Below are 72,089 nucleotides of genomic sequence, written 5' to 3' on the forward strand. Positions count from 1 at the left end.
ATACCACATGACAATAAAAAGAGAGGTAAAACTAAAATACACATTAGATATCCTAAAAAGTAACATTAATAAGATAATATATGATCATAATGTCTTCAGTCTTCTAGTCTCATTCCTCTGCCATCATCACCAAGGATCCAATGAACGGTTATTAATGTTATCTTTTCTAGGGATTCTGTGATGGTTAATTTTAGTTGTCAACTTTACCCAGACATTTGATTAAACATTACACTGAATATGTCTCTGAGGGTGTTTTCTGGATGAGATTAGCATTTGATTTAGTACACTGAGTGAAGAAGATTGCTCTCCCCAGCACAAGAGGGTCTCATTGAATTGACTGAGGGTCTGAATAGAGCAAAATGTGTCATAGAAGACAATTTGCTCTCTTAACTGAATGTTTTTAGCCTGGGACATTGGTCTTTTCCTGCCCTTGAGCTAGAACTTACATTATGGTTTCTTCAGATTCTCAAGTCTTGGAACTTGAGCTGGAACTACACAACAGACTCTCCTGGGTCTGCAGTTTATAGACTGCAGACAGTGGGACTTCTCAGTCCCCATAATCACTTAAACCGAGTCCTTATAATCTCATTCTCTCTCCTCTTTGTCTCTTTCTATGGGTTGGTGTAAGTGTTTAGATCTCTTATTGGTTCTGTTTCTCTGGAGAATGCTGATTAAAACTTTTATATGGCAAGATTTATAACTGTATCAGTGCACTTTTCATTGTTCTTTAAAAAACTAGGTAACTGAAGTTCATATTTTAAAAATAGTCTCAGGAGATGAAGGAAATCACACTTTACTAAAGGAAAAGTTGGAGCCAAAATATTTACAAATAAAGGTTATTATGCAATTATATGGCCATTCAAGCCGGAGATTTCAAGAGTTTTGAAAGAGAGTCAGAGAGGATAATACTTAAAAAGTTTTCTGTGTGCTTGACTTCTTTATTCCTTCTTGTAAACTATTATTTTTATTTTAATGCAACTTATATTCTGAGAAAGATTGTAAAGCATTTCTTTATAACTGTGGGAAAACTGTAAATTCCAGTTTAGTTATAAAATTCTGATTAGCAATACAGAATTTTTGAAAATGTGTATTCAATTTGAAAAATTGAAATATAACACAGCATAACAAACTGAATAGTTTTATTCTTTAATGGTGAGAATAGACTCATGAAGAGTGTGACCTGACATCAGTGTAATGGTAGAAGTTTTAGCTATTGGGAAAATATACGTATATCTAGCAGTGAAAGATTTAGCAACAAAATGCATGAGATTAAAGAATAGAGAAGGGTCTATTTATTTTTCTATATAATACTTTTATCTTTAATAAAAATTTGGTATGTCAGATTATGAGGTTACATAAAAGATATATGAAAATTCAATGTGAATTCAGAACAATTAATATTTGATTTTTAATAATACAATAAGAGACCTAAGCAGATCTTATACAGGATCTGGAGAAAGCTTACTCTTACAGGAAATATAAAAGGCTCAGTTAGAATGTCAGCTAGATAATAGAGTGCAAAGAGTTACTGTACATCAGGGATGCATATCTTTTGTGTTAGACATTGCTTAGAATGCCTCAATATTTTCAAAGGCAATGTGGGAAAATGATTTTAAGAATGACACTTACAGAAATGCACTGAAAAAAAAGCACTAAAATAATAACTACAGTACAAAGAAGTAAAATTAAAACTGCCGAAATTCAGTACATTTCACAGTTGAAAAAGTACTCCTTTAAAAGCTTATTGCTTAATTTCAAAGCAATTGGGATTCCTTATGGAAGTTACATAAACATCAATGTTATGGCTATTCTTTTATATATTCTGAATGGCATGTCAATCATTTCTCATAGAGTTGTTCATCATAAAATAGATCATATAGACTCACAGATTTGGTAACTTAAATCCTGTTGTAACAATACTGACCAGTCCAGGAGAAAAGAATGGCCCACCTTGATTTGTTGAGGAATATGACTCTAGGTTGTAAAACTTTACCATATTGCTAATATTTTCTACAAATCATTAATGGTCTATTTATTTTTTCTTTCTCCTCTTATGCTTCATTTTGGAATTCCATTACTGTGTATTCAAGTTCAGTGGCCTTTACTTCTGCAATGAATTTCCTGCAATTCATTCCCTACGGTGTCTTTTTAATTATAGATAATGTATCTTTCATTGCTGGAAGTTTTATTTGAGTTTCTTTTTCATCTTTCATTTCTCTCTTCATATTTATATCTTTCATTTTGAACATGTGTCTCTTTCCTAGTTATGTGTCATTTTTTTATGTATCCACATGCTAGTATTTTTATTGGATGCAAACTATTATGAATTTTACAATTTTTTATGAGTTTTTAAAAAGTGTTTTACCTTTATTTTGGGACATATTTTATATTCTAAGAATTAGTTTGTTCCTTTAGGGCTTACTTTCAAGTTTTTTTCAATGGTCCTAGTAATATGTCTAGTAATCTCACTTCTAAACTAATTCCTTCCTGAAAGTTCTAAGCAATCTCCTATGTATCAGAAGGTCTTTCTATTGTAGTGGTAGGAGCATGATTTTTTGTTTTTGTTTTTTTATTTTCTTTTGTCTTTAAAATGCTGGAACGAATGCTCCTTCTTCTCCTTTCTGATTGTTCTTTATCTGGCTACAGGTATTTTCCACACAGAGACTGATAAATTCTAAGCAAAACACTTAAAGGAAGCTTTCTGCATATCTCCAGGGCTCTCTACTTATGAAGCTTCTTTGTTTGTTGCACTAAAGTCTAACAATTGTCCTATAAGAACAAGGCATTGTAGCTTCGCTGTCTCCTCACTGCAGCAGGACTGCTGACTTCTATTTGAGTTTCTCTTCTCCCTATTGTATCTTGAAAATTATTGCCACGTGCTAAGAAGGACAATCATCCACCTCATCTGCTTTTCTTCTTTTAGGTGTCATTGTTCTGAAATGCCTCTTTTTCCGTGTCTGAAAACTGTCTTGTATATTTTGTCTGATTTTATGTTCATTTAATATGGCTGGGTAAATTCTGTTCCTGTCATTTCATTGTGGCCACAAAGGGAAGTTCTTTACCCTCAGAAGATAATAAGCAAGTGAAGGAATATAGTAGCTTTTAGTCTAGGCTTGGGACTATCACCAGTCTAAAACAGGTAGAAATAGCTGACACAAGAATAGAAAATGAAACACTGCATGTTCTTACTCATAGGCAGGTTTTTGAACAATTAGAACACGTGGACACAAGGAGGGGAGTGTCACACACTGCAGTCAGTTGGAGGGCTAGGGGATGGACAGCGGGAGGCTGGGGAGTGTGGCGAGGGATAACATGGGGAGAAATACCAGATACAGGTGATGGGGGCATGAAAGCAGCAAACCAGCTTGTCATGTATGTAACTACGCAACAATCCTGCTTGATCTGCACATGTACCCCAGAAGCTAAAGTACAATTAAAAAAAACAAAGAAGTAAGAGTTGAATTTCTATGTCAAAACATGGGCTGGTTAGGTGAGATGGGTGGCAAGCCTGTGGGTATCAGATAAAAACTATCGTTAAAGGATAAGTAAAGACAAACATTATTGTATGAAACCCAGAGAATCACATCTATTACTTGAGGACATTGATATGTAGAGTTTAATTTGGTCCATTATTGACTCTGGGTCTAAGAGGTCTAATTGAATTTTTTAGATAAATATTACATCTACATAGCTCCACCTCAAATTAACTTTGAGTGTTTATCTTCTACTCTTATGAAATGATAAGATTTCAAATGTGCATTTTGTTCTTTCCTACAGACACCAACTGCTCAAACTAAGCATATGATAATATAATTTATTTAAGAAAATTAATAACAATTGAGAAAGAAAATGATGTAAGCAACATTTCTCTTTGGGTCCAAAATTGTTCCTGTACATTATATAAATAATATTTACATTGACTTTGTATAACAGGCAATCTCTTTATGTATATTTACAAGAATTCATTCAACACAGACTTATTCAGTGCCTGTGTGCCAGATAAGTGGTAGAAATACAGTGATGAGAAAAGAAGACGAAAATCTCTGCTCTATTGAATTTTAGGAAAATCAGATTATAATAAACAAATGAAATATGGTATGGCAGAGACTTCTATTTATATTGATAATGAAGTAACTGGAAATTGATTTATCCTTTTCATATACATAGTTTTAAGAAAAATTAGAAACCAAGAAAGATATGACTGTGATTATTGAGAGAAAAAAATAAATAAATGAAAAATAAATAAATAAATAAATAAAGACACTGACTTTCTACCTGGAGATATTTTACAAAATCTCAGTGCAGGTTAGGTTTCCACACAGAGCTTGTTGGCCTGGCTAAGGTGACAAGACAGAGCTCTAAGTTGAGGGAAATGGAGATGGTTTCACTTCGTAAGACAGACTACCTAGAAGAATGCAGTGATACGGAGGAAAACCTGCAAATTCTGCATAGGGGCAGAATCTGTCTGTTACTGAATTCTAGGCAATACATATATAGGTAGAAACATCATAAGGACAGGGAGAAAATAATGGGATATGTGAGATTAAAGTTCACAGAGAAAACACAGGAATGAAAGACATTTGAGTTTCAACCATTAAGAGTGGGGAACTCTTCCAAAGATAAGATATATTTTTAAAAACTCAAGTGATACTTCTAAAAGTACAATATGTAAAAACAATTCACTTGGGTGGCCTGATAACGAATTAAAAATATTGCTGAATACGAGGATCATAATAGCTAAAGTCAAAGCTATAAGAACTATCCACACTGAAAAAGAGATTGAGAAAACACATGCACACACACAAACTCCCAGAACTTTAGTGAAAATATGGGCAATATTGTTTCATGATAACTATTTTTTTAAAAAAAAAATTTGTTGTAAACTATAAATTCCCAGATTTAAACAGTTTGGCAAACCTCTAAAAGCAAAAAGAAAAGCAATTAGTCCTAGGCAGATTATAATCAATTGTTGAAAACAAAGTAAAACAGAAAAAATTTAACAGCAAGACAAATAAAGGTTATTTTATGTGCAAAAAAATCAAATAACTGTCACAGTTACCATGGTATACTACGAAAAGAGAAAATGAGGTATCTTTAAAATTAAAAACAGAAAAAAATTGTCAGTGTACAATTTTACAACTAGAAAAGATGGTGTTCAGACATTAATGTAAAATAAAGACCTTTTCAGGAAAAAAAAATTGAAGAGAAAACCATTATCAGTAACTTATGAGAAAAGTTAAAGCATATTCTTTAATCAGGACACCAGGTGAAAATCTGAATTTAGACAAATGGAAAAGGACCTCCAAAAGAAAGTAAATATATGAATATAGAGAAAATATGTTTTCTATTTGAAAAAAACAATTATTTGTCTAAATGAAAACTAGTAACAAGTTTATTATAAAACCGTTTCAGTGCCAGGTACTACTCTTAATTTTCCAAGATAGTCTTAGTCTATTTATGCTGCTATAACAGAGTACCATAGACTGGGTGGATTACAAACAACAAAAATTTATTTCTCACAGTTCTGAAGGCTGGGAATTTCAAAATCAAGACACCAACAGATTTCGGTGTCGGCATGGGGCCTGCTTTTTGGATCAGAAATGACTGTATTTTTTCTGTGCACTCACATGAGAGAAGGGGAACTCTCATAAAGGTACTAATCCCATTTGTGAAGGTTCCCCTTTCAGTCCCAAATTACCTTCCAGAGGCCCCACCTCCTAATTCCATCACCTTAGATGTTAGGGTTTCAGCTTATACATATTAGGGAAATACAAGCAATCAGAACATAACATTCCACCCCTGACCTTCAAAATTCATGTCCAAGATCAAGGCTCTGGCAAATTTAGGTTCTGGTGAGGGCCTGTTTTCTAGTTCATAAAAGGTGGATTCTCATTGCATCCCATAGAGGGAGGGGTCAATAATCCCTCTTGGGCCTATTTTATATGTGCACTAATCCCATTCATGAGAGTCCTATCTTTCTCACATATGTCTCACAACATAAATTTATTTCTCACTGTACTGAACATTTGTACATCCAGGATCAAGGTGCTGGCAGATTGGTGTCCAATGAGAGCCTTCTTCCTGGTTCATAAACAACTCTCTTTTCACTGTGTCCTCACATAGAAGAAGGGTTGAGGGAATTCCCTCAGTCTCACATCCCAAATGCATTGATTTCACACTGTATTAGTCCATTTTCACACTGCTGATAAAGACATACCTGAGACTGAATAATTTATAAAGAAAAAAGAGATTTAATAGACTCATAGTTCCATGTGGCTGAGGAGGCCTCACAATCATAGCAAAAGGCAAAAGACAAATCACACATAGCAGCAGGCAAGAGATAAACCCCAAGCACAAGGGGTTTTCCCTTATAAAACCATCAGATCTCAGGATAGTTACTACTACGAGGACCGTATGGGAGAAACTACCGCCATGTTTCAATTATCTCCCACGGGATGCCTCCTACAACATGTGGGAATTATGAGAGCTACAATTCAAGATGAGATTTCATTGGGGATACAGCCAAATCATACCACACACCAACAGCTCCAAAAGTCCTAACATAAGGATATGTTAAGATCTCTGCTGCACCTCCTCATATTACCCTTTTGCTGTACCTGTCAGCTATCTCAGATATGGCTCCCACAGGCCCAGATGCTGTGAAGGCATGGCTGCCTTCTCCTATATTTCAAATGATGCCCCGGCTAGGCATGGGGCCCTAACACAGAACCCCCACGGCCACAGTGCCCAACAGAGTCATGGGGCAGTGTTACCACTGAGAACCTGGACTGGTAGAGCGGCGTGTATGCGATTCCAGCCAGGAAGAGCAGTAGGCACATATCCAACCTGTGTGAGCTAGAATGTGAGTGGAGGGCCACCTGGAGCCTCGTGGCCCAATCCATGTAGGAAAGTCTGTAGGAATGGAACCTACATCTTAGTGATCCTGGAAGGCGGGACAGCATTTCCAATAGTCCTAGAACATAGAGCATTGAGCCTAAGAAGACTGGTTTAGACTTGCTCAGAAGTTGTTACTGCTTTCTTCTTTCTTTTTTCCTATTTATCTCTTTGGAGAGCTTGTTTGGAGGTTCTAGCAGGGGTGCGCAGTTACTCATATGGTCTTGACTGAAGAACAGTCTATTGGGGCAGCCATTCTCATCAACTGAGCATGTGGAGCAATGAGGGAGAAAGGGGAAACATGCCCAACTACCCAGATTACACTCACATCCCTGTTTTTCTGTTTGAGAATGGCAATGTCTATCATGAGCCTGTCCCACCATTAAATTTTGGAAGCGTATAAAGTTTAATTTTACAGATTCACAGCTGGAGAGCAATTTGCTTTAGGATAAATTACACCTTGATTCTCACTCATATCTGAATTAGATTATATTTAAAAAAGACGGGACTTTAGACATTTAAGTTGATGTTGGAATTGGTTTAAACCTTTAGGGCTATTGGGATGAAATGAATGTATTTTGCACGTGAGGAAGAACTCTCATGAATGGGATTAATGCACATATAAAATAGGTCCAAGGGAGATTATTGACCCCTCCTTCTATGGGATGTAATGAGAATCCACCATTTATGAACTAGAAAATAAGCCCTCACCAGAACCTAAACTTGCCAGTGCCTTGATCTTGGACTTTCTTCTTTCAGAACTGTGAGAAATGAATTTCTGTTGCTCACAGGCTACTCTGTTTATGGTGCTTTGCTAAGTCAGGCTACCAGACCATGTCAGTGTTCCTTATTTCCATATGAGACTTCATTGGTTTATCATGATTTAAGTATTGTTTAAGAAGATGCTTTGTGTCCACACTTGCTCTTTTCTTTTCTTTCTGAACTCTTATCAGAATCACCTTTAAAAGTCTCTTCAAAGCAAAATAGGCTTTGTCTAACATGTACTTCAAAACTCAGCCTCTACCCATTATACAGTTCTAACTGTGCTTTCAAATCTTTAGGTATTTGTAATGATAATACCTCATTTCTTGGTACCATTTTTTGTCTTAATCAGTTCAGGCTACTATAAGAAGGATACCATATACTGGGTGACTTATAAACAACATAAATTTATTTCTTACTGTACTGAACATCTGTAAATCCAGGAACAAGGTGCTGGCAGATTGGTGTCCAATGAGAGCCTTCTTCCTGGTTCATAAACAACTCTCTTTTCACTGTGTCCTCACAAGGAAGAAGGGTTGAGGGAATTCCCTCAGTCTCTTTTATAAATACTCTAATCCACTTATTAGGGCTCCATCTCCAGGACTTAATATTTACCAAAGGCCCTACCTTCTAATCCCATTACCTTAGTAGTTAGGATTTCAACAAATAAATTTTGGGAGAGACACCAAGTGGTTAGGATTTCAACATGTGCATTTTAGAGACATAAACATTTTGTCTATACCAAACATATATGTAAACTTGTCTAAACTGTGAAAGGTTAAAGATGCATATTTAAAATAAGATAAATATTCGGTAGCTTCTGAATAATAAGATAAATATTTTGTAGAGAAAATAAGACACTTCAATTTTTGTTGAAATTATGTACTTAAAAAACAAGATTTTGTATTCAGAAAATTGTAACAGAAATAAATTTAGTGATACAACAGCATACAAGGTCAGTAAAAAAAATCTATTGTATTTTTATAAATGAGCAATGATTAATGGAAACATAAAATTTAGATTTGTCATTTAAAATAGCATCAAAACAGGTAAAGATTTATCTAAATATCTGATACAGATGTGTGCAAAACCTATATTCTGAAAAGTATAAAATATGGCTTTGAGAAATTAAAGAAATTCCAAATAAATGGGAAACTCTACCATGTTACTGGATTGGACAACTAAATATTTTAGTGTAACAATATTCCCATATTGACAGAAAGATAAAGACCAATCCTTTTAATAAAATAAGTTTTATTGAAGAATTTGTTAACTTGTTTCTAAAGCTTACATGTTACATTAGTCATTTATTGCTGTATAAAAATTACCACAAACTTAACTAGCTTAAAACATTGATTGCATTTATTTTCTCATAAATTATGTGTCAGGAATAAAGGTTACAGCTCAGCTTTTCCTCTGACTCAGCATCTTTCTGGCTTCAATCAATGTGCCAGACAGGGCTGGCATCTTATCTGAATACTCACCAAGGAAAAGATATATTTTTAGTATTACTTACGAGGTTGTTGGTAGAATTCATTTCCTTTGTGGGCTATTGAACCGAGGTCCTCAATTCTTAGCTGGTTGTTGGCTAAAGGCCAAACTCAATTCCCTGCCATAGAGCTTCCCTCACAGGACAACTTTTTTCCTAAAAATGTGCAATAAAAATGAAGTTGCTAGCAAGACTATTCATTCTTCTGTAATTATTATGACAGCTTCATTTAAATTAGAGTGTTTATTTTTAGAAGGGCTATGAATACCAGGAGGTGAGGATCACAGCAGAGCATCTTAATACCTACCTATCACAAATGGAAATGCAAAGGACCAGGAATCACCAACATTAGTGTGTGAAAAAGATAAATGACTGGGCATCATAGCTCAGGCCTGTAATCTCAGCACTTTGGGAGCCCAAGGCAGACAGATCATCTGAGGTCAGGAGTTAGAGACTGGCCTGGCCAACATGGTGAAACCCCATCTCTATTGAAATACAAAATTAGCTGGATGTGGTAGTGCACACCTGTAATCTCAGTTACTCAGAAAGTTGAGGTAGGAGAATCTCTTGAACCTGAAATTTTGTATCCCTGATAATAAAACCTTGAATCATCTGTAGTTTTATTTACTTCAGTAATCAATGTTTTTATTCTTTCTTTATTCATCCAACATGCTTGGAGTCATCTAAAATTTCTTAATTTCTCTCAAATCCTACATCCAGTCTGTCAGAAAATCCTGTTGAAAATATAAAGGTTATGTACATATTTTTAAAATCTTGGTATAGTATCTTGAATTGTCTGCTTGCATATTTCTTTTCCTTTCCTCACATTAATATTCCATACAACTGCCAGAGTTATCTATTTAAAGTGTGTCAGATAATGTTATCATTTAAACAAAAATGTTTTTTTTTTAAATACACAAAATATTAATCAGACATTATTAATACCCATTTTTAGAATGAAGCAATATTCCTGTTCTCTCTCCCTCTTTTTCTTCCTCTTTCTTCCTGTCCTTCTCTCCTTTTTTTACTTTTCAACATCCTAGTTCCTCACCTCTACTCAATACATTCCTCTGAACACCTGATTCCTTGTGATTCTCCCGTCCCACTGAAACCTCCAATCCAAAAAAAAAAGAAGATATATTAGATTTTATCAAAAGCAAAAAAAGAAAAAAAAAAAAAAACCAAAGTATCAGCTGAATTGGCTTCTTCCAGAGCCCTTTCCTTTGTTCATAGATGATTTCTTCTCCCTATGTCTTCATAAGATTTTCCTTCTGTATCCACCTGTGTCCTAAACTTTTCTTCTTATAAGGATATACGTCATATTGGATTACAGTCCAAAAGAAAAAAAAAAGAAAATGGATGAGCTCCCAGGCAGGCCCCATTTTGCCCTTTTCCCTTCCCAGTCCTCCTGTCTGGAATCCTGATGAGATGCCTGCAGCTGATGCCCTGTGAGTAGGAAGGAAGTAGCCACAACAGGGATGGTGGAGCAGTTGGGGAGTAGGCCCTGGGGACCCTGTGCAGGATGAGAAGTTTCTATTCTAGTCAAAAGGTACTTAAAAAAAAAAAAAAAAAAAAAAGGCCAGGCACAGTGGCTCAAGCCTGTAATCCAAGCACTTTGGGAGGCCGAGGTGGGTGGATCACAAGGTCAAGAGATCGAGATCATCCTGGTCAACATGGTGAAACCCCGTCTCTACTAATAATGCAAAAAATTAGCTGGGCGTGGTGGCGCGTGCTTGTAATCCCAGCTATTCGGGAGGCTGAGGCAGGAGAATTGCCTGAACCCAGGAGGCGGAGGTTGCGGTGAGCTGAGATCGGGCCATTGCACTCCAGCCTGGGTAACAAGAGTGAAACTCCATCTCAAAAAAAAAAAAAAAAAAAAGTATTCAAGAAAAAGCAGAAAAGAAGGAAGGATCTTACAATTAATGACACAGAAATATGAAGGATTATAATAAACTACAACAAACAATTATATGCCAACAAATTGAATAGCCTAGAAGAAATGGATAAATTCCAAGAAACATACAGCTTACCAAGACTGAGTCATGAAGAAACAGAAGTCTGAACAGAAATATAATTTGTAGAAATATTGAGTCAGTAATTAAAACCCTCCCAATAAGGAAAAGCCCAGGTCTATGTAGATTTACTGAAAAATTCTACCAAACATTTAAAGAATTTACATCAATTTTCATCAACTTGTTCCAAAAAATTGAAAAGGAGGAAACACTTGCAAACTCATTTTATGATGCCAGCATCATATGATGTTAAAGCCAGGCAAAGACACTATACTACAAGAAAACTACAAGACAATATATTAATAAATATAAATGCAAAAATTCTCAAAACTTCTTAGCAAACTGAATTCAATGGTGTATTAAAAGCATTATACATCCTGACCAAGATTGATTTTCCCTTGGGATACAAGGAGGGTTCATCACATGAAAATAATTCATGTGATATATCACAATGACAGAATGAAAGATACAAACCACAGGATTATCCCAACAAATGCAGACAAAATGGTAGAAAACTTTTAGTTCTAATTTTTTTTAATAGAAGCACTTGACAAACTGGGAATTCCCTCAACATAATAAAACCCATATATTACTAGACATAGCTACTATCATACTCAATGGTGACAACTGAAAGCTTTTCTTGGAATACTGGAAATAGGGTAAGGATGCCCACTCTTGCCAATTCTATTCAAGATAGCACTAGAAGTACCAGCTAAAGCAATTAGGCAAGAAAAAAAACCAAAATAGGAAGAAAAAGAAGTAAAAATATCGCTGTTCACAGATAGTAAGATTTTATATGTAGAAAATCCTAAAATTTCCAAGAGAAATTAGTATGTTAGATATAAGAAAATTCAGCAAAGTTGCAGGATACAAAATTAAGATATAACAAAAAAAATTAACTTAACCATGGACGTAAGAGACCTAGATACCAAAATCTGCAAAATAATTGATGAAAGAATACAAAAATACAGATAAATGCAAAGATATCGTGTGTTCATGAATTGGAAAACTTAGTATTAATTAAATGTTCATACTACCAAAAGTGATCCACAGATTCATTGCAATCTCTATCAAAATCACAAAGGCATTTTTTTAGATAAATAGAAAAAGCAATCCCAAAATTTATATAAAAGCATAAAAAAACCCAAGTAGCCAAAATAACACTGAGAAAGAATAAAGTTGGAAGTTCATGCTACGGTAATTAAAATATTGTGTACTAGCAGGAAGACACACATATAGACTAATGGAACAGAATACAGAATCATATATACTCATATATTTATATATAAAATAGTCAATGGACAATTAACCATTTTAATTTTTAAATACAATTATATATATATATATGATATAAAAATCCTCAAAAAAATTAGCAAACTGAATTCAACAGCACATTAGGAGGATTATACACCATGACCAAGACTGAGTTTTCAATCTTCTAATCTAATTTTTTAATCTTCTAATGTGCTATTGAATTCAATAAATATAATATATGTATTTAATTTAAATAAATAAATATATATATCATTAATTTTAGAAACAGGATTTCACTCTTTCACTTAGTCTGGAGTGCAGGGCACGTTCATAGCTCATTGTAATCTCAAACTCCTAGGCTCAAGCAATCCTCCTGCCTCAGCCTCCCAAGTACCTAGGACTATATAGGTGCACACCACCATGCCCAGCTATTTTTTTTTTTTTTTTAATTTGTAGAGATGAGCTCTTGCTATGTTGCTTGGACTGGTCTTGAATTTCTGCCTTGAATTATCCTCCTGTCTCAGCCTCCCCAAATGCTTGAGTTACCTGTATGACCTACCGTACCTGTCTTCAAATAATTTTTGACAAGGCTGCTGTGACTACACAATGGGGAAAGGATAGTCTATTCAACAAATGGTATTGGGAAAACTGGGTATTTATATGCAAAATAGTGAAATTAGACTCTTTTCTTATACCTTACACAAAAATAAATACAACATTGGTTAAAGACTTAAATGTAAAACCTTTCAACTGTGAAAATCCTAGAATTGAAAAAAAAGAAGAAAGCTTGAAAACACGGTCTCGGTAACAATTTGTTAGATTTAATTTAATTAAGAATCTCAGGCAACAAAAGCTATAATAGACAAGTGTGATTACATCAAAGAAAACAATCAGCGAAGTAAAAGGCAATTTACCAAATAGGAGGAAATATTTACAAAACATATAGCTGATAAAGAATTAATATCCAAAACATGTAAAGAAATTCTGTTACTCATTAACAAAAACAAATAACCCAATATAAAAATGGACAAATATCTTAAGTGGATATTTCTCCAAAGGAGACATATGTATATCCAACACACATATGAAAAGATGCCAGCCATCACTCATCATTAGGGAAATGCAAATTACACCCACAATAAGGTACCACCTCACACTTGTTAATTATCCAAAAAATAGAAAACAACAAATGCTGGTGAGGATGTGAAGAAATTGTAACCTTTGTGTGCTATTGGTATGGATTTAAATGACTCAGTCATTATGAAAAACACTATCTAGTTTCCTCAGAAAATTAAAAATAATACTGAATTATATGATTCAGGAATTCTTCTTCCAGGTATTTATGCAAAAGTATTGAACACAGAATGCCAGAGGTATTTGCAATCCTGTGTTTACTGGAGGATTATAAACAATAGACAAGAAGTGGAAATAACCTAAATATCCATAATTGACACATGAATTGGTTAAAAAAAAACTGTGGTACATACATACAATGAAATATTTTTCAGCCTTATTAAAGGAGGAAATCCTGCCATATGTCCGACATAGGTGAATCTTGAGGACATTATGTTAAGTGAGATATGCAAGTCACAGCAGGACAAATACTGCATAGTTTCTCTTTTATAAGGTACCTGAAGCCATCAAACTAACAGAAGCATTAAGTGAAACAGTGGTCGTCAGGGGCAGGAGGGAGAAGGAAATGGAGAGCTGCTGTTCAATGGGCATAGAGTTTGAGTCATACAAGATGAAAACCTTTTAGATATCTTCTGTACAAAACTGTACATATAATTAACATACTGTTATACATTTATAAGTTTATCAAGAGGGCAATTTTCATGTTTGACATTTTTACCACCGTAATAAAAATGCCAGTAAAATGAGAATAAAACAACAAAGGAGAATAAGTAGTCAGTAGAGTATGGAAGAAAAAAAGTGTGTGATATTCATGAAAAAAATGAAATATATATTAATAGCAAATATTCATCTATTTACTTAGAGAAAAATTCATTAGGTTTAGCAACACGTACATCTTTGGCAAATTTCAAAAGAACATTTATATAGAGTGTGAAGACAAATCCAATATGAAGATTATGCAAAAAGAAGAGGAAACTGTGGCAAAAATGTAAAAATATGTTACCATTAGAGTGAAAATAGCAATTAGGATAGAAATAAGAGTTTGTCATTGAAGGAGTATTATGAAAGGTTTCCGGAAGTCAGGGAAGGTGCTATTTCCTGACTTGGGCAATATCTATCAGCTGGTTTGTGCTAAAATTATTTAAGATACAGAATTGTTTTAAAATTTTCTGCTAAATTCAAAACTTTACAAAAGAGTGATAGAAAGAGTCAGGACATCAAATTTTTCTGTATATGCACACTGAGAAATAGGGTAGTAAGTAAGAGAACATTACAGAACCAAGAACATTTTATATTTTTTAATGGGGAATACAGAATATGCTTATATTTAATGAAAATGATCCAACTCGGGGTGAAGATTGGTGATTCAAATTAAGTGGAAAAATTGCCGACGAAATATTCTTTAAAAATACATTAGAAGATAGGATCTAGTACACATGTGCTTTAGTTAACATCAAGGGCAGTTTATCTATAATAAGGGTATCATATAAGAGTGACCATAGATTTAAGTAGATGAACAAATGAGAATCTAAGCTTAGAAAAGATCTTTTTAAATGTACACTTCAAGCTTCCAAAGACACTAGGTCATCAAAGAAGTTTGAGGTTTGAGAAGGAGGAACTGCAGATTTAATATGACTAAAGAACTCATAAAATTGAAATTTAAGAGAGTGGAAGTGGGACTGAAATAGGCAAATGAAGTAAGATTATTGGCATTAGGACTTTCTCCAAGATGGCCAACTAGATGCAGCTGGGAACCTCTTTCTCGAGAAAGACCACAATGGCAACTACACCAACAAAATTTGAACAGATTTTCAGAGAGAACACGCAAAACATGGATAGAGAAAAGATGCAGTTGCTAAGGCCAAAAAGGGAGGAAGCTGAGGACCTTGCATGGGGTGACTGGATGGTGCTTGGGGAAGTGGTGGGTCAAATGACTGGGGGACTGCACAGTCTCACCAGGAACCTCTGGGATCCTAGCTGCTGGAGACCCCACATCCCCATAGACATGTGAGCTGGCAAGGGGATATCTGTGGCTATTAGTTGAAGATGGAAGTGAAGTAGGCACAGAGCTGAGAACCTTTGCACATAAGTCAGTTCTGGAGGAGCCTGGCCATGAGTGCCCACCCAGGAGGGCACTCATGCCTCCCTCCCTCTGAGAGCTCCTGGCCCCCAGCTAACCACCAGGGAGAAAGCAAGACTAGCTTCCTTACAGGACTAAGGAATATCTGCAGACCTGTCTGTTTTCCAGCCCCTCCCATGGTCCTTGCTGGCCACTCCATAAGAATCTGTACCCAGTGCAGCCTCTGCTACCCAGCCTTAGCAGTTTGTTTCACCTGAGTGCATCCTGGAAGCCTGGGAATACTTCATATCCTACACTGCATTTGGAATCCAACCCCAAGCATCCAGAAGAAGAAGCAGCCAGTATGTCCTAGCACCACAGGATTGTGGCCTGCAGCTCAGGAGTGCCAAACTGGGAACTATGCTTGGCACTTAAAAGTGGGAGGAGCCCACACTCTCAGAAAACTGAGAGGGCTGAATTGTACAGGTTCAGAAGCTGGTGTGGGCTGTAGCCATACTTGCTCCAGGGTTAGTCCAGTAAAGATGTAGCTTATTTCCTTTCATACTTTCCTGTTAAACCTCTTCCCAAAGGAGCCCAGTGGCCCAAAAGATCTGACAACAACAAATCTCAGACACAGCATCAGGGACTAGAGGTAGTCTCTCAAAGCCCAGGAGCAAACTTGGTGATGGAGGTCACCTCTTTCCCCTCTGCACTGCAAAACACAGCTGCAAACATGAAGATACACAAAGAAACCACATGACTGAATAAGAACCTATCTACTGACCACTGCTCTCAAGCACCATCTCCTGGGGCATAGCCCAACTACACCACAAGGAATCACTTTACTAATTCTTCTCTGCAAAACCAAGAGCAAGAGTTTTACAACAAAAACCCTTTATAGAGCTTAAGTCATCTGAAAACTTCCAGAAATGAGTTAAATAGACTATAGTTGATTTATTCCACAATAAAAGGAATGTCAGCCCTAAAGAATCAGCACAAGAACTGCTGCAATTCAAAAAGTTAGAGTGCCCCCATGCCTCTCAACAAGCCCACTAACTCCCCACAATGGTTCTTAACACGTATAAATTATCTGAAATGACAGACATGGAATTCAGAATCTGGATGACAAGGAACCTCATCACGATCTAAAGAAAGTTGAAATTCAATCCAAGGAACTAAGAAATTCAGTAAAGTGATTCAAGAGCTGAAAGACAAAACTCCCATTTTAAGACTCAAACTCAGCCTTTTGAACTGAAAAATTCACTAGAAGAATTTCATAATATAATTGGAAGTATTAACAACAGAATGGACTAAGCTTAGGAAAGAATGTCAGAGCTGAAAGACTGGTTCCTTGAATCAGCTCAGTCAGAAAAAAGTAAGGAAAAAGAATTTAGGAAAATGAACAAAACCTCCCAGAAATATGGAATTATGTAAAGAGACAAAATCTACAACTCATCAGCATTCCTGAGAGAGCAGTAGACGAAATAAACAACTTAGAAAATATATTTGAGAGTATTATCCATGAAAATTTCTCTAATCTCACTGAAGAGAATGACATGCTAATCTGAGAAAAACAGAGAAACCTACGAGGTACTATACAGGATGACCATCCACAAGACCAATAGTCATCAGATTAACCAACGTCTATGCAAAAGAAAAAAAAATTAAGACAGCTAAAGAGAAGAGGCTGTTAAGCTACACAGGGAACCCTATCACTCTACCAGCAGACCTCCTAGCAGAAAACTTACAAACCAGAAGAGATTGGGGGACTATTTCCTATGTCCATAAAGAAAAGAAATTTGAACCAAGAAATTCATATCCTGCCACACTAAGTTTCATAAGTGAAAGAGAAACAAAATCATTCTCTGACAACTCATTTCAACTAGACCTGCTTTCCACGTGGTTCATAAGGGAGTGCTAAGCACGAATTCAAATGAATAACACATACTAACACAAAAGCACACACCTAATTACACAGTCTACAGGCGTTATAAAGCAACTATGCAATCGAGTCTACATAACAATCAGCTAATAATAAAATGGAAGGATCAAAATCACAAATATCAATACTAACCTTTAATGTAAATGGACTAAATGCCCCACTTAAAAGACAAAGAGTGACTTTGAGAGATAAAAACAACAACAACAACAACAAATAAAAATAAAAAAACAAGATCTAAACATCTCTCTTCAAGAGACCCATCTCAAATGTAATGACACCCACGGGATCAAAGTGAAAGAGTGGAGTAAGATATACCTTGAAAACAGAAAACAAAAAGAGTAGGCATCTCTATTCTTATATCAGATAAAATAGACTTTAAAACAATAAAAATGAAGGATAATGAAAGGAATTATGTAATGATAAAAGATACAATCTAACAAGAAGCCTCAACACTGGAGCACCAATATTGATAAAACAACTTCTTCTTGGCCTATAAAAACACCTGACAACCATACAATAATAGTGGAAGACTCCAGTACCCAAGTGATGGTGTTAGACAGCTCACCAAGGCAAACAGCTAAGAAAGAAACTCTAAACTTAAACTCAACCCTTTACCAGATGGACATAATAGACATCTACAGAACACTCCATCTGAAAACCACAAAATATACATTCTTCTCATGTGCACAGGAAACATATTCTAAGATTGACCACATATTTGGTCATAAAGCAATCCTCAATAAATTTAAGAAAATCATATAAAGCACACTCTTGGACCACAGTGCAATCAAAATTAAGTTAGAAGTAAAAATAATTCTTGGATGTCAATGAAAACTGAAACACAACTTACCAAAATCTCTGAAAAGCAGTCAAAGTAATGTTAAAAGGAGATTGCATAGCCCTAAATGCCTTTATCAAGAAGTTAGAAGGTTTCAAATGAACAATCTAGCATTACACTTAAAGGAAGAACAAACCAACCTCAAAACTAGCAGAAGAAAATAAATAATTAAAACTTAATGAAAATGAGATGCAAAGAATGAATACAAAATGAATCCAGCTGTTTTATTTTGAAAAATAAAATCAATATATCTCTAGCTAGGTTAACAAAGAAAAATAAAGAAAAAATACAAATAAGCACAATTAGAAATGACAATATGATGTTTAACTGATCCTACAGAAATACTCCTCAGAGACTATCATGAATGACTCTATGCATACAAAAGTTAGAAATTCTAGAAATAATGTATAATTTCCTGGAACAACACACTCTCCCAAGATTCAATAAGGAGAAAATTAAAACAAGAATAGACCAATATCAACTTCTGAAATAGAATCTGTAATGAAGAACCTACCAGCCAGACAATGACCAGGACTGGATAGATTTGCCACCAAATTCTACAAGATATATAAAGAACTGATGTCACTCTTACTGAAACTTTTCCAAAAAATGGTAGGAGGAGGGGCTGCTCCCTACCTTGTTCTAAATAGCTAGCTAGCATCAGCCTGATAACAAATCCTGGCAGAGACACAGCAAAATAATGAAAACCAATATGCTTATAACATAGGTGCAAAAATTATCAACAAAATAGTAGCACATCAAATCTAGTACACATCAAAAAGTTAATACACCACAGAACAGTAGGTTTTATTCCTGGGATGCAAGACTGGCGAAACAAGCAAATCAATACATTTAATTTACAATATAAACAGAATCAAACCCAAAAACCATATGATCATCTCAATAAACACATAAAAGCTTTTGATAAAATTCAACATTCTTTCATGATAAAAATCCTCAACAGACTATACAATGAAGGAAAGTCAAAATAATAAGAGCCGGGTGGGGTGCTGTGGCTCACGCCTGTAATACCAACCGTTTGGGAGTCTGAGTCAGGCGGATCACAAAGTTAAGAGCCTGAGACAGTCTTGCCAACAGAGTGAAGCCCTGTCTCTACTAAAAATACAAAAAAATAAGCCCGATGTGGTGGTGTGCACCTGTAATATCAGCTATTTAGGAGGTTGAGGCAGGAGAATTGCATGAATCCAAGGGGCAGAGATTGCAGTGAACCAAGATTGCACAATTACACTCCAGCCCGGGTGACAGTATGAGACTCCATCTCAAAAAATAAAAAAGAATGAAAGAAAAGAAAATAATAAATAAGAACCATCTATGGCAAACCCCACAGCCAACATCATATTGAATGGGCAAAATCTTGAATCACTTGTTTTGAGAACTGGAGTAAGACAATAATGCCCACTCTCACCACTCCTATTGAACATAGTACTAGAAGTCGTAGTCCTAATCAGGCTAGAGAAAGAAATAAAAGGCAACTATATAGGAAAGGAAGAAGTCAAACTTTCTCTCTTCACTGCTGATATGATTCTATACCTAGAAAATCCTAAACCCTCTGTCAAAAGATCCCTAGTGTTTATAAGCGACTTTAGTAATGTTTCAAAATACAAAATCCATGCACAAAAGTTAGTAAAATTTCTATACACCAACAACATCCAGACTGAAAGTGAAATCAAGAACACAGTCCGGGCCAGGCTCAGTGGCTCACGCCTGTAATCTCAACACTTTGAGGGGCCAAGGTGTGCAGATCACCTGAGGTCAAGAGTTGGAGACCAGCCTGGACATCATGGTGAAACCTCATCTCTACAAAGAATACAAAAATTAGCCAGGCATGGTGGTGTTTGCCTGTAATCCCAGCTACCCAGGAGCCTGAGGCAGGAGAATCACTGGAACCCAGGGGCAGAGGCTGCAGTCAGTCAAGTTTGCACCACTGCATTTCAGCCTTGGTGACAAAGCAAGATTTCATCTCAAAAAACAAAACAAAACAGAACACACACACACACACATACACACACACACACACACACACACACACACACACACACACCAGAAAAACAGAATCTCACTTATGGTAGTCACAAAGAAAATGAACTAAATAGTAATACCGCTAACCAAGGAGATGAAAGATCTTTACAAGGAGAACTACAAAATATTGCTGAAGAAAAATCAGAGACATACCAAATAAGTGCAAAATCATTCCATGCTCATGGATTGGAAGAATCAATATTGAAGAAATGATCAACTGCCAAAAGCAATTTACAAATTTAACACTATTTTTTTATATCAAACTATGAACGTTGTGTTCACAGAATTTAAAAAATATATATTTTAAAATTATAATGGAACCAAAGAATTGCTCAAATAGTCAAAGCAATTAAAGCAATTATAAGCAAAAAAATAAAGCTGGAGACATCACATTACTTGACTTCCAATTATAGTATAAAGCCACAGTAATCAAAACAGCCAGATACTAGTAAAAAATCAGACATAGACCAATAAAACAGAATAGAAAATTCAGAAATAAAGAAACACACATATAACTATCTGATCTTTGACAAGGCTGACAAAAAGCAAGCAATGGAGAAGTGGCTTTCTATTCAATAAATGATGCTAGGATAACTGGCTAGCCACTTGCAGAAGAATAAAGCATGATCCCTACCTTTCACCATATGCAAAAAATTAACTCATAATATATTAAAGATTTAAGACCTCAAATTATAAAAATCCTAGCAGATATCATAGAAAATAATCTTGACATTGGCCTTGGCAAATAATTTTGGGCTAAGTCCCCAAAAGCAACTACAAGAAAAACCAAAATTGACAAGTGAGACCTAATTAAACAAAAGAGCTTCTGCACAATAAAGAAACTATCAACTGAACAAACAGACACCCTACAGATGGGAGAAGACATTTGCAAAGTATGCATCCAATGAAGATCCAACATCTGGTATCTATAAGGAATTTAAGCCAACAAGCAAAAATAAATAAGCTCATTAAAAAATGGGCAAATGACATGAACAGACACTTCTAAAAGAAAACCTACAAGTGGCCAACAAACATGAAAAAAAATGAAAAAATGATCATCATCACCAATAATCAGAGAAATGCAATGAGACACCATTTCATAACAGCCAGAATGGCTATTATTAAAAAGTTAAAACCAACATATGCCAGAAGCAACTAAGAAAAGGGAATGCTTACACACCAATGGTAGGAATGTGAATTAGTCCAGCCACTGTGGAAACCAGTTTGAAGCTTCCTCAAACAACTTACAACTACCATTCAACCCAGTAATACCATCACTGGGTAAATACCCAAAAGGAAATAAATCATTCTAGCAAAAATACATGAACTCATATTTTTATTGCTGTGCTAGTCACAATAGAAAACACATGGAGTCAACCTAGTTGGCCACCAAAGACAGATTAGATAAAGTAAATGTGGTAAATATACACCATGGAAAACTGCACAGCTATAAAAAAGAATGAAATCACTTCTTTGCAGCAATATAGATAGTGCTGAGGTCATAATTCTAAGACGATTAATGTAGGCACAGAAACCAAACAGTACATGTGCTCATTTATAAGTGAGAGGTAAGCATTGAGCAGCACATCATGGACATAAATGTGGGAACAACAGACACTGTAGACTACTGGAGGGTAGAAGCAGGAGGTTGAATTAAAAAAACTACCCATTTAAACAACCCTCACTACTAGGGAGACAGGATTAGTACACCAAACCTCAACATCATTCAATATTCCCAGGTAATAAGTCTTCACATGTACCTCTTATATCTAAAATAAAAATTGAAATTAAAAAGAAGACAACTCATATATCTTAAAATTCTAAAGAATAATAATTTCACTTGATTTTCTTAGCCAAATTGAAGTAAATCATTTCATTAAAGACAGAAAAGTCAAATCTTTCTTTACATCCTGCTGTTATTGAGGTCAGATAGAAAAATGACATTAGAAAATAGAATTAAATACCTTTATAGCCACTTAAAAATAAAAAGATTGCTGACATTATTAAAGATCAACTTGAGGTTAGTGGTTATCATTTCAAAGTGGTAACAGTCAGCATGATTATGTTTTTTTAAAGTTATGGTTTTTATGAGTGAATAAGAAATAGCAAAAAAGGACCAAGGGAACTAAAGTGTCAAAGGAAGTAATTATGATAATTAATTTTGCTTCAAGCTAAAAAATGTGGGAAGTAAGAGATCAGAGGTTTGAAAGACAGTGAATTAGGATTTGTGGTGTGAAAATATTATTGGAGTTGAAGTATCTAAAACAGTGAGCTATTAAGAATCTGTGGTTAGAGATTAAGGGGTTTGAAAATGAATTTACAGTAAGAATGAGATTATGGTAGTTCTGTAGGGTGAACACAGGAATGCATTGCTTAGGAAGGGAGGGAGATGAGATCACTGAAGGCAAAGAGATCAAGTAATTGAGATATTAAATTGTTGGAGATACAATCTATATGGATATGTGAATTTCTGAAAATTATGACAGGAGTGATTACACAGAGTAGCAGTGAGCCAGGATTTAACATCTTCGAGGAATCAAAAGTTGTAGTTGAAAAGTTGGAGGGTTGCAAGATAAAATTGCATGGCTTAATTTATTGAAAATTTTTTAGATTTTTAGGGTGGAATGAGGGAGAAAATTCAGGAAATAATAGTGAAATGCAAGAACTGTACCTACATATGTCACTCAAGCCTCATGATATGAAGGTCAGGGTGCAAAAGAAGCCACTCAATTTGTGTTAGAGCAAGAAAATATAGAAAAAGACATTGAGTTTAAAAGCTGAAGATTTCAAGAGTTCCAGAAAGTACATTAAATGACTATTAGGAATAAAAAACTGCAATAGATGGGGTCAGCACTCTTGGAGAATAGACAACAGTGGTAATCCAGGATGTTCAGTATAATTGACATAGTGATCAAATGATTAAATTTTCTTACAGATAGTTTCAGAGATAATTGCTTAAGATTGTTTTAGGGGAGGAGTGGTTTGGACCTTGTTAAAAGTATGCAGAATTCTGGAACTGTTGTTTAACTCCTTATGTGGTATGGCATCTAGAAAATTGATGATCTGATTCAAAATACTAGCATGCCTGATGCTCCCTCCTAGCTCTGGGACCACACTAGAGCTTCAATGCTGAAGTTCTGAATGCTGAATGAGAGGTAGTCCTACCTAGGTCACCTGGAATTTTGTAGTCCTTTATTAACTTCTTCCAGGAAAGGTATATTCCAGGGAAGGTCTATTCTCACATTGTATAAATACTGGTGTATCTGTCCCTTTTCATACTACTATAAATAAATCCTGAGACTAGATAATTTGTAAAGAAAAAGAGGTTTAATGGACTCACAGTTCCACATGACTGGGGAGGCCTCACAATTATGGTGGAAGACAAAGGAGGAGCAAAGGCACATCTTACATGGCGTCAGGCAAGAGAGTGTGTGCAGAGGAACTGTTCTTTATAAAACCATCAGGTCTTGTCACACTCACTATCACGAGAACAGAAGGGGAAAACCCATCTCCCACTCAGTTCCTCCCACCAAGTCCCTCTCATGACATGTGGGGATTATGGAGCTACAATTCAAGATGAGATTTGGGTGGGAACACAGTCAAAGCATATCAACATGAGACTGGGTAATCTATAAAGAAAAGAGGTTTAGTTGGCTCACAGTTCTGCAGGCTGTACACAGAGCATATGCTGGCATCTGCTTATCTTCTGTGGAGGCCTCAGGAAACTTACAATCATGGCAGAAGCTTAAGAGGGCATAGACATGTCACATGAGCAGAGGAGGAGCAAGAGAGAGGTGGAGGAGGTGATAAACACATTTAAATGATCAGGTTTCCGAACAATTCATGCACTATTGCGGGGACAGTATCAAGAGGATGGTACTAAACCATTCACGAGAAATCCTCATGGTCCACTCAACCCCCACCAGCCCCCACCTACAACATTGAGGACTATAACTGAAAATGACATTTAGATGGAGACACAGATCCAAACCATATTAGGAGGCAATGTGATTTTGCTGAATATATATCAGCTACTTAAGGACATTTTGTACACAACAAACATTCTCTAATCCACAAAATCTTATACTAAATTATCATCACTTTCTTTTCTATGTATATTTCTAACAAAACAGATCTCCAGTCTCTTTTTGAAAATACAGTTTGCCACTCATAATATATCCCTAACTGATAAGGTTTATACATAATAGTGAAAAATGGATTTTTTCTTTTCTCATATTGAACTAGTGAAAATTTCAGCTGAAGCAACAAATCTGTCTTGTGTGCTATGCTTGTACTTCCTTTCAAGAACGCTTTTTATTTTATAAATACAACATTTAAGTGAAAAGTTCTGAGAAAACTTTTAGCAATTAGAAAAATTAGCAATTCCATTTTTCCAGAATTTTTTGTTTCTGTTTTTCCTTTCTTATGTCTTAAATATTTTGCTAAACCCTAGTGATCGAAAGTAAAAAAAAAAAAATAAATAAATAACAATTTTCTTTAAAGGCAATAACATTTACTGAAACACTATCTTGTGTTGAGAACATATGACATAACAATAAAATTATGTCTTAACCTTCAGTCATTATGGTTATAATATAAAGAGAGAGGCTTACATGGAAATAAACTGCAATAAAACAGTGCTATAATTCAGAGATAAAAATGTCATGGTGGGAGAAATTGTATGATTAGAAAATATGCTTTATTTACTTATTATTATTTTCTTAGAATAAACATAACTCCACAACTGATTACCCTTAACAAAAAAACTGCACAGGAGTAGTCAAGGTAAACTGAGTCTCTCCTAAGCTTTTTAAATTAGCATCCAAAACATGGAGGATGTTATACTCATGACCAGCAGAAGAATCCTACAAAATAAGTACTATTAATTCCATTGTGTTTACTGAACAATCAAAACTTCAAAGAGATTGTACTGTTTGCCAAAATTAGAAAGTGACACAAAAAGATTATCAGCAAAGGCTTGTGAGATGGCAGAACCAGTGTCATTTCCATGATACCACAGATACTCTGGTAATATTTGTAGAAACATGAGCTTATACAACTTTTTTCTCTTTTTGGTGTGGATTTTTGCAACTTCTCTTGAATGTTTTCAGAAACAAAAAAATGTGTGAGTCATTTTTAATTGTAAATTTACTTTCTGGAGAAGAAGGTTAATGATGTAACTTATACAAACAAGCTCATAAGTTATTTAATACTTCTTCAGTGTTAGCAAAGTCAATATGGATTTAAAGCATAACATTCTATTAGAATGTAAGTGAAAGAAAGTTTACCCTGCAAACATCTTGTCCAAATGTGTTTACCAATAAAGCAATGCTGTGCTCCCATTGAAAACTGTACAAGGAAAATGCCATCTACTTCCTAATTAAACATCTTCATGCAAATAATCGGTCTGCCTAATGCATTGATATGTAATACAATGACAGTATTCATTTTTAAATATATTGCCAAAAAAGGCGAAACAGCACATTATTTTTACAGCATTTTGCCTACCGTGTATTTTTCCACAATATAAATTGCTAGCTTTTCAAGGCAAACTTTACACTTACTATGAAAAGATACAAAATGCACATAAAGTCTTAGTACATATTGTCTAGTTTAGGTCCTTCAAAAACTAATTTTTGAGCTGCTCTGTCTGAATGCTCATATTCAGGTTTAATGAGCTTCCAACCTAAACTTTTATGTTTATAAATTAAATCATTATTTATAAATGCAAACATAAACTGTATATAACATCTGATTGTTGGCAAAAAAAAATATTATAATGAAAATAAAGTAAACCACATTGTGAAATGTTGGGATATCTATAAATGCAAAGAAAAACATTAATATAGTAAAATCCCAATTTAGAATGCCATGCTAGTGAACATTTGATTACAGTTCTAGTTATATTAGGTTTATATGTATATATTAAGATATAATATGTATTCCTCATAACATATAAACCCATTAACATGTGTGTAACCCTTTTTTAATAAAATAAAAATTCTGAGTTATTCATCACTATTGTAGTAAAACTAATACAGTCTTCTGATTTTTGAAAATAAAGGCATTACTGAATAGTTTATTAGACTGATTTTATCCTCTAGTTTTTAACTCTTTTAAAAGAAAACTAGAAAACTATTTTTTATATGAACCATATTGGGTGTCTTAGTCCATTTTATGTTGCTTATAACAGAATACCAGAATCTAACTTTTCTAAAAAATTAATTTATTTCATAACAGTTATGGAAGCTGAGAAGTCTAACATTGAGGGCTGTATCTTGTGGTAGCCTTCTTGCTGTTGAGTACTCCGTGCAAAGTCCCAAGTTGGTGCAGGATGTTAAATGGCAAGGAGGCTCAAGGTAGTCACATGCAATCTCAAATCTCTCTGTTTTCTTATAAAACCATCTGTTCTGGCTGGGAGTGGTGGCTCACAGATGTAATCCCAGCACTTTGGGAGGCCAAGGTGGGTGGATCATGAGGTCAGGAGTTCAAAACCAGCTTGACCAACATGGTGAAACCCCGTCTCTACTAAAAATACAGAAATTAGCCAGGCATGGTGGTGCACGCCTGTAATCCCAGCTACTCCAGAGGCTGAGGCAGGAGAATAGCTTGAACCTGGGAGGTTCAAAATTATGCAGTGAGCCAAAATTATGCCACTGCACTCCAGCTAGGTGACAGAGAGAGACTCTATTTCAAAAACAAAACAAAACAAAACAAAAGAACACTCGTTCCTCCCATGATGACCCATTAATCAATCCATGAATTAGTTAATCTATTAATAAAGGCAGAGTAATCATAATTCAATCACCTCCTAAAAGCTCTACCTCTCAGTACCCCCACATTAAGGATGTTTATTAATTTTCAACATGAATTTTAAGGAAACATAGAAACCATAGCACTGGGCTTTCTGTGAGTGACGAATTCACCAACTCTGATTGAAAAACTAAATCCAGAAACAGAAATAATATATCAATTTGCATACACTGTACTTGTTTGATGGTAGTTGATACACAATTATTAGAGTTTTAGATGCTGAGAAGCAGGGGTATATCTCAAGTCGTTTTATGCATTGTTATCAAAACATGATCACAAAAGCAGTAAATGAGGGAAAAATAATGATTTCCTTTGATTACTTCTGATTGTGCAATTTCTAGATCCCTGAAAATTTTGGGCTAAAATATGAAAATATAAGTAAGGCAACATCTCTACTTCCCAAACCTTGAATGTCTACTAGGAGACAGATACATAAATACATAATTATGATATTGTATGAAATATGACCTTGAAAATTATTTCAAAGACTAATCAGAAGCTGATTTTTGTAAGTGGACTTTGTTCATTGTAAGTTTTAAGTTTGGTACTCCATTTTATTAAAAGCACTCTTGAAAACTAATTTGGGTAAATATGTTGAGGTTTATTAAATTATTAATCGCCTCAGATGAAATTACTGGGTGTTTACCTTTTTACTCAAGACTTCCTTCTTTTCTGGTATATAGATGTTCAGTCCCAAGCATTCAAATTACACAAGTTTAAATGTATCATTTTTCCCACAAGATTTCATTCTTACAGTCTCTACATAGAGTTTAACCTGTTTGTAATATATTTTTGAATATCATTGGCTAACAATCTTCCTATGTCAGTATACTTCTGAGCCTATAAATTGCCTGAGTTCTGAATTTTCAAGATCCTAGGGAGTGCTAATGCTGAAGGTACTTACATCACACTTGAAGTAGCTATGGTGGGGAACATTATTTCTAGTGACAGTGAGAGAAAAGGTTAAAACAGGTCAATGAAATAGAGTTCATTTGGAAGGGTGTTAGTTATAGCAATAAGTGAACTAAGAGGTTTTGAAGTATTGAGCTTGATTATTTAAATGAATTGCCCACCTGTTAACAGTGAGAAAGTGTTCTTGGTTCCAAGCAGCTGAAAACTATCCCAGCAAAATAAACAAAACAGGCAAAGAAATAAATTGAAAAAAGCTCGGATACTTCACAGAATAAACTGGAAGATTAGGGAGAGTCTCAGGAAATGTCCAGGAACCAAGGAAAGCTAAGCCATAGAAATCATAAGCAAATTCATCCTACAGACACATTTGAAATCTGATACCTCCATCTATAGCCACTGCTGTCAAAAGGCCACCATTACCGCTGGAAACTGACTATACTTAGTGCCTTGTTGTGAACATTTACCTGCATATTACTTACTCCAGTAGAAACTTCTGATTTTCCAAACTAGGAGATGGACTCTTATCCTAGATTTCAGACCATAGAGAGAAAGATTATCTCTCTGGCTTTCCTTTGAATTATAATCATAGTTATTTCAGGCATTTGGGAGCAAAATTCAACTAATTAATGCTCACTACAATTGTTCTTAATCTCAACTCCCATACAACCTTCAAGGTTATCTGAGTCATCTTTCTAGCTCATATATCCAATCTTGTCACTTGCTTAAAAGACTTCAGTGGATTCCCATTACCTACTTAATACTGTTCAATGTCTACAGTGGAATTTACGCTGGTCCCAACTGGATTTTTTCAACTTTCTAGCTTCACTAAACTTTCTGTATCATGCGAACATGCAACACTAAAAATCAAAACTTTCTATTTATGCCATATATTTTTTATAACTTTGGTTCCCATTTTAATTCCACATGCCCTTGTTAAATTGGAAAAAATAATTTTAACTATGTATTATTCAAGTTTTTAAAAATTTATCACCCCCTCTTTGAAACCTTTCTGTACTACTTTTCTCTAACACAGAATTACCTATTCTATTTTCTTTGCTTCTATGTACTCTTATTTACACCATTTATGCAAGTGTATACATACATTTGTTTTTTCTTGTAGATTGTGAACTTTTTGAGAGGATGAGCTATGTTGTATTTGATTTGTTCTCCAATCATTAAAAATACTTTTATTGACCAGGAGTGGTGGCTCATGCCTGTGATCCCAGCAATTTGAAAGGCTGAGGTGGGTGAATTACCTGAGGTCAGGAGTTTGAGCCTGGCCAATGGTGTGAAACCCCATCTCTATTAAAAATACAAAAATTAGCTGGGCATGGTGGCACCTGCAATCCCAGCTTCTCAGGAGGCCAGGGGTAGGAGAATTGCTTGATCCCAGGGGATGGAGGTTGCAATGAGCTGAGATCACATCATACCATTGCACTCCAGCCTGCACCACAATAGCAAAACTCCATCTCAAAAAAAAAAAAAATTTACTGATTTCCTGTTAAATATCTTCACTTGGTACTGAGGATGCAGTGGAGATCTCATCTCTTGCTTAAAACAATTGATGATATCAAATAAGAATTAATGTTCATTGAATGAAGACATAAATGACAATCACTCAAGGATGTTGCTTGGAAACTATTATTTTCAGAAATTATGGGGATAAAAAATTATTTGTCAATGGCTCCTGATTATTTCTCAATTTTTACATCTATTTGGGAGTTGAGACTGATATAGATTGAAACACTTTCAACCATTCAGTTTTAATTTAGTTTATTTCCTCGTTAACAAAATTATTGGAATATATATATTTACATAAAACAGTGACTTTTCTTCCAACTCTTGGAATTAAACTGGTCTTGGTGGCACATAGTTATTTCTTAAAAGGTTTGCAACTTTTCCAGAATTTTTGTAACTTCTGCTTTAAATACCATGCTAGATATACCAAGCTGATATCTTTGTATTCATTCCACACTGTTAAAGATAAGTACTATGTTTTACAATTTCACTGTGAATAATTATTTTTAGTAAAATCACCTATTTAAATCTCAGTAGAAGCCATTTAATCTTCTCATCAAATCCTTACACTTTCCTTAAGTGTTCCTACTAAACTATCCTTAAATTTTTCTGTCACACTTTAGGTAGCAATACTGATTGTGAATGCTCTATGATGACTTGCTCTCAAGATTGGAAATCTAGTGAAGCTTAAAGAAATGAATGGTGTCAGTGATATAATGATATTTATAAGTGTGGAAGAATTTAAATCCTTCTGCTTGTAATAGACATGGATTTATTTCAAGGGAGAAGACTTGACAGTAAAAACTAGGTGGAGGAAAGTGTGAAATTTTGTGAACAATGTGAAAGAAGAATGTGTTTTCTTTTGGAAGGCTGATTCTTCTGATTCTTCCCAGGATGAATAATAGAATGTTTTAGCTGTGAGTCTTTAATTTCGTGCAACCTGTAGAGCAATCATGCAAAGCTAACCATCTCCTTATATTTGCTACCACTTTGAGTGGTTTTTCGAATCATAGCATTAGGATGCTCGGGCTTCCATGAACTGTTTTCTGAAGGTCCTGTGGTCAAAACTTTTTCCAAAGCAATATTAAAATTTTACTTGCCTTTTTTACTCTTACTCACAAGTGTAAACTTTTTAGAAGTCTGTGTAATATATAATATTGCAAAAGATTGAATACAGAAGCTATGTTGTATTTGATTTATTCTCTATGGAATTTGAGAATCCAGCTGTCTTCTGTGAAGCCAGACATTGAAAAGATAAGAAACATGTAATAGATTGCCCCTTTTATCTTGCTTTTTACAAAATATAGTTATTTTTCCAAAGAATATGTTACATTAATGTGCAATGAGATTTTATCATTTTTAAGCAAATTAAAATATTTAAAATATTTCTGATGTTTAGTGTTTAATATGTAAATATCAACAGATATAACTCACATAAACAAGATTGAAAACATTTTGTGATTCTCAAAAAATTTTAAAAATGTAAGGAGTCCTGAGACCAAAAAATTTGAGAACTTCTAATATAAAGAATTTGAAATGCTTTGAGAGACTTCTAAACTTCATATTGCTTTTCTGTTTTTTTTTTTTTTTTTTTTTTTTGCTTAGGTAATTATGTGCCTTATGTTATATCATATAAATATTATTTACTCTGGGAAACAGGTTTGTGAAGTGTTCTCCCATATCTCTTTTTATAACTACCATTCCACTCCACAGGAATTACTTCTTTAATATCTGCCTACCCCATATCTCAGAATACAGTGGATAATGACTGAAATGTAGATTGAGGTAAGAAAATTTAATGATTTGTTAATACTGTTTTAATATCTGTATGCCCAGCCACTCAACTATACACCTATATATTCAAGTGTATCACCGACAAATATATCTACACTCCCTTATACCCCTTCTTATTTGTCTTTACTCTTTTGCCTTAGGATTAATTTTATTAGAAGTCAAAAGCAAAAATTGCTTCTAGGAGAGTTCTTTTCCTAGCACACGATTTTCATAGCCTTAGCTAATGGTAGGAATTGCGCAAAGGCACAGAGGGCAAGAAGGAAGTATATCTGAAGACAGCAAAATAGGTTCTAAAGAAAAGAGAGAAAAAGTGAGAAAGAGAAAGAGACAGAGGGAGAATGAGATTGGAAGAGAGATTTAATCAAGGTTAGCAAGTTGGGATCTGTATTAGTCCATTTTCACACTGCTGATAAAGACATACCCAAAACTGGGCAATTTACAATGGAAAGAGATTTAATTGGACTTACACTTCCACATGGCTGGGGAAGCCTGACAATCATGGGAAGGCAAGGAGGAGCAAGTCACATCTTAAGAGGATGGCAGCAGGCAAAAGAAATCTTGTGCAGGGAAACTCCCCCTTTAATATAACCATCAAATATCATGAGACTCAATCACTATCCCAAGAATAGCATGGAACAGACCTGCCTCCATGATTCAATCACCTCCCATAATACATTGGAATTAAAGAGGAGATCTGGTTGGGGACACAGGAAAACCATATCATTCCATCCCTGGCCCTTCCAAAGTCTCATGTCCTCACATTTCAAAACCAATCATACCTTATCAATAGTCCCCCAAAGTCTTAACTCATTTCAACATTAACTCAAAAGTCCACAGTCCAAAGTCTCATCTGAGACAGGTAATTCTCTTCCCCTTATCAGCTTGTAAAATCCAAAGCAAGTTGGTTATTTTCTAGATACAATGGGGATACAGGTATTGGGTAAATACAGCCACTTCAAATGGGAGAAATTGGCCAAAACAAAGGGGATATAGATCCCATGAAAGTCCAAAATCTGGGGGGGCAGTCAAATATCAAATTTCCAAAATTATCTCCTTTGACTCCATGTCTCACATCCAGTTCACACTGATGCAAGAGCTGGGTTCCCAAAGTCTTGGGTTGCTCTGTTTCTGTGGCTTTGCAGGGTATAGCCCCACTTCTGGCTGCGTATATGTGCTGGCATTGAGTGTCTGCAACTTTTCCAGGAACACAGTGCAAACTGCTTGTGGATCTACTATTCTGGGGTCTGGAGATGATGACCTTCTTCTCACACTCCACCAGGTAGTGCTCCACCAGGGACTCTGTATAAGAGCATCTGAACCCACATTTCCCTTCTGCACTGCCCTAGCAGAGATTCTTCATGAGGGTCCTGCTCCTGTAGCAATCTTTTGCCTGGGCATTCAGACATTTCTATACATCCTCTGAAATCTAGGTAGAGGTTCCAGAACCTCAATTCTTGACTTCTGTGCACCTGCAGGCTCAACATGATGTAGAAGCTACCAAGTTGACAACTTTCCACCCTGTGAAACAATAGCTAGAAGTGTACCTTGGCCCCTTTTAGTCACAGCTGGAGTGGCTGGGAGAGAGTCCACCAAGTCCCTAGACTGCACACAGCATGGGGACCCTGGCCCTGGCCCACTAAACCATTTTCTCCTTAGGCCTCCAGGCCTGTGATGGGAGGGGCTACCGTGAAGACCTCTGACATGCCCTGGAGACATTTTCCCCATTGTGTTGGGATTAACATTCTGCTCCTAGTTTCTTATGAAAATTTCTGCAGCCAGCTTTAATGACTTCTTCAGAAAATGGTTTTTTCTTTTCTATCACATTGTCAGACTGCAAATTTTCCAAACTCTTATGGTCTGCTTTTTTTATAAAACTGAATGCCTTTCACAGAACCCAAGGCACATCTTGATTGCTTTGCTGCTTAGAAGTTTCTTCCACTAGATACCCTAAATCATCTCCCACCATTTCAAAGTTTCACAAATCTCTAAAGCTGGGGCAAAATGCCATCAGTCTCCTTGCTAAAACATAATCACAGTCGCCTTTGCTCCACTTCCCAAAAAGTTCATCATCTCCATCCAATACCACCTTAGCCTGAACTTTATTGTCTATATTGCTATCAAGCTTTTGGTAAAAGTCATTCAATAAATCTCTATGAAGTTCCAAACTTTCCCCCATTTTCCTGTCTTCTTTTGAGCCCTCCAGACTGTTCCAATCTCTTCGTGTTACCTAGTTCCAAAGTTGCTTCCACATTTTTGGGTATCTTTTCAGTGGCACCCCATTCTTGGTCCCAACTTTTTCATCAGTAGAATGAAAACAGTATTAATCTGTTTTCATCCTACTGATAAAGACACACCTGAGGCTGGGCAATTTACAAAGGAAAGAGGTTTAATTGGACTTATAGTTCCACATGTCTGGGGAAGCCTCACAATCATGGCAGAAGGCAAGGTGCAGCAAGTCACATCTTACATGGATGCCAGCAAGCAAAAGAGAACTTGTGCAGGAAAACTCCCCCTTATAAAAACCACCAGATCTGCTGGGTGTGGTGACTCATTCCTGTAATCCCAGCACTTTGGGAGGCTCAGGCTGGGGGGGATCATGAGGTCAGGAGTTTGAGACCAGCCTGACCAACATGGTTAAACCCCATCTCTACCAAAAACACAAAAATTAGCTTGGTGTGGTGATGCATGCTGTAATCCTAACTACAAAGGAGGCTGAGGCAGGAGATTAGCTTGAACCCAGGAGGCAGAAGTTGCAGTGATCCAAGATCATGCTATTGCACTCCAGCCTGAGCATCAGAGCAAGACTCAATACCACCCGCCCCGCCCCACCGCCCCAAAAAAGTCAGATCTTGTGAGACTTACTCACTATCATGAGGACAGCACTAGAAAGACCTAACCTCATGATTCAGTAACCGCTCACTAGGTTCCTCCTACAACACATAGGAATTCAAGATGAGATTTATGTGGGAACTCAGCCAAACCATATCAGCATCTGTAGAAAGTAATGACCTTAATTCTTGAAAACTTACTACTTCAAGAATTGAAATTGTGACTCAAAGGAATGGAAAGATAGTTATAGGGGATAGTTCTATAGTAAGCATAGGGTATGGAGGTTCTGGTCACCAAAATAATACTCACGTTTAATAAGGTTTTTCTTATCTTATACGAATAGAGGATAATGAAATTCCAAGGAATTTCATCACTATCAAATTCCAAGGAATCATCTCTGATTTGATTGGGAAGTCCAGTGTGACTCATCTTATCAATTAGCAAATCTCTAATTTTCAGCTAATAAGAATAACTCAATTTCCAGAAGATTCTTTCATAACAGTCTAATAGGAATTCAAGGTCAGATTAAATTTGAGCTAAAACATATCAGAATGAATATTTGTTACTCAATGAAATTTATAGAATAAGGTTCATAATGCATATACATTGAATTTGGTATAAATCTGCATTTCTATAGTGCATCCATATGTCTGATTGACTGGAGGTAATTTTAGAATAATATTGTACTATTCAGTTATGCCACCCTAATGAATTACAAGAATTAAAGATAAACAATGCAAGTCCCTTTGGGAAGCAACATACACGCTATAAATTCATGTTAACCATGAGGGAGAGGCAGATGCAAGATCATTTGCCTAAGGCCACAGAGCTGCTTGACTTTTTGGTCAGTCTTCTGAGTTACTCTGGAAGCTTTCATCTCTTGGAAAGACTAGGTTTTCATTATTAAAGAACAGAAGGCCTGCTTCATAGTTGTCCCAGTGTGCCACTTAAAAAAAAAGTGATGTTGAACATTAAAAATACAAGCTTTGTAAAGGGCCAGAGGAACAAACAGCATCCTTGTGCCAAGATACAAAATCCAAGTGCAAAATTGAACTCCTTCTGTTATCAATTCTCAGCCACCCTCAAGCTACCCCTTTGAGATCTGCCTTCTGTTTTAGTGGCTTTTTGCATTCAAATTAGGAAGTTGGACCATCAAACAAATATCATGGCAAAAAACAAAAGCTACTCATGGCATGTTCCTGGAAACCTCTATTAGAAACAAAGAAACTGGACTGGATAGATATTCTTGAACTTTTCATATTTCAATTTCTTTTCTATTTTGGTAAAATCATGTGGTAGAAACTCCTCTTATAAAACAGTATCAGTTTATTATTTTAATAAGTGTCTCATCATCCTTCATTTAACTATAATCTATATTTTCAACTATAAAATATAAAATTTAAGAAAAAAAATTTTTCTTTTTTTTTTAGTTTCAAAGACCATGCCTGCATAGTTGCTATCTCCTGATGATGTAACCAAATTGGTAATTTTAACAAAATATTTCAAATCCTGGCCAGGGTTGGTGGCTCATATCTATAATCCTAGCACTTTGGGAGGCCAAGATGGGTGGATTCCTTGAGCCCAAGAGTTCTAGATTAGCCTAGGCAACGTGATGAAACCCCATCTCTATGAAAAATACAAAAATTAGCCGGAGTAGTGGTGCATGCCTGTAGTCCAAGTTACTTGGGAAGCTGAGGTGAGAGAATCACCTGAGCCTAGGAGGTTGAGGCTGCATTGAGTCAAAATTGCACCACTGCACTCCAGCCTGGGTGACAGAGACCCTGCCTTAATAACAATGACAATAATAATAATAATTCAAACCCCGTATCTCAACCTAAACTGACTTTTAATGTTAATCTTAGAATAGGAAGACCTCAAGTCTTTTCTATAGCAAAGTACTTTTTTTAACTTATTGCTAATCTCTCAGGGTAATCTACATTATCAAATAATCATTAAGCTATAAACTGCAAATAAATGAAAGTCTAAGATGGTTGTCAGAAAGACTAAAATTGGGAGAATGGCAGGGTTCAAAGGATATGAGTACATACTGGTAGACATTTTATCATGAAACATATAGCAGTGATGCACTGGAATTGGTTTGTGATACTTCAAGAGAGCCGTTTGGTAAATTGCCAGAACTCCTGTGATCTAGGTGACACAACGTTAGTAGCTAGAAATTGGCCATGGTGGTAGTATTCACACCACAGAACTTAGCAAGTGCTATAAAAATCCTACCACCCCCAACCACCACACTGTCAGAAAGCAGGTTGTTAAAATTTAAGGCCACTTCACTGTATATAAGGCACCTGTTGGCATCTCCATTTTGTAGTGCAGTAGTTCCTGTCCACAGTTTTGCTTTCCATGGTTTTAGCTACCTATGGTAAACCACAGCCTACACATAGCTGAGTGCAATGTAATATATTTTGAAAGAGAGAGATGACATTGGCATAATTTTATTATAGTATATTGTTAAAGTTGTTTATTTCATTATTACTGTTGTTAATCTGTTACTATGCCTAATTCATAAGTTACACTGTCATAAACACATATGTATAGGAAAAATAAAATGTCATTAATAGAATTTGGTGCTATCTTTGATTTTAGGCTTCCATTGGGGGTCTTGGAACATATGTCAATTGGATAAGGTGAAACTAAAAACATAATATTTGTCAGGACCAAATGTCTCTTCAAATAAAACTATTAAGATTACGTAATGAATGGGATAATTTCAGCACGTTTTAGTCAGATAATATAATCAATACTTTTCTTAAATTTTAAAATTTCTTTTGACAAAATCGAGAAAAATAAAATGTGGTAAGCGTATTCTTTTTGTTAAAATATTAACATAGAACTCAGTTTTTATACTCTAAATAGTTCTAGAAACTAACATCTGAGATGTTATTTGCTATAAACATATCCATTGTCTGTGGCTATGAATATGTCAATTGTCTTGTTCAGTGTGTCCCTAGGTAGCCCTTATTTCCAAGTTTTAATACTTATTTGCTAGTGGTAATCATGTATTTAATACTTTTGGGAACATCCTTTCATAATTTTTTCTGAATATATCTAATGTGTGCCAAATATGGTACTACACAAATCATATTACCATGTAAATTAATTCTCACAATCACTGATGTTATTTTGTTCATTTTAGAAATAGAGATAATTGAGATACTATGAGATCAAGAGTTTCTGATGTCATACAGGTAGTAAAGTGTATGAGAGAGGTTCTTCAGATTTTCAAATTTTTGTTTCCAATGAAGAACTTTGTATATTCATCCAAATAACAATTTATTTTTCTTTATTAAAGAAAACTAAAAAAAACTTTTCATTATTATTTACATTATATGTTCCATAGCCACAAATCGACCCTGATCCACAAACACGTTACATTATTTTTCACACCTGCTTAGTATATGTCTAATATTCCATTGCTAGAAGGGGTGAAGGACCTATTTCTGCATTCAAATCTCATTATAATTTTTCTTAGCAAGGAAGAACATGTGCCTATTTTTTTGATGTGAAAACGTAATTTTCACATTTAGCTTTGGTAATGTGAAGCAATTAAATTTTGCTAAAATATTCTTCTCAGCTTACATATTTACCCATCTTGGATATTTGTAAAAATATAGTACAAATCATGAAATTCTTTTGAACCTCAACTTGAAAATAAAATTATAGATTGTATTATTTGTATATAGCTGAACTGTTTTTTATTTTAATAGAATCAGTATGTGCTAAATGCCACACAGGATTGGAGCATTTTTTTTGGACACAGAAACAGACAAACAAACAAAACAGACTTTGTTCTTTGAACAATATCACGGTATTCTTAAAGAACTGATGTGAAGATATTTAATCTTAACATACCATAAGTGCAATGTGTTGACTTCAAGGATAGAGCTCTTTGACTTCAAAATTTCATGATCATATTATAATTTCTTAGACTATCTACAAGTTCCCTTTTATCCTTTCTTACCATCCTTGTTGATTATCCCCAACATGCAGTCTATATTTCATTGTCTAAAATCTGATCAGTTCTCTCTCAATGTTACCTGTTTGCATTTTTATAATGCCTGATTTTACTTGCATTTTACAGCACAGTAATACTCTCAACTGCTCCTCCATTCCCCACACACATACAAAATCATTAGACTCCTGGAATTTGAACTGGCATGTAGCATCTAGGTAAACTTGTTTAATATGCAAACATATTCTTTTCATCCCTCATTTTCCACTACCTTTCCCAACCTCTGGGAACCACCATTCTACTCTCTACCTCCATAAGGTCCACATTTTTAACTCCTTCACGTAAGAACACACAGTGTTTCTTTGTCTGAGCCTGGTTTATTTTACTTAACATAATGACCACCAATATCATCCATGTTGCTGAAAATGATAACATTTTATTATATTTTATGGCAGAATAACATTCCACTCTGTATCTATACTACATTTTCTTTCATCATTCATCCGATGATGAACACAGGTTGATTACTTATTTTGGCTATTGTGAATAGCATTGCAATAAACATGGGAGTGCAGATATCTCTTTAATACACTAATTTCCTTTCTTTTGAGTACACACCCATCAGTGGGATTGCTGGATCATCTAGTAGTTGCGGTGTTTTTTTTTGTGTGTGTGTGATTTCTTTTTTGAGATTAAGTCTTGCTCTGTCGCCCAGGCTGGAGTGTAGTGGCCTGATCTCAGCTTACTGCAACCTCCGTCCCCTGGGTTCAAGCGATTCTCCTGCCTCAGCCTTCCCAGTAGCTGGCATTACAGGTGCCTGGTATTTTTAGTAAAGACGGGGTTTCACCATCTTGGCCAGGTCAATCTTGAACTCCTGACCACGTGATCCACATGTCTCCACCTCCCAAAGTGCTGGGACTACAGGCATGAGACACTGCAACTGTCCCTATTTTAGTTTTTTAAGGAAACTCCATAATGTTTTTCATTATGGCTGTACTACTTTACATTCACACTAACAGTGTAGGAAATTACCCTTTCTCCACATCTTCATCAGCATCTGCTATTTTTAAATATTTTGGGTAATAGTCACTTTAACTGGGGTCAGAGGATATCTCATTCTTGTTTCGATTTCCATTTCACTGATGATTTGTGATATTGAGCATCTGTTAATGAGTACAAAAATACAGTTGGACAGAAGGAATAAGTTCTAGTATTCTATAATGCCACAGAAGATAATAGTTAACAATAATTTATTGTATATTTCAAAAAAGTTTGAAGAGAAGAATTAGAATTTTCCTAACACAAAGAAAAGATAAATGCTTGAGGAGATGGATACCTCAATCACCCTGATTTAAGCATTACATACTCTACACACGTATCAAAATATTACCTGTCCCCGAAGATCTGTACAAGTATTATATATTAATAAAAGTGTTTTAAAATGTAAGCCAAAACTTTGTGAAACTGGAAATTGCTACAAATGGTAAATGTATAATAACAATCAGTGTGATGTTGAGATTTTCTTAGGAAATCAATATCCTTGAGCAGAGACTAAATTTCACGGAATTTATTTATGTTAGGACATTCAGAACTATTGTAAAGACCTTTTAAAACATCAATAACCAGGTTGTACAAGCATATCATTATAGGAATCAGATTTAGAAGAAGACAAGATGCTTACTAGGAATTGGATAATTAAGAAACTTTTTGAAATTCATAAGAAGATGTAGCAAAATTGAAAATGAGAACAAGTTGTATATATAAAAGCAGAAAGTTGATTATTGGATTTTAAAATGAAATTTAAAAATTGTAAAGTATTAAAATTCCATGTGATTGTAGGATTTATAATGTAGTCGGGGTTCTGGATTGAAATATGGTATGGGAAGAAATTGAATATGAAGAAGGTATGAAACTTAGTTACTATTAAGACTGTCTGTATGGCCGACTAACTTTTCCAACATAGTTGAAGCACATGAAATTTGAGAAAAGCTATAATCTGGATTTGAAAGGCCCAAATAAATTTACTCATACTCAATATCTTACATTCAAGTTTAGGGTAAAGGTATTGGTTTGGAAAGAGTGTTTGGGTTGCAAAATGTCAGGTGCATGCTTCCACCTTTGGTTATGACAAAGTAGCTAAATTCTTCCAAGGACAAAATGCAAAACTGAAAAAAAAAAAGAGCTATTAAGACAACTGGGATTTGAGAGACAAAGCTCCCAGAGGAAGATAAACTTAGAGAAGTCAGTCAAACATTGATTGTTTTTCCTCTTGAAGCACTTGCTAATTTGTAAGAAGCAGGTGACCGGCTGAGAAACTCAGCAGTAAATGGTGGTTAAAGACTGAGACGCTAAGAAGAACTTTTAGCAGTAATAAAGCAAATCAGAATCCACAGATGGCTAAAGAGAAGAGGCTCTAAAAAACAGCCATTTATATCTCCTAGTTATTCTGTTGCAGTAAGTATAAATTGGGAACAGATCTACTCTCAAAAATTGAACTCAGGTTCAAATCAGCTCAAGCCAACAAGGACAAATTTGCCCACATTCTAACTATTTGTCAGAAGCAAAAGTGAATCTATGCTGAAAGTTAGTATCATTTAGGGTCTTGACAGTTTTTTAAATATAACCTATTTAACTTTCAATAAAAATTGCCGAATATGCCAGCAAAAATAATAAGAAATTTTCAAGTTGTGCCATTAACTTCTACATCTGATTAAACTCAAATATATTATGGCAGCTGAATATTTCTGCAAATAGAAAACTTACAAACATAATATTTTATAAACAATGGCTAGCTTCAGAATAACAAACACTAGGGGAACTAAAATTTTAGCAAGGAAACCCCCTCTAGTTAGGAAAATTCTCAAGAGCAGCCTGCATTTATCTGCTTCCGAAGGAGATGGTGGGCAGAGGATTTTGCTGGGGCCAGCTGAATTAGACTCAACTGAGGAATAGAGAAACTAGCAGAGAATTGGCAGATCTGTGACCTGTGACATTGGCATGACTGATTGAAAACCAGAAGAGTCCCAAATGTAGAACCATTTCTATCCATAATACATCTTGGGCAGTGTAGGTGGTGGGCAGAAGTGAGAACAAAAGTTAAAAGGTGGAGTATCTGTGCCTGGAGGTGCTTAGAGACAAAACCCTGATAGAAAAATCCTGCTACAAACAAAAACACAGTGGACCTCAGATTCTTACCCACAATTTACAATAGCAGGGACCAAAAAAATAAAGACCTTAGCTCCAAAATACAGTCTGCACAACCGTATTTCAGAGCTGTTGAGTTAGAGAACTGCTAGGCTCTCAATCACAATTCCAGAAAAGTCAGGACCAAGGAGTAATAATAAATCAGAGGTGAAATAAAACTGCAATTAAGTATTAACTCAGCTCAAGCCCTAAATGAATTCAAATGGTGGAAACTCTGTTATATAGCTTGACACAGGAAAAGGAGAACCCTGGCTAGTGGAAGACATGTGAAGTTTCCATGGTCTTTTAATATATAATGCTTAGCATAAAATTAAAAATTACTAGATAATTGGGGTTTCATTAAAATTAAATGTTTCTTATTTGTGAAAGACACTATCTAGAGAATGAAGAGACAAGGGACAGACTGCAAGAAAATATTTGCAAATGAGACTTCTGTTAAAGAACTGTTATCCAAGCCAGGTGCAGTGGCTCACACCTGTAATCCCAGCAACGTGAGGCTGAGGCAGGTGGATCACCTGAGGTCAGGAGTTTGAAAACAGCCTGGCAAACATGGTGAAACCCTGTCTTACTAAAAATACAAAAGTTATTATGGCATGGTGGGGGGCATCTGTAATCTTAGCTACATGGGAGGCTGAGGGAGGAGAATTGCTGAGATCTGGGAGGTGGAGGTTGCAGTGAGCTGAGATCATGCCTTTGCACTCCAGCCTGGGCCAACAACAACGAGACTTATTCTCAAAACAAAACAAAGAAACAATAACAATGACAAAAAAACTGTTATCCAAAAATATACAAAGAACTTTAAAAATTGAACAATAAAAATCCCAACAACTTGATTACAAAATGGGCCAAATAGCTTAGCAGATACTTCATCAAAGAAGATATTCAGATAAAAAGACGCTCCACATTTTATGTCATCAGGGAATTGCAAATGAAAACGGCAATGAGTTACCACCACACACCTAACACTGACACCAAATGCTGGTGAGGATGTGGAGGGAGAGGAACTTTCATTGGTGGCAGGTGGGATTGCAAAATGGTACAGCAACTTTGAAAGAGAGTTTGGCAGTTTCTTATAAAACTAAACATACTTTTACCATATGATGCAGCAATCACGTTTCTTGGAATTTACTCAAAGGAGTTTAAAATTTGTGTCCACACAAAAACCTGCCCATAAATCTTTATAATCACTTTATTAATAATTGCTAAAACATGAAAGTAACCAAGATGCTCATCAGTAGGTGAGTGAAAAAATAAACAGTGGTAACTCCAGAAAACGGAATATTACTCAAAACTTAAAAAGCATGAGCTATAAAACCATGTAAAGACATGGAAGATCCCTAAATTATATTGCTAAGTGAAAAAAGAAAAATACTCAAAAGGCTACACATACTATCTGGCATTCTGGGAAAGGCAGAGCTATGGAAACAGCAGTGGTTTATAAAAGAACAGTGGTTGCCAGAACTTCAGATGGAGGAGGGATGAATTGGTGGAGTAGAGAGGAACTTTAGAACAGTGAAACTATCCTGTATAGTGTCACAGCGATGGATACCTGTCATTACATGTTAGTCCAAGCCTATAGAATGTATATTAAGAGCAAATCTTAATTTAACCATGGACTTTGAATGATAATGATGTATTATTGTAGGCTCTCAGTTTTTACAAATATGCTACTCAGAGAGGGGATGCTGAAATAGGGGGTGGCCATGCATGTGTTGGGGCAGGAGGCATATGGGAACTCTATCTTATGCTCAATTTTCCGTGAACCTAAAACCACTCTGAAAATAAAGTTCAAAATATTTACTAGATATGAAAAGAGGCAGGAAGCTGACAACAAACTTAATCAAACTCATGTATGCTTCAGTTATGGAAATCATAAAACTTTTACAAGAAAACTTTCATACCTGAAATGATCTGTATGTGACTTAGAGGTAAAGATTTCATAGTTCACAGAAAGCAGTAACAATTAAATTTTTAAAAAGTGGTAAGTTAGACTTAACTAGAAATTAAAGTTCTGTTTATTAAAAAAATACTAAGCAAATAAATCTGGAAGGCAAAGACTGGAAAAAACATTTTCAAAACATACATCAAGCAAAAGTACAATGCCCATGGCATATAGAGACCTCTTACAGCTGAATAATAAATGGAATAATCAACCCAATAAAATGAAAAACAGAACAGACACTAAAAAAGCAAAAATATATTAATAGCTAATATGCTCATGGAAAAGTTCTGAAGGTCACTCACTAATCATCAAGAAAAGGTAAATTAAAACCAATGAGAAAATAGTAAACATCTACCACAATGTCTAAATTTAAAAGAACTACATCACCAAATTTTATTGATGCTTTGTAACAAATTGTTCATGAAATTGTAAAATTGTACAACACTTCAGAGAAGAGCTGACAACTTCTTGTTGTCAGGAGAGTTCAGAACAGAAGTCTCCTGACAATGTTTTATAAAATTAAATATCCTAAAACCTGGCACTCTTATTCCTAACTGCAGTTTGCCAAAAATAAATGAAAACATATGTTCCTGAAAAGAACAACATAGGACTATCCATAACAGCTTTATTGATAATAGCCCCCTGCATGTCCATCAGTAGCAGAATGAACCAGCAAACTGTCATATATTCATACCAATGAAATCATACTCTGCAAACGTAAGAGTATGCTACTAATATGTCCGACAACAAGGATGAATCTCAGAAACATTAGGCTGAGTGACAGAAGCATTACACATAATAATATATAATGCATAATTTTTGAATTTTTAGAACAGGAAAAATGTTATGGTGAATAAAAAATGTAATAATGCTACTTGTGATGAGGGGATTGATTGGAAAAGAAAAGAAAATAATTTTATGGAATGATGGAAATGTTTTTTGTCATTATAGGTATTTGGGTTACACAGGAATATGCAGTGGTCAAAACCCAGCCAACATGCATTGAAGACATTGGAACTCCATTGTAAATGATACCAGATACAAAAGTGGTGTGCAAAATTCAAAAGATAAAGTCAACACAGCATGGATTATACAATGCGATGGAAACTTAAGGCCTAGGACTTTTCAAATCAGATTAAATGAAAGAAAGCAGAGAGAGGTTTATGAAGTGCAACTAAGAATCTTATATAAAGAAAAATGTTTAGCATGGAAATCTGAGAGGGGAACCCATGACTTGACACCATCACACCAGCCAAAATATCCCTATTATTATGTTAGCGAAACTTGGAAGCTGAGAATCACTTTTCTGATTAATTTTGAACTCACCAAACAACAATAGCTGTGACTCATCTTGAATATTTCTATTCCAGATAATGACATTAATCTTTATACCATAGATGAATTAATTGGATGAGGTAATTTATATATCAATCTTCTGTAAGATGAGTTATTCAAAGCCAACTTTTAAAAATGTACTTTAACCTTAGAAATTTAATAAAAATAAATTTCTGGATGTGAAAAGATAATCGAACACTTAACCAGAGGAAATTGATAAAGAAAATTAAGATAAAATCTTTGACTGCTTTATATATTTTCCATCATTGTCACTGTTTCTAATTTGTTATTAAAAAGAGATACTATAACTTATTATAAAACTTTAAAAAATAAAATAGTAAGGTATATTCTAAATTCTATGGAAATTGAAGAGGGAGAAATTAATTCAGCCTGAGAATGTGATCAAGGGAACTGCAGTGAAGGAACTGGATAAGTTAAAGTTTGGACTATAAAATTTCTTAATTTATTCAGATCTTATTGTGCACATAACACAAAAAACAACTGATTTTCTAGACATGGCATCATTGTAACTAAATGAAATGAGAAAATCCAGAAATGTTGAAATTTTATGTTTATGCATATAGGTAGGCATGCACGTATATATGCCTGGTTATGCATTTGCTTTCATGTAAACGAATTAAATTACCTTACACATATGAACAATATTCCATTCCCAAGCATTTTCTTTACACATCAAATAACTCTGGTCAGACACTATGTGTTGATCCCACTATTGTTATACTCACAATCTAGCACAGTGCTGGGCACATGTAGTTCAGGAAAATATATCTGTTTCATGACTTCTTCAGAATCCTTTCACAAACTTTCAGTAGAACTTTCTGATTGACATTTTCATTTGTAATTCTCTCAAAAGCTCATAAAAGTATTTAGAAAAAGTAAATGTATTGAAATAACAAATTACTTCCAAACTGTATTTCTTTCATTAAATGCCATCTCTTTGGGGTAGAATGAGATGAACATAACAAGACATAAAAATTTTATCTTTCATCAACATATATTTATGTTTTATCACTAATTAATTAACTTATATTTTTATTTTCCCCAGCTTTATTAAGGTTTAATTGACAAATAAAAATTGTTTATATTTATGGGTTACAATGTGATGTTTTGATATATGCATACATTGTGAAATGATTAAAGTGAGATATTTAATATAACCATCACTTCACATACTTATCAATTTTTTATGGTGAGAAATTTAAGATCTACTTCTGTCACAATTTTCAGGTATACATTTTTTATTGACTGTACAAGGTCTCCCTGCTGTACAAGGTCACCATGCTGTACAAGGTCTCTAGAACATATTCTTCCTAACTGAAACTCTATACCCTTTTATCAACATCTTACTCCCAAGGCCCCAGACCCTGATAATGACCATTTTACTTTCTGCTTGCATGAGTTCAACTTCTTTAGATTTCATATATGAGATTATGCAGTATCTGCCTTTCGGTGCCTGACTTATTTCACTTAACATAAGGTCTTCTAGGTTCAGTCATGTTGTTGCAAATGAGAGAATTTCCTTCCTTCTTAAGGCTGAAAAGTACTCTGTTGTATATCCATAATATATTTTCTTTATACATTTATCTGATGACTAGCACTTAGTCTGAGTCCAAATCTTGTCTATTATAAAGAATGCAGCAATGACACAATAGTGCAGACGTCTCTTCAACATACTGATTTTATTTCCTTTAAATGTATACAATTATACATTTAAAGTGAAATGAGATTGCTGGGCCACATAGTAATTCCATTTTTAAGTTTCTGAAGAATCACCATTCTCTTCCATAATGACAGTGCTAATCATCAACAGTGTACAAGAGTTCCCATTTTCCACCTTCTAGCCAACACTTATCTTTTTTCTTTCTGATAATGACCATTCTAATAGATATAATTTTATCTTATTGTGATTGTAAAGTGGGTTTTCCTGATGATTAGTAATGTTGAACATTTTCACATACCTATTGAATACATATATTTTAAATGCTATTTTATTTTACTTTGTCACTGACATAAAGTACTTCCTTGAATTCCATTTATCATGGAAAATACTTTCTCAATCATAAGACTATTTATTTAAAAGGTGGCATTGTAGTCAAAGGGAAGTGTAATTTTCTTTGTCACTTCTGTTGAATGGTTTGTAATTGTGATTTATGCTGCTGCCAAATATCTAGACATTTCTAAGGAAAATTAAAATGTATCCAGTATAAATTAGTAATACCATAATTTATCGTATTTTATAATATATATTCTTATTTATAATATTTATTTAGTGAATTATCAGTACTGATAGAAGAAAATATCTAATATAAGACAACTTAGGAAGCACTTTGGCCTGTATGGTACAGCCACCTCATCATGAGTGTAAGGGTGGTACAGTGGGAAGAATATGGGAATTTCACAAATAATGTTTGACTCTTTGTTCCAACTCTAGCTTACAATATTACTTATTAAAAATTGTTGAGACATCATGATATCATTGGCCTGTTCTGTAAAATGTATAATAAGCATAGTGATGTATAACAATAATAAATGAAAAATAGATTGTATTTAAAATTCCAAACTATAGAATATAAATGGAAAACATAATTATATATAATTTTTACACATCAAAGATTTACTAATTTATTACATTATATTGGTCTTTCATGACCTACTAATAGGCATTCCTCTTATAATAAGAGCTATGATAAAATACTTTGCCAGGTTTTTTTCTTTGTACTACCATGTGGCTTACAGGTACTAAATATATACTATACTACAAGGCTACAGTAATCAAAGCAGCATGGTACTTGTACCATAACAGAGATATAGAACAATGGAACAGAACAGAGGCCTTGGAAGGAATGCCACATTTCTACAACAATATGATCTTTGAGAAACCTGACAAAAAAAGGAATGGGGAAAGCATTCCCTGTTTAATAAATGGTATTGGAAAAACTGGCTAGCCATGAGCAGAAAGCACAAACTGGACCCATTCCTTATATCTTACACAAAAATTAACTCCAGATGGATTAAAGATTTAAACATAAAACCTAATGCCCTAAAAACCCTAGAAGAAAACCTAAGCAATACCATTCAGGACATAGGCATAGGCAAGGACTTCATGACTAAAACACCAAAAGCAATGGCAACAAAAGTCAAAATAGACAAATGGGATCTAATTAAACTTAAGAGCTTCTGCACAGCAAAAGAAACAATCATTACAGTCAACAGGCAACCAACAGAATGGGAAAACATTTTTGAAAGTTACCCATGTGACAAAGGGCTAATATCCAGAATCTACAAAGAACTAATACAAATTTACAAGAAAAAACAACCCCATAAAAAAAGTAGCCAAAGGAGATGAACAGACACGTTTCAAAAGAAGACATTTATGCAGCCAACAAACATATGAACAAATGCTCATCATCACTGATCATTAGAAAAACGCAAATCATAACCACGTTGAGATACTATCTCACACCAGTTAGAATGGCAATTATTAAAAAATCTGGAGACCACAGATACTGGAGAGGATGTGGAGAAATAGGAATGCTTTTACACTGTTGGTAGGAGTGTAAATTAGTTCAACCATTGTGGAAGACAATGTGGTGATCTCTCAAGGATCTAGAAATAAAAAACTATTTGACCCAGCAATCCCATTACTGGTTATATACCCAAGGGATTTTAAATAGTTCTATTATACAGACATATGCACACATATGTTCATTATTGCACTGTTTACAATAGCAAAGACTTGGAAGCAACCCAAATGTCCATCAATGATAGACTGGATAAAGAAAACGTGGCACATATACACCATGGAATACTACGCAGCCATTAAAAAGGATGAGTTCATGTCCTTTGCAGGGACATGGATGAATCTGGAAACCATCATTCTGTTGGTTGCCTGTTGACTCTAATGATTGTTTCTTTTGCAGTGCAGAAGCTCTTAAGTTTAATTGGATCCCATTTGTCTATTTTGGCTTTTGTTGCCATTGCTTTTGGTCTTTTTTAGTCATGAAGTCCTTGCCTATGCCTATGTCCTGAATGGTATTGCCCAGGTTTTCTTCTAGAGATTTTAGGGTGTTAGGTCTTACATTTAAGTCTTTAATCCATCTGGAGTTGATTTTTGTATAAGTGTAAGGAATGGATCTAGTTTCAGCTTTCTGCTCATGGCTAGCCAGTTTTCCCAACACCATTTATTAAACAGGAATGCTTTCCCCATTGCTTGTTTTTGTTGGGTTTGTCAAAATAAGACTGTTGTAGATGTGTGGCATTACTCGTGCAGCCTATGTTCTGTTCCATTGTTCTATATCTCTGTTTTGGTACTAGTACCATGCTGTTCTGATTACTGTAGCCTTGTAGTATATACAGGCTGGAGTCAGGTATCATGATGCCTCCAGCTTTTTTTTTTTTCCCCCCTTAGGATTGTCTTGGCTTTGTGGGCTCTTTCTTGGTTCCATATGAAGTTTAAGGTTGCTTTTTCCAGTTTGTGAAGAAGGTCAATGGTAGCTTGGTGGGGATAGCATTGAATCTATACATAATTTTAGGCAGTATGGCCATTTTCACAATATGGATTCTTCCTAACCACGAGCATGGAATGTTTTTCGAACTGTTTGTGTCCTTTCTTATTTCCTTGGTCAGTGGTTTGTAGTTCTCCTTGAAGAGGTCCTTCATGTCTCTTGTTAATTGTATTTCTTTTATCTTCTTGAGGAAAATAGTTATCTTTGGTCTTTTTCATTAAATGCAATAAACAACTAGAAGCTCTATAACGAATCCCGTATTTATCTCCCTTTTCTTGCCTAGTTACTCACAATTTTATATTTCTGAGAATGACACCCTTCAGTGTTCTCACACACAGCCAATTTTTACCACAATAAAGATTTCACATACTAAAACTAGAGAAAATACATATCATCTCAATCGCCTTTTTCTTGATAAAACAAAAGATTGTGAACCCTGTCTGTTCTTTTTAACTTATGATATGGGACAGTTTTAAATACATCACTTCCAATTTTCTTACACGTTATCCATGAAACATTATGCTTTTCTGTTTATTTTTAAACTGGCATCTTGTTCCTACAAATGCCATTATGAATTTTCTGAGTTTCCTCCATTTTTTATTTCATAACTAGTTGTAGCTAGTTATGAAATAAAAGTAGCTAAAATTTTTAAGAAGTTTTTCTAGTTTTCTAAGCACAGAATGTCCTATTCAACTTAATTGTGAAGCTGTGCAAAGAGAATAATGTACATTTCTTAGTCGTATATTTTTAATCCACTCAGTGTTTGTATTCTTTGATACTATCAGACCAGATCCCTAACAACATATGCAACAGCAAATTTTCTAGAAAACATTCTCTATTTATTTACAATATATAGTAATTTTTCTAATTAAGTATTATGAATTAAGGCTAAAATTAATTGTTTTCAAAACAGTCTTTCTCAATGACTTCAAACTATTAAAGAATTCTCAATTGAGGGTTATAAATTTCATCGTTTCTGAGCTCTCGGTTTGCTTTGCCTTTTGTGTGCCGTATGGCTGTCAACCTAAGAAGTGTCTAATATTATGCCAACTGTTTTAATATAAAAGAGGCATTTTAAAATGTGACTAGCTTTAGTAAAATGATATAAAACACAGTCATTATTATAATAAATGAACTTTTTCCGAACATGAATTGTTTCTTGTACCTGCATAGAATGAACTTGATTTTGTTGGCTGAATTTGTAGTTTCAAATATTGTTTTACCTGCTTCAAATCTCTCCATACCATATATTCATAGGGATCCCATATAAATTTGAGCTCCTACTCAAATTTCTGGGTTCATTTCTATAGGAGGAAAAATAGTTTCCTTATCTTAAGTAGAAGAAACATCTGTTGGTATGTCAAGTAGTTCCTTCATATCCAAAAGAATATTCTTGCCTCAGAACTAAATTTTTAAATTATTGGCTAAACATAGCCCTTTCTAGCCTAACTGAAAGTTGAGACGTGTACATATATAAACTAAGATAATTTCAAAATTTGTAAGAATTTTAATACATATTCTACTACAAAAAGTACTCAAAAAGCTACATGCATCTGCCTAATTGGATCCCAGCACATAAGGTATCTCTTTTTTTCAATATCACTAAACAACTTCAATGAAAGTTATTTGTAGTGTGTCTAAATCAAAGATTTTATAAAACACATATACTATTATTAAAAAAATTATAGTTTGTGACCTACCATCAATAGATCAACAAGAATGTCATTCAAATAATAAAATGCAGTGTTTTTTTTTTTTTTTTTACATAGTGGGTACATCCTCCTTGTACTCTTGGCTACTGGTTGCTCATACATGCAAATAATATTCTATTTACACAGTTAACATTAGTTTATAATTTGTAACTATTAAAACTGAACTCAAATTGACAACTCCTATATTTGTTGATAAATATATAATAAATATATGGTTTTCATGTGTGCCTTTTCACATGCAATAAATACATTGCCTATAAATATACATATTGCCTATAAAATCTATACATGGCAATAAATATATTGCCTATGATGTACATATTGCCTATAAAATGTATACATGGCAAATATGTAAAACACACATAAACACATACAAGCTATCATGGGCTGCATAATGATGTTTGGTCAATGACAAATCACATATCAAATGGTGGCCCCTTAGTTTATAATATCATGTTTTTACTGTACTTTCTCTACATTTAGATATATTAAGATACACAAATACTTGTGCTACCAAGGCCTGCAATATTCAGTACAGTAGCATGCAGTACGAGTTTGCAGCCTAGAAGAAATAGTCTGTACCACATATCTTAGGTGTGTAGTAGGCTATACTATCCAGGTTTGTGTAAGTACACTCTATGAGGTTCACATAATGATTGTCTAAGGACCATGTATTTCTCAGAATGTATCCTTATCATTAAGTGATTCATGACTTTGTGTGTGTGTGTATATATATGCATCACAGTCACTAAAATGTTGGTGTATTGGTAGGTTTTATATATACATATATATGTACATTCATGGTTTACACATATGTATATACATATAAAGGCATATATAAATGTGTATGTGTGTGTGTTTGTGTGTGTGTCTGTATATAAACCTACCAATACACCGACATTTTAGTGTGGTACTGCAGATTAAGTAGTGAACAATGGGACTTCAAATAGATTTTGGTAATGAGCAATGAATTAATTCATTAGCATATAAAACGCACTGGTGAAATAGAAAGCTTAGCTGGCTAAACATTGTTCAACAGATTTCTATCATGTACAGTAAAATATAACAAAATGGTATATTAGCCAGTCTAAAATTGTCCCAGTCAATAACTGTATAATCTCTTAAGTCTTATACTGTAGGCATAAGGTTTCAGAAATTAGTCTGTGTCTTATTTAATAATGAAAAAACCCACAAATTATATAGAAGATTTCATACATTCAATTTAAAATTACTATCACTTAATTACACATGAACATTTGTATAGAAGTTTTTTGTAATATTATTTATATATTTTAGTAAGTTTAATAGATTTTTGTATAAACTGTATGCCTGGTCCTGCAAGGGAAAATGCATTTAGTAAATAGCTAATGCAGAATCTTGATTGCAAACTTCACTTTCTGCTTCTTAAAACAGCATAGGTTTCTTAAGCAATTGTTTTTCTTCAGCTGGTTTGAAATCATGTGGTGAAAGATGTTATCATATTCATATTTTTTCATATATAAATCCAGGAGTAATTGACTCTGTTTTGTGGAAGATGATGTATTCACCATCTCTTATTTTGTTATCACCGTCATCTGGTGGTTTGTTTTGTGAAAAAGGCAAAGTGCAGCTGTCTCAAATGTGAATTACAGTATAGAGGGTCATAGAGACTTCATCTTGGGTAAAATATGTATCTAATAAAGTTGAATAAGACTTTTTTAGCTTTCCATTTGCGTGCTTATGCCCAGGCAGACACCATATTATAATTCTGGATGGTTATTTAATTTTTTTCAGACAGTAACTCTGATTTTCCCAGTGCCAGAGATGTATTTTGCTAACACTGAGAGATGCATCAATTCTTTCAGAATATCAGAGTCGATTTAATATGATTTTACTCTCATTCTTCCTTTTTCTGTTAACTTAGGGAAGGCCAAATATTTTCAAATTCAGTTATTCTCCTATTTATGTTTGCCAGAAAATTTAAATGAAAATGCATTGAAAAAAGAGAAGAACACCTGAAATAAGAATAGAAATAAAGCTGATATTAATTATTTTTCTGACAGACTGAACTGGTAAAAATGAATTAGCCATCTTGGACTGTAATTTTCACAGTCACTGAAAGTTGATAATTTCTGTTAGTCACATCTTATCGACGTATTTGTTGATACATACATAAACATATATGTTTGTATATACATTTATCTATACATAAATGTATATGTAACATAATATATGATATGTTACACTCTAGTATATATTCTGTATAAATATATAAATATATAAAATTCTATAAATGTCAATATTATTTTTGCTGTATATTTTGCAATATCAAAATAAGCATACTTTCATAAGCAGCAGTTTCTTTGGAGACAGAGACTGATTATGACCCAGTGTCAAAGGTCATGTAATATTTGATAAACCACTAGTTTTTGAAATGCCTTCTTGCAATGTAAATTTCTCTCTCCTCTACAACCTAGTGATCTCTCATCTAGTTCAAGACTTCATTATTTCTTGACTAAACTGGTAATATTTGCTGCAATTTTTTAAATGACAGTAAATATACTAAAGGATTACATTAAAAATACCACTTTCTAGATTTCAGACCTTCAGTGGCACATAGGTAAGGTTTTTAACACTATTGGCAAAGTCTTCCAAAAATTTTCCTTTACCTTATTCATTACTGTTTTCAAAAAACATTTTGATATTTAATATGCTAGGCAATATAATTATTTTATGCCATGTACTTACTATAGTAACCTAAACTGTGTCACATTATCTCACACTTCTATGCCATGCTTTTTAAAATTGGGGTAAAATTCACATAATATATAACTTACCATTTTGACCATTTTATAGCATACAATTCAGTACCTTTTAGTACATTCACATGGTTGTATGAATATCACACATATCTATTAACAGAACATTTTACCACCTGAAAATGAAGCCTCATACCCACTAAAAAAAATCTTTCCTTATTCACCACTCTTCCAAGCTCTGGCAACCACTAATATGCTTTCTGTCTCTATAGATTTGTCTTTTCTGGATATTTTATATAAATGATATGTGACCTCTTGAACCTGGCTTCTTTTGCTTATGATATTTTCAAAGTTTCTTCATGTTGTAGTATTGTACTTTATTACCTTTTATATTCCATTGGATGTATATGTTATATTTTGTTTATTCACTCAGTAATTGGTAGATGTATGAGTTGTTGTTTCTACTCTTTGTCTTTCACAATGTTAATCTTTCTTTAGGAAAATCTTGTCCAATATTGTTTTTAGTCCTCTTGCATATTTATAAAGGTATAGACATAACTTCCCATGAAGCTTTTATTTAAACTTGAAAATACTCTTTTTTCTAATCATGATATTATGTTAAAGTAGCATAATTTTTAGTCTACAAATATATTAGAAAGTTAGGGAGATATTTATTTATCTTGTAATTGCATAATATGTGACATGTATTTATATTTATAGTTTAACCACTTATTTCTAGGCTAAAGCAAGGAGACTTGAGTAATTAAGAAACTGATTAGGAAGGCAAAAAAGCAAAATAAAAGTTGATATATATATATATAAATTTATGATCCATGCAAAACTCTAGTAGGTCAGAAAATCTGTTAAAATGTTTATTATGTTTTTCACAGTGGTTAAAGCAGTTGAGATAGTTTTTTACTATTAATGTTAGATTATTGAAATTACACATTATTCACAATTTGCATGTTTCAAATGCCATAATTTATCAAGAGTATTTTCTATGTATTAAAGAGCAATAAAAAGTATTAAATTTTGCTTTGAGACAGCAGCAATAAACAGAGATACCATTTTCCAGGAAGGATGTGAGGGAACATGGAAGAGAATAAAGTTGAAGCACATCATTTCAAGATGCCTTTACAACTTCGGTTCATGTCATTTAAAAATACAGTGAGCAATTAAAAAGGACAAATAACATTGTGCATGATTTTAGAAAACATAGAAAAACTACATGTATTTTCTTACTGCAATTTCAGTAATAGGTACACATGCAAAATAAGTTACAAACTAAGAAAAAATGAGTTTGATAAAATATGTACAGCAAGTGATAATGTGTATTTTTATTTTAATTTGAGACTATTCCAGAACATTCTTTTGGTCACTCACCAACCATTTCTAAAACTGGGCTGTTGTCTTATTTTAAGAAAGAACAAAAAATTTGCTTTTAAATGCAGAAAATATGTTTTCCTGACTGTACATTTGTGCTGTTTCCACAGAAATAATTTTTTTTCTTAATTCTGCATTAACAACAGTATCTGAACTTGAAATACAATTGACACTACTCTGTAAATATCTGTGAATCTACTACAAAGGTTAATCTCAAGTACATAAAGATAAATATACAGTATTTTATTTCAGTTAATATGGATCATATATTTCCTATAAGTGATGTGTCCTGCTGTAATAAATGCCCATTAAGGAAATTTATTTGGTCATTGGAATTAAATGATACTAAGTTAAATGGAGAAAAATCAAGCCAAATTCAGATTGCTGGAAGAAAGTGATAGACTCTACCAATAAATTTTTGTTATATAGTTTTCTTCCTATTAAGAGAAAAATATTATTACTCTATTACTCTGTCAATAGAGCTTTCCAAAAGGCACTCCCTTTTCAGAACATTTATTACTAAATATTATCATTCATAGGGTACTAAAGTTGAAACAATTTACTATTGATTATATTGCCCTATTAAAAATAAACGTATCATGTAAAGTTTTGGCTCTTGATATACATAATGCAAGTTTTCTTTATAAGTGTCCTGGTAATTTAGAGAAAAATTGACCAAGAAGGAAAATTCCCATACAAAACAGGGAGATATTAAACCTTTGGCATCCTAGTCTCTTTAGGATAGAATGGAGTATAACTTTGCGGCTGTAATATTAAATATTAGTCAAATAATATGACAAAAATCTAAAATCCACTGAAAGCCAAAACCAGGCCTAGAGAAAGGCTCAGAGTTAGTCCATTTAATTTAAATTTATTAAATATGTATTATGCATCAGCCTTTTTAGGTGGTCTTTAGTCTGAACGAGCAAGAACGTTAGAGTATTTAAAACTAACTCTGTTACTGAAACACCAGGGGTTTGGTCTAGGTCCTGCTGCTCACTGTACAGAAAGCCAATCACTAAGATAACAAGTATTGCCAAGAAAGAAGTCTATTATAGGGTGCTGCAGCCAAGGAGATGAGAGCTCAGTCTCAAATCCATCTCCCTGACTGACTAGAACCAGGGGTTTTTGTAGCAGGCAAGAAATATAACAGTATGTAAGGAAACGAGCTTGGGAGGGGCAAGGAAGCAATCAAGGTGAATGAGGGGTCCAGTATCTGATATGGTGGTCTGGTTTTAGTTCTTCGATACTTACTGTGAGAGGCCTGAGGGTTGCTTCCCAGAAGAAAAAACTCAGACAAAACAAATATAAGTTTCAAGCTTTAATTGCAGAAGGGTCCAAAAGCAACATTATTTTTGAAGTAGGTGCTCTTTGCTAGCAAATTTAAAAACCTAATCACTGCTTCATTATCCTACCCCAAAAGTTATGTTTTGTTTTATCACTTAAATCTGTCTCTTTAACTGTCATTTTATATTTAGGAAAGTAAAGCCCATAAAAATGTCAGCTAATCAGAGGAAAATTTTCAATTCCAGATCCACCTTAGTAATACAACGTTTTTCTCCTTCTTTCTTTGCTTCCTTTTCTTCCCTCCCTTTTCCTTCCTTCTTTTCTTTCTCTCTTCCTTCCTTTCTTCTTTCCTTTTTCCTTCTTTATTCATTTATTTATTTCTTTTACTATGTTGTTGTCAAAGTGAATGAATGACCTTTCTCAGAGGAATCCTCTTGGTTTAGATCTAAATTCTCTATAACCAGTATAGAGCTAAAAATCTTTCTTTTAAGTTGTTTTTTTGTCCTACATATATATTTTTTCTATTTTGTACCATGCAAAATGTGTAAATTCAGTGTGTTAAGAATTTTCACATGATATATTCCATTAGTCTTCACAATTACATTACTTACGTAATTTAGACCTCTTTTTTTCCCCAGATGGAACAGGGACCTAGGGATTTCTAAGATCTTGCCTAACATTTAGCTTTAATTGGGCATTTTCAATCTACCCAATTGTGTTTGCTTTGACAAGCCTTAAAGCTATTACAATAATTACTACATAGTGCATATATCAGAAATAAATATCTCCCATCTATTTAATAATAGCTGCAACTATTGAGCACTTTCTACGTGACATATGGTCTGCCAAACACAGTACTTCCGTGTAAGTATAGAATGTTCTTCTATTCTTATAATATATGTGCTCATATTTATGTATGTATACTTATAAAATCCTTTTAACACCTCTGTGAGGTATCAGTTATTAAAATCTGTTTAAAGATTAGCAGCTTCAGTAACAAAGGGGATACATAATTATCTAAATTCTTAAGAAGCAGAAAAACATTGGGGTCTATAATAAGCTCATGTGTAACTAGGTTGAATTTATATTCAGTTCTATTAATTTCCAGTATTTTGTTTAATTCCTGGCACATAGTAGGCACTTAAATTAGACCCATCATTTTTCATAGAATCAAGTAAATTCCGTTACGCAAAGTAGTGGACCTCAAAATGGGTGGAGTCAAATGCTTGCTTCATTCGAAGATATTTGTTTAAAAATATTCTGCAGAAAGCATATTGGAATAATTTCTATCTTGTGATGAGAGAAAGCACTTCTTTCAAAGGCAGGAATATTTTAATTTTATTTCTAAAAGGAGAAAGGATAATATCCATTTTAGCAGAAGTTGGATAATTACCTGACAAAGATGACAGTGATTCTCACTCCCACAAAATGGTTTTTGTTTTGAGAGATTCAAAGAAGACAATGGTTGTGCTTAAAAAAATTACCAATGTGTTCTGCTGTATTACAACACATTTCATATTCCAAAGCTGAAAGGTACCTAATTAATTTTATTTCTATTTTTAAATTTGAGTAAATCTTTTGTATACTCTGATTTTTAAGCTTTCAGATGTTATTAAATATAGCTATATGCCATGTTAATAATAAAATAATTACACAAATATTCTCTTCTGACCAGAGATTACATAGAAAATATTCTCCCCAGTCATTTATCCTAAAACAGTGAAGCCTGGTGATATGGATAGATAATACTCTCTTCTCTAGCTTTCTTTCTGCTTTATCTTTTCTCTCACAAACATTGTAATTTTATATTGGTGTTTCTTAAACTCAGATAATTTTTCAAATGTTAAAATAAAAATTTTGTGTCAGTGATTGATGAACATCAGTTTCAATCTTTCTCATCAAAATTTGCAAAAAATTATATGATTCTTCAGATAACAGTAATTACGTAATCGTTAAACTCTCCTACCATGACATTAAAAATTAGTGTTGTCAAGTTCAGAAGAGGATAAACTAGGTAAAATTGGTCTAAAATTAGTCTTCTTTTCCCTCTGTCCCACCATCCAGTATTTTACTTCATTGATTCCCATTCTGATTGTCTGTGTCCTCTCCTGTAATAGGATAAAGTGAATTTTAAGAATCTCCACTGTGATAATCTTGTAAAGGACCATAGGTAACAGTTTGTTACACCTGCATTTATATCTGATTCATTTCTCTCTTATTTTCCTGATGACAGTTGCCATTTCCCTGGCAATTTTTAATTTTCCAGACTGACAAAAAGATTGGTGATTCCAGCTTAATGTACAACAAGGCAGATAGTTAAAAATTTAAGTACAGAAATAAGGTAATAGAATGGGCAAGGTGGCTCATGTCTGTAATCCCAGAACTTTGGGAAGCCAAGGCAGGCAGATTGGTTGAGGCCTAGAGTTCGAGACAAGCCTGGCAAACCTGGTGAAATACCTTCTCTACTAAAAACACAAAAATTAGCTGGGTGTGATGGCACACGCCTGTAATACTAGCTTCTTGAGAGGCTGAGGAATGAGAATTGCTTGAACCCAGGAGGTGAAGGCTTCAGTGAACCAAGATCGCACCACTGCTTTCCAACCTGAGTGAGAGAGCAAGACTGTCTCAAAAAAATTAAAATTAAAATGAATAATGTGATAAACTGGTGGTAATAGCATAACACTGGATTTAACTCGCCTACAAAAATGTTCATGTTACATTGTTTCCTCAGTACATCAAATAGCACCTGGTGATTCCAGAAAAAAAGAAACACAAAAACCTGAGTTTTGTTCCCAATCAGCATAGTGTCTAAGGTATTAGGAGAATAACTTTAGCCTCTCATCTTCATGTTTTTTTTCTCCCTAACATTAAGGGGTTGAAGTGTAAGTGTTGTCAAATGCCATTCATAGGAGAACTTATTAAAACAAAACAGAACAAGACATTATGACCCCAAGCCTACTGAATCATACTTACTAGAAGTAAAATCAAGAATAACTATTATAAAAGGAAATCCCTGAAGTTTCAATGAACACCAGATTTGGGAAACACTGATTATTGATAATGTCTTACTTCTATTTCCTATTTAGAGATCCAACTCTAGTGCTATTAATTTTATACATGTAATAGCCTAACTAAGATGACAGCTTGGGGCAGCTGAGCATTTTGGAGTCTTTACATCCTATGGCATAAATATCCTATATATTGTCCTATGGGTAGAATTGGCTCTGTAAACAGGAAATTTGTATTCCAGGGACTAATTCCACTGCAGGAAAACGCTTTATATAGTAGTGGAATGTAAACTTTGGGACGGATAGGATTTGAATTACAGTGTAGGAGATAAATTTGGAGAGGTGCTCAGATAATAATAATCCTCTTCTCTTGCCAGGCCCTTAGATAAACAGAATCCAGCCCTCTGAATTTAAAGTGTGATCTTTCTCAGCCACAAGAGATTAGATACTGATCATTAGGCATATATGACAGTCTTAATGGTTTCAACATATATGTTTTATTATTAGTAGGCTACCAGATAAAATGTAGAGCACCCAGTTAAATTTAAATTTCAGATAAACACTTTATAATTCTTAATATGTGTGTCCCCAAATTATTAATACATTGATCTGGATAGCCCATGCGGTATTGGGGGGAATATTTATACTAAAAATGTCCATTGTTGATATGAAGTTCAAATTTAACTGAATGCCTTGTAGTTTTGTTTGCTAAATCTAGCAACCCTAAATATGAGAACTTTTTATAAAAAGGATTCCAACAGAGTTTTCAGATAGAGATGAAAAAATTTCAGAGAGATTAAGACCTAATATCTTAACACGTAAGTGATAATATTTTGCCTATAAATCCAAGAGAAAAAAATATAAATTTTATATATGATTGCGTAGATTTTTATAAGTGGACAAAACTTTAAACAAATGCTATTATTCCTTATGCATTTGTGACCATGAGCACTTGTGTGCATATGTGTGATCTTAATATGCTCAATTTCACTTTCTGAAAACATCAGTGCTCACAGGAGATAAGCAAGCACCAAATGTTCAGTTCTGAAGACATTTCAAAATTAAAGTGATATCACTTCTTAGAGGATACTAAGAAATCTATATTTTGAGATTTAATAATAATTCACAGTTTTCAATAAGAAAAGCTATATATAAATTAAATTTTGACAACTGCTTGCCATTTCAATTTTTATAAATTGCTTGTTTCCCATGGAAAATAATTGTCTATTAATAGTATAATTGTCTTTGACTGGAAATGAAGAAAGTGAGAATGAAACAGATGTTTGCAAAGTAATCCCTACACAGTAGAATTGAAAATCAATATTCAAAAAGGAAATCTTGAAGTTTTAAAAAATATAATAGTCAAAAGAAATCTGGCTTACAAGTTTAAAAATATAATTTCTAGTGTTTATCTCATAATATTAAATAAACAAAAAACTATTGATGTATACTTTTTAATGTAAACAGTTATAAATTATGTTCTCTTTAATGACATATGTCCTATTTCAAATTCATATTTGGTTCCACTATATGGTAATTATATTAAATTTTCAATTAGGATATTAAAACAACAAAAAATCATACTATGCCAGCTGATTAATATTCTATAATTAATCAAATGTCAAACATTGCCAGAATTGTCTACTCTATTACCTATATATTTTATGTTATTTATAGCTTGTGAATGTCTTTGAAAAAATGTAATGTGGAATGGGTAATATATATGAGTTTTACTTTGATCCCAAAATCGTTTTCTTTGATCCCAAGAAGAAATCTGAGTAAAATTACCTCTTATTGAATGTTCATGTTTCTTTTAGGTACCTATTTTATTGGGTCAAGGGTTCAAAGTGTTGGCCAAGTATTTAAATGAACATGAGAAAACTATTGCTCTTATAATGTATGGCATTGTGTTCATGTGACGGCATCTAGAATTCTGCCACTAAATTGGGCCCATATGACTTTTCACTATTAAAGTTATATTTCCTAGTTCTAGACTCAACGCTTGCACATAATCCAGATTTTGTTACCACATAGGGAGATTATTCATATTTTTCAAGGAATCTAGAAATGAGGACACAATACACTCCCTGATAAAGTTCAAAATTTTTCTAGTCAGTCAGTTTCAAGGCTAATACTTAATTATCTTAAAACCAGAATAGGATTTGGATAAATGTCTTGAATAAGGTCTTTTACAAGGTTTTATATTTTTAAAGTTAATTTAATTATTAGAAATGTATTCTCCAACCTAGCAAGGCAGGTCAACATTCAAGTCCAGGAAATACAGAGAACACCACAAAGACGTCTCAAGAGGAGAAATCCCAAGGCATATAATTGTCAGATTCACCAGGGTTGAAATGAAGGAAAAAATACTAAGGGGAGCCAGGGAGTAAGGTTATGTTACCCACAAAGGGAAGCTCATCAGACTGTCAGCAGATAGAAACCCTACAAACCAGAAGTGAGTCGGGGCCAATATTCAACATCGTTAAGGAAAAGAATTTATAACCTAGAATTTCATATCCAGCCAAACTAAGCTTCATAAGTGAAGGAGAAATAAAATCCTTTATGAACAATCAATAGCTGAGATATTTCATCACCACCAGGCCTGCTTTACAAGAGCTCCAGAAAGGAGCACTAAACATGGAAAGGAACAACAAGCACCAGCCACTCCAAAACCATACCAAAGGGTAAAGACCATACAATGAAGGAATTGTGTCAACTAATGGACACAACAACCAGTTAGGATCAAAATGGCAGGATCCAATTCAGACATAACAATATTAACCTTGGCCGGGCGCCGTGGCTCAAACCTGTAATCCCAGCACTTTGGGAGGCCGAGGCGGGTGGATCACGAGGTCAAAATATCGAGACCATCCTGGTCAACATGGTGAAACCCCGTCTCTACTAAAAATACAAAAAAAAAAAAAAAAAAAAATTAGCTGGGCATGGTGGCGCGTGCCTGTAATCCCAGCTACTCAGGAGGCTGAGGCAGGAGAATTGCCTGAACCCAGGAGGCGGAGGTTGCGGTGAGCCGAGATCGCGCCATTGCACTCTCTCCTGGGGGTAACAGGAGCAAAACTCCATCTCAAAAAAAAAAAAAAAAAAAAAAAAATTAACCTTAAACGTAAATGGAATAAAAGCCCCAGTCAAAAGACGCAGACTGATTAATTGGATACAAAGTCAAGACTCATTGGTGTGCTGTATTCAGGAAACGCATGTCATGTGCAAGGACACACATAGCCTCAAAATAAAGGGATGGAGGAATATTTACCAAGCAAATGGAGAGCAAAAAAAAAAGCTGGAGTTGCAATGCTAGTCTCTGATAAAATGGACTTTAAACCAACAAAGATCAGAAGAGACAAAGAAAGGCATTACATAATGGTAAAAGGATCAATGCAACAAAAAGAGCTAATGATCCTAAATATATACACACCCAATACAGGAGCACCCAGATACATAAAGCAAGTTCTTAATGACCTACAAAGAGACTTAGACTCCCACACCATAATAGTTGGAGACTTTAACACTCCACTGTCAATATTAGACAGATCAAGGAGACAGAAAATTAACAAGGATATCCAGGACTTGAACTCAGATCTGGACCAAGCGGACCTAGTAGACATCTACAGAATGCTCCACCCTAAATCCACAGAATATACATTCTTCTCAGCACCACATTGCACCTACTCTAAAACTGACCACATAATTGGAAGTATATCACTCCTCAGCAAATGCAAAAGAATGAAAATCCTAATAAACAGTCTCTCAGACCACAGTGCAATCAAATTGGAACTCAGGATTAAGAAGCTACTCAGAACTGCACAACTTTATGGAAAGTGAACAACTGGCTCTTGAATGTTGACTGGATAAACAATGAAATGAAGGCAGAAATAAAGATGTTCTTCAAAACCAATGAGAACAAATACACAAGGTACCAGAATCTCTGGGACACATTTAAAACAGTGCATAGAGGGATATTTATGGCAATAAATGCCCACATGAGAAGCCAGAAAAAAGCTAAAATCGACACCCTATTATCAAAATTGAAAGAGCTAGAGAAGCAAGATCAAAAAACTCAAAAGTGAGCAGAAGACAAGATATAACTAAGATCAGAGCAGAACTGAAGGAGATAGAGACACAAAAAAACCCTTAAAAATCAATAAATTCAGGAGCTGGTTTTTGAAAACATCAACAAAAGAGATAGATTGCTAGCCAGATTATTAAAAAAGAAAAGAGAGAAGAATCAAATAGATGCAATAAAAAATGATAAAAGAGATTCCTTAGTTATACTCTTTATTTTTTATTTTTTTAGTAGTTGCCCTAGAGTTTGTCATATACATTTAAACCTCATCCAAGTATACTTTAAGTTACTCTACATTGCTTCACAGGTAGAATGAATGATTTATAACAAAGTAATCCTAATTTCTCACTTTTCTACCTTTTATCATTACTATCATTAACTTTACTTAGGTAAGCTTATGAATAATGTATATGATATGTAAATGATGTGTACATATGCATACATAATAAAATACCCTTTTATTATTATTTTGGTCCATTATCTGTTAAATTAAAAACAAAAAAAAATAAAAGTTTTCGGTTTCATTTTACTTGTTTCTTCTTTGATGCTCTTCCTTTCTTTACATAGATCAGAGTTTCTCACCTATATTATTTTCCATATCTCAAAGTAACTTCTACTCACATTATCTGCAAGGCAGATACAGTAGCAACAAATTTTCTCAGTCTTTGTTTGTCTGAGAAATTATTTTTCCTGAATTTTTAAAGAATAATTGCAGAAGTCACAGAATTCTAAGTTAGTGGGTTTTAATTCAATACAATTAAGTTTTTCACCCCATACTCTTCTTCCTTGAATGGTTTCTAAAGAAAGGTCATATATAATTCTTGTCTTTGTTACATTATAGATAAAGTTTTGTTTTTTTGTTGTTGTTGTTCACTCTGACTTCTTTTAGAAATTTTTATCTTGAAAATGTCATGTCTGGTGCAGAAGTTCTTTTTGTATGTTTTGTTTTGGTTAATTTATACTGCTTGGTGTTTTCTGAGTTTTCTGTATCTTTATTGATGGCTGATATTAATTTGGGTATATTCTCAGCCATTATTGGTTCAAATATTTCTTCTATTTTGCTCTGTATTCCCCTTCTACTACCCTTATTATGTGTAAATTACCCTCGAATTTCTATTAAAAGAGGCTCAGTTTTGGAGATTCGCTCATTAGATTTTTTCTATTTACTAATGGTCCTCAAAGGCATTTTTTAAAAAATTTCTGTTACAATGTTTTTGATTTCTAGCATTTGTTTACTTCTTTTTTTTCTTTTTTCTTTTTTTTTTAATTTTTTATTGGATTATAGGTTTTGGGGTACATGAGCAGAGCATGCAAGATAGTTGCGTAGGTACACACATGGCAGTGTGCTTTCTTTTCTTCTCCCCTTCACCCACATTTGGCTTTTCTCCCCAGGCTATCCCTCCCCACCTCCCCCTCCCACTGGCCCTCCCCTTTTCCCCCCAATAGACCCCAGTGTTTAGTACTCCCCTTTCTGTGTCCATGTGTTCTCATTTTTCATCACCCACCTATGAGTGAGAATATGCGGTGTTTCATTTTCTGTTCTTGTGTCAGTTTGCTGAGGATGATGTTTTCCAGATTCATCCATGTCCCTACAAACGACACAAACTCATCATTTCTGATTGCTGCATAATATTCCATGGTGTATATGTGCCACATTTTTCCAATCCAGTCTATTATCAATGGGCATTTGGGTTGATTCCAGGTCTTTGCTATTGTAAACAGTGCTGCAATGAACATTCGTGTACATGTGTCCTTATAGTAGAAGGATTTATAGTCTTTTGGATATATACCCAGTAATGGGATTGCTGGGTCAAATGGAATTTCTATTTCTAAGGCCTTGAGGAATCGCCACACTGTCTTCCACAATGGTTGAACTAATTTACACTCCCACCAACAGTGTAAAAGTGTTCCTTTTTCTCCACATCCTCTCCAGCATCTGTTGTCTCCAGATTTTTTAATGATCGCCATTCTAACTGGCGTGAGATGGTATCTCAATGTGGTTTTGATTTGCATCTCTCTGATGACCAGTGACGATGAGCATTTTTTCATATGATTGTTGGCCTCATATATGTCTTCTTTCGTAAAGTATCTGTTCATATCCTTTGCCCACTTTTGAATGGGCTTGTTTGTTTTTTTCCTGTAAATCCGTTTGAGTTCTTTGTAAATTCTGGATATCAGCCCTTTGTCAGATGGGTAAACTGCAAAAATTTTTTCCCATTCTGTTGGTTGCCGATCCACTCTAGTGACTGTTTCTTTTGCCGTGCAGAAGCTGTGGAGTTTCATTAGGTCCCATTTGTCTATTTTGGCTTTTGTTGCCAATGCTTTTGGTGTTTTTGTTCATGAAGTCCTTGCCTACTCCTATGTCCTGGATAGTTTTGCCTAGATTTTCTTCTAGGGTTTTTATGGTGCCAGGTCTTATGTTTAAGTCTTTAATCCATCTGGAGTTAATTTTAGTGTAAGGTGTCAGGAAGGGGTCCAGTTTCTGCTTTCTGCACATGGCTAGCCAGTTTTCCCAACACCATTTATTAAACATGGAATCCTTTCCCCATTGCTTGTTTTTGTCAGGTTTATCAAAGATTGTATAGTTGTATGTATGTTGTGTTGCCTCCGGTGCCTCTGTTTTGTTCCATTGGTCTATATCTCTGTTTTGGTACCAGTACCATGCTGTTTTGATTACTGTAGCCTTGTAGTATAGTTTGAAATCCGGTAGTGTGATGCCCCCCGCTGTGTTCTTTTTGCTTAGAATTGACTTGGCTACGTGGGCTCTCTTTTGGTTCCATATGAAGTTCATGGTGGTTTTTTCCAGTTCTGTGAAGAAAGTCAATGGTAGCTTGATGGGGATAGCGTTGATTCTGTAAATTACTTTGGGCAGTATAGCCATTTTCACGATATTAATTATTCCTAACCATGAACATGGAATGTTTCTCCATCTGTTTGTGTCCTCTCTGATTTCGTTGAGCAGTGGTTTGTAGTTCTCCTTGAAGAGGTCTCTTACGTTCCTTGTGAGTTGTATTCCAAGGTATTTTATTCTTTTTGTAGCAATTGCAAATGGCAGTTCACTCTTGATTTGGCTTTCTTTAAGTCTGTTATTGGTGTAGACGAATGCTTGTGATTTTTGCACATTGATTTTATATCCTGAGACTTTGCTGAAGTTGCTTATCAGTTTCAGGAGTTTTTGGGCTGAGGCAATGGGGTCTTGTAGGTATACTATCATGTCGTCTGCAAATAGAGACAATTTGGCTTCCACCTTTCCTATTTGAATACCCTTTATTTCTTTTTCTTGCCTGATTGCTCTGGCTAGAACTTCCAGTACTATATTGAATAGGAGTGGTGAAAGAGGGCATCCTTGTCTAGTGCCAGATTTCAAAGGGAATGCTTCCAGTTTTTGCCCATTCAGTATGATATTGGCTGTTGGTTTGTCATAAATAGCTTTTATTACTTTGAGATACGTTCCATTGATACCGAGTTTATTGAGGGTTTTTAGCATAAAGGGCTGTTGAATTTTGTCAAATGCCTTCTCTGCGTCAATTGAGATAATCATGTGGTTTTTGTTTTCGGTTCTGTTTATGTGGTGAATTACATTTATAGACTTGCGTATGTTGAACCAGCCTTGCATCCCTGGGATGAATCCTACTTGATCATGATGAATAAGTTTTTTGATTTGCTGTGGCAATCGGCTTGCCAATATTTTATTGAAGATTTTTGCATCTATGTTCATCATGGATATTGGCCTGAAGTTTTCTTTTCTTGTTGGGTCTCTGCCAGGTTTTGGTATCAGAATGATATTGGTCTCATAAAATGATTTGGGAAGGATTCCCTCTTTTTGGATTGTTTGAAATAGTTCTAGAAGAAATGGTGCCAGCTCTTCCTTGTGTGTCTGGTAGAATTCGGCTGTGAACCCGTCTGGACCTGGGCTTTTTTTGTGTGGTAGGCTCTTAATTGCTGCCTCAACTTCAGACCTTGTTATTGGTCTATTCATAGTTTCAGCTTCCTCCTGGTTTAGGCTTGGGAGGACACAGGAATCCAGGAATTTGTCCATTTCTTCCAGGTTTACTAGTTTATGCACATAGAGTTGTTTGTAATATTCTCTGATGATGGTTTGAATTTCTGTGGAATCTGTGGTGATTTCCCCTTTATCATTTTTTATTGCATCTATTTGGTTGTTCTCTCTTTTATTTTTAATCAATCTGGCTAGTGGTCTGTCTATTTTGTTGATCTTTTCAAAAAACCAGCTCTTGGATTTATTGATTTTTTGAAGGGTTTTTCGTGTCTCAATCTCCTTCAGCTCAGCTCTGATCTTAGTAATTTCTTGTCTTCTGCTGGGTTTTGAATTTTTTTGATCTTGCTCCTCTAGCTCTTTCAATTTTGACGATAGGGTGTCAATTTTGGATCGCTCCATTCTCCTTATATGGGCACTTATTGCTATATACTTTCCTCTAGAGACTGCTTTAAATGTGTCCCAGAGATTCTGGCATGTTGTGTCTTCGTTCTCATTGGTTTCGAAGAACTTCTTTATTTCTGACTTCATTTCATTGTTTACCCAATCAACATTCAAGAGCCAGTTGTTCAGTTTCCATGAAGCTGTGCGGTTCTGGGTTGGTTTCTGTATTCTGAGTTCTAACTTGATTGCACTATGGTCTGAGAGGCTGTTTGTTATGATTTCAGTTGTTTTGCATTTGTTGAGCAGTGCTTTACTTCCAATTATGTGGTCAATTTTAGAGTAGGTGTGATGTGGTGCTGAGAAGAATGTGTATTCTGCTGATTTGGGGTGGAGAGTTCTGTAAATGTCTATCAGGTTTGCTTGCTCCAGGTCTGAGTTCAAGCCCTGGATATCCTTGTTGATTTTTTGTCTGGTAGATCTGTCTAGTATTGACAGTGGAGTGTTAAAGTCTCCCACTATTATTGTGTGAGAGTCTAAGTCCTTTTGTAAGTCCTTAAGAACATGCCTTATGTATCTGGGTGCTCCTGCATTGGGTCCATATATGTTTAGGATCGTTAGCTCTTCTTGTTGTATCGATCCTTTTACCATTATGTAATGGCCTTCTTTGTCTCTTTTGATCTTTGTTGCTTTAAAGTCTATTTTATCGGAGATGAGAATTGCAACTCCTGCTTTTTTTTGCTTTCCATTTGCTTGGTAAATCTTCCTCCATCCCTTTATTTTGAGCCTTTGTGTATCCTGGCATGTGAGATGGGTTTCCTGTATACAGCACACTGATGGGTTTTGGCTTTTTATCCAATTTGCCAGTCTGTGTCTTTTGATTGGTGCATTTAGTCCATTTACATTTAGGGTTAATATTGTTACGTGTGAATTTGATACTGCCATTTTGATGCTAAGTGGCTGTTTTGCCTGTTAGTTGTTGTAGATTCTTCATTATGTTGATGCTCTTTAGCATTCAGTGTGATTTTGGAATGGCTGGTACTGGTTGATCCTTTCTATGTGTAGTGCCTCTTTTAGGAGCTCTTGTAAAGCAGGCCTGGTGGTGACAAAAATCTCTGAGTACTTGCTTGTTCGCAAAGGATTTTATTTTTCCTTCACTTCTGAAGCTCAGTTTGGCTGGATATGAAATTCTGGGTTGAAAGTTCTTTTCTTTAAGAATGTTGAATATTGGCCCCCACTCTCTTCTGGCTTGTAGTGTTTTTGCCGAGATATCTGCTGTGCGTCTGATGGGCTTCCCTTTGTGGGTGACCCGACCTTTCTCTCTGGCTGCCCTTAGTATTCTCTCCTTTATTTCAACCCTATTGAATCTGACGATTATGTGCCTTGGGGTTGCTCTTCTTGTGGAATATCTTTGTGGTGTTCTCTGAATTTCCTGCAATTGAGTGTTGGCCTGTCTTGCTAGGTGGGGGAAATTTTCCTGGATGATGTCCTGAAGAGTATTTTCCAGCTTGGATTCATTCTCTTCGTCCCCTTCTGGTACAACTATCAAACATAGGTTAGGTCTTTTCACATAGTCCCACATTTCTTGGAGACTTTGTTCATTCCTTTTTGCGTTTTTTTCTCTAATCTTGGTTTCTCGTTTTATTTCATTGAGTTGGTCTTCGACTTCAGATATTCTTTCTTCTGCTTGGTCAATTCGGCTATTGAAACTTGTGCATGCTTCGCGAAGTTCTCGTATTGTGTTTCTCAGCTCCTTTAATTCATTCATATTCCTCTGTAAGTTATCCATTCTTGTTATCATTTCCTCAAATCTTTTTTCAAATCTTTTCTCAAGGTTCTTAGTTTCTTTGCATTGATTTAATACATGATCTTTTAGCTCACCAAAGTTTCTCATTATCCATCTTCTGAAGTCTAATTCCGTCATTTCGTCACAGTCATTCTCCGTCCAGCTTTGTTCCCTTGCTGGTGAGGAGTTTTGGTCCTTTCTAGGAGGCGAGGTGTTCTGGTTTCGGGGAGTGTTTTCCTCCTTTTTGCGCTGGTTTCTTCCCATCTTTGCAGATTTGTCCGCTGGTCGTCTGCGTAGTTGCTGACTTTTCGATTGGGTCTCTGAGTGGACACCCTGAATGTTGATGATGAAGTATTTCTGTTGCTTGGTTTTCCTTCTACCAGTCTAGCCCCTTCACTGTACGAGTGCTGAGGTCCGCTCCAGACCCTGCTTGTCTGGGGTGCACCTCTAGCAGCTGTGGCACAGCGAGGGATGCTACCAGTTTCTTTTTCTGCTATCTTTGTCCCAGGATGGTGCCTGCCTAATGTCAGTCTTTTGGATATAGAGGGGTCAGGGAGCTGCTTGAGGAGACAGTTTGTACTTTATAGGGGTTTAATTGCTGAGCTGTGAGCTTTGTTGTTCATTCAGGGCTGTTAGGCTGCTATGTTTGATTCTGCTGCAACAGAGCTCATTAAAAAAACCCTTTTTTTTCTCAAATGCTGTGTTGAATGGTTTGGGCTTTATTTTTGGATGTCCGTTGAGGTCCTGCCCAGCTAGGATGCAGACTAGCCACTGTTTGCCTGCCGAGGCTCCGCCCTGCTGTTGTGAGGCTCGCCCTGGCTCCGCTGTTCTGCTGTTCTCCGCCACGCCCTGCGGCAGAGTCTCTCTGTTGTAGCGGGTTGCCTCGGCGACAGCAGGCTGCGTCAGCAGTGGGCGTGTATCTCAGTAGGGACGGGTTGCCTCGGCAATGGCTGGCTGCGTCAGCAGTGGGCGTGTATCTCAGTAGGGACGGGTTGCCTCGGCAACGGCTGGCTGCGTCAGCAATGGACGTGTATCTCAGTTGGGGCGGGTTACCTCGGTAATGGTGGCCGCCCCTCCCCCTCAGAGCATCTTGGGCCGTCTGCACGGGGCTTGTTTGAAATCGCGGTTTTGTTCGTCCCACTGGGCCAATCCTAACGCTCTGTTCCTGCAATCCCCTGGGCTGGCCCACTGTTGAAGTCTAGCTCAGTCTCAAGTCCAGCCCTCTCACGTCTCCAGTTGCCGGTTCAACGGGGCACCCGGACAAGTGCGCCCTGTGGGGAGCGCTGGGTAGGGCCGGCCGCCGCCACCCCGGCTGCCGGCTTCGCCAGGAGTAATATCTGCCTGGCGTCCCGCGTCTCCTCTTCACTTGGGAATTTCCCCGTTCCGTGAGCAACAAAGATCAGTCTGGAAATGCAGCTCAGACTCACCTCTCCGCAGACACAATGAGAACTCCAATCCTGGGTTGTTCTCACAGCGCCATCTTGAGTCCTCCTACTTCTTTTTTTTCTAACTTTCTACCAGCTTATTTATTCTTAAGACTTCCTCATTGGAAATTGATCACACTAATTTTTATTAGATCAGTTTGTTTTTTGTCCAGCAAAATAATTGTTTTTAATACTAGCAAGAAAGCCTAGGATTCATAGTAACTGCCTGAAACCATGTAATTCCTTTTGTTTTCTTTCTTTTTTATGGGTATTTGTGTGTGTGTGTGTGTGTGTGTGTGTATGTGTGTGTGTGTGTTTTAATATATACTTTAAGTTCTGGGGTACTTGGGCAGATCATGCAGGACTGTTACATAGGTATACACATGCCATCGTCGTTTGCTGCATCCATCCCCTTGTCACCTACATTAGGGATTTCTCCTAATATTATCCATCTCCAATTCCCCTACCCACAACAGGCCCTAGTGCATGATGTTCCCCTCCCTGTGTCCATGTGTTCTCATTGTTCAACATCCACTTATGAGTGAGAACATGAGATGTTTGGTTTTCTGTTCTTCCTTCAGTTTGCTGAGAATGATGGTTTTCAGCTTCATCCTTGTCCCTACAAAGGACATGAACTCATCCTTTTTAATGGATGCATAGTATTCCATGGTGTATATATGCCACATTTTCTTTATCCAGTCTATCATTGATGGGCATTTGGTTTGGTTCCAAGTCTTTGCTATTGTAAACAGTGCTGCAACGAACATGTGTGTGCATGTGTCTTTATGTAGAATGATTTATAATCCTTTGAGTCTATACCCAGTAATGGGATTGCTGGGTTAAATGGTATTTCTATTTCCAAATCCTTGAGAAATTGCCACACTGTCTTCAACAATGGTCAAACTAATTTACACTCTCACTTACTTCTCCTCATCCTCCCAGCATCTGTTGTCTCCAGATTTTTTAAGGATTGCCATTCTAACTGGCGTGAGATAATATCTCGATGTGGTTTTGATTTGCATTTCTCT

The sequence above is a fragment of the Callithrix jacchus genome, chromosome 7, assembly GCF_049354715.1.
Source record: "Callithrix jacchus isolate 240 chromosome 7, calJac240_pri, whole genome shotgun sequence".
Classification (NCBI taxonomy): domain Eukaryota; kingdom Metazoa; phylum Chordata; class Mammalia; order Primates; family Cebidae; genus Callithrix; species Callithrix jacchus.